The sequence below is a fragment of the Lepisosteus oculatus genome, chromosome 22, assembly GCF_040954835.1.
Source record: "Lepisosteus oculatus isolate fLepOcu1 chromosome 22, fLepOcu1.hap2, whole genome shotgun sequence".
Lineage (NCBI taxonomy): Eukaryota > Metazoa > Chordata > Actinopteri > Semionotiformes > Lepisosteidae > Lepisosteus > Lepisosteus oculatus.
In genome coordinates this window covers 6,356,744-6,417,691 of record NC_090717.1, presented here as the reverse complement: position 1 = coordinate 6,417,691, position 60,948 = coordinate 6,356,744, and the positions used below count along the sequence as shown (strand labels likewise).

Here is a 60,948-nt window from a genome sequence, read left to right as displayed (position 1 = left end):
TAATTGATCATGGCCAACTGTGAAACACTTCAGTGACTTTGTTGCATAAGCAATAAACTACCTTATTAGTGAGAAGATGAGCACAGATGATGAGGTGAAGGCCAAAGCTGATGAAAATCACAAATGAAAATTACAGAAAGGAAACCAATGTACCTTATTGTGTCTCAAGAAAACAACACCTTCGTGCAGCCAGTATGTTTCAGTAGTGGAGCACGGGTAGCCTTAGTGATAGATCAATTTGTCCTGTAAAAGTATTGTGTGCAACAGACTAATCAATGGAAAGGATCTTGTGATAATCTGTACAGGAGTGACTAGTTGCTGCAAAACTCACATTTGACATTTAACTTGACTGCATGTCTTCAGACTGATCAAGTCCTGCAGACTCACTCACTGACGTTCCTGTTGGCCCAGCCTGACCTACTTTGAAGGGTACACAGAGGACAGAAAGAGCTCACATTTTCCGATGTGTGGTGATACTGTAACACAGATCAATCTTTTTAATAATGAAATAGCATCATAGCACTATGACTGAACCTGTTTCATCTTGAATTTTAGATTTTAACTTTTAAATTTAGTTCAGTTTTAATTTGAATGTTACAGTTTAAATTGTCTCTTGATACTGTGCTTGCAATATCTGACAACGAAGGGGAAGGCAGTCTGTGCTGGGATTTGAGCCCAGGCAGCACCCACAATCTTGATAATACACCTGTAGAATGGGCGAACAATCTTGAGAGATACTGTAAAACCGTCTGACTTATTTGTCGCAGTGCATAGATTTTGCAAACATACACTGGCGTCATAATCATTGCACAATGTATCCAGCAGCTGTCATGCTTTCGGAAAAGATAACTAAATGGTAATCATATGATTATTTAGGAAGTCAGAGTGAAGCAATAATGTTGGGATGCACGTGCTGCATTGTTTTAACTAAATTAAGTTTTTAAAGAAGTTCAGAGGACTTTCAAGGTTTAGAGGAAATTAATCTTCAGACCTGTGACAAGAGTCCCTGGCGTAATAGGAGTGCCTGCACAGATAGTTTAGTTTAGATTAAATAGATAGTTGCCGAAGCGATGTTTATTTGAGAAGAATCTGACACATTCCAAAAAGCTTATTTATTCTGCACAAACAAATATGACAGAACTTTATCATATTTACTGTCTCGTGAACCACCAAGAAAACCAGTACAGGTTTTGTTTACAGAAAATGTGTGTAAAATCAACAAGCTTCTGGTATTCCACTGGGCAGAAGAAATTTTTAACCTATTGTAATTTGTATCAACATTACTCCTTTACGGAACGCCATTAAGCTAATTATTGCAGGGTGTTACAGTATGATAATAATATAATATTATGAAACTATTTTATAAGATGATAAGCAGTCCAGAGAACAAAAATGATTACAACGACATACTTTTAATGTATGAAAATATTACGTAGGTCATATCTTATTCATTAAACTCACAAAAACATCATTGTTACAGCACAACATACTTGTTAAAAGTAAATAAAATTGCACACAGTTCCAATAACATACTGGTTCTGTAACTTAAGATTTATTAACATTAACATTTATGATATTAGCGTGTTTAAAGTGCTTTATAAAATCAAAGAACTTAAAATATTAACCATGAACGCACACTCAGTACTTCACAGTATTGACTTAAGCATAAACACATTGAATAATTGAGCCTTTTTAACATAATGCATTATAGGTCCATATATATTAATTAGGAAACTACAGCTGTTTTCACTTCTCATTTAATCTTTGTTTTTGAGAATTAAATTTTGCAATACAGATGACCTTTGATATTGCACTGCAGTATTACAGTATAAGCAATAAACTACCACAGTCCTGTATTGTTCAAAGGTAAGGCCGAAGTCCTGGAAACAGTAGTACTGTAAGTCATTAGGAGGTGGGGGTAGATCAAAAATAAACTATGGCTGCAGATACAAGGGTAATTATCACTGGTATAGAACTACTGTAGTCCTTGACATACTGATATCTAGATTATCAGAAGACGGAAAACCTCATTCATGATAGTCTTCAATCAATACCATAACACTACAGAAGTACCTCAGGAATATGAAAACAAACATGGAAAGTAACTCCACAAAAGCCAATACTGAAATATATGTCTTGGCTGTTTTTTGTACATATCTTTAAATGTAAAAGTAAAAGTAAAAGATGCAAGACAAAACACCATTTTTTGTCTTTGGAGCCTTTCTTTAGATGTGATAAATGATATTGCAGGTCAAAAAATGTTATAATACTATAACGCAACGGGGGTTCAGGCGGGAGCCCTTGCCGCATTAGGTCGGCCCCCCACCGTCGAGGGCTCGAACCCGGGACTCCCGCGTCACTCAACAGGGACCCAGCCCGGTGAGCTAAAGAGAGATCGCTCCACAGGCCAGTAGCTGCAGTCCTGGTATCACAGGGAAGGGCGGTTATGTCACCTTCTCTGGTAAGCCGGCTCTTACACACCCTGATGGCAGTATGCGTTACAATACTTTTATGAGGAAGAAACATGCTGAAGATATTTCACTGAACATCCCCTTTAGTTTTCGTGCAGATGTCATTTGAATACAGTCTTATGTTTTACTTTTTCTTCTCAGACGAGCTTTCTGAATTCTTCCACCCATCGAGACTAATTTGTGCTGATGAGTGTCTTACTTTTCTAGAAGAAACATGAACACCTGTACTTGTATTGTCATTCACAAGATCCTCACCTTTCATGCAGAATATGTACTCTGGGAACATTTTAGAGAGTTCTAATGTTTAACTGTCCAACAGTAATTTTTGTGTTCCAGTTTCACACCTCCTCTCCCTCCCCCATATCATTGGTTGAAATGTGAAGTTTTGCTGTTTTTTAGTAGGGTTTACCACCCTTTGTGAAAGCTTTGGTATCTCTGCTCTTATCATGTGAGATTTCCTGTATACTGTATGAACACTTATGTTTACCATTTACAGATTAGTATAATTTCCGATACTTATTGAGCCCTTGAAGCAGAGTGATTCTTTCTGATGTGACTGTTGTCTGAGAACCAATAGCTTAGTATCATGTCAGTAAAATCCTGTATTTTGTTAACATTTCCATTTTAAACAAAAGCCATGAATGCATAATGTGTACAACATGCCCATGTTACTTTTTTTACCGTAATTATTATTTCATATATATTAATGATCTCCCACTGTTTCACAGGTACTGCAGGAGCTACAACTCCTAGGTTAGTCACATGTCTTAAACAAGAGTTGAACCTCTTTCAAATGCTGAACTTGTCCTTGAAATCCGTCTGGTTGTGGTGCGCGCATCTTCACTCAGAGCATTTTCGATTTTCGACAGAAAGGAGACCTTGAACTTCTCCTTGAAGTCTTTGCCCATGAACACATAAAGGATAGGATTGAGGCAGCTGTTAGCAAAGGCAAGGGAAACTGCCATACTCATCCACTTCAGGAAAATATCAGGGCTGTAATTATAGTGGTTTATCTCCAGGATGATAAAAATGTGATAGGGTAACCAGCAGAGAAAGAAAGTCACTATGATGGCAGTCATGATCTTGAATGGTTTCAAGGATTTTGCCATTCGGTTTTTCTTCAGTTTTATAATGATAATGGAGTAGCAGAAGGCTATGACAATAAAAGGAATGACAAATCCAAAAACGAATCTTGTTAAAGCAACCACTCCATGAAGATTTTTTTTAGACATACCAGAGCCATATTTGTTAAAACAATGTGTCTTCTCAGATTTGACTGCAGTGTCTCGGAAGATCAGTGAGGGTGTGCTCAATAAAGCAGAGATAATCCAGGCAATGAGGACCACTACAGTAGCAAATCGTGTGGTGCGGTAATTTTGGGACCATACTGGGTAGAAAACTGACACACTTCGGTCAATGCTGATGATGACCAGGAGGAAGATGCTGCTGAACATGTTCAGGAACATTATGAAGGAGGTGAACTTGCACATAAACTTTCCAAAGTGCCAATGTTGGTCACTGGCCATTTGAACAATACTGAACGGAAGAAAAACACAGAATAAGAAATCAGAGACTGCCAAGCTGAGGAACCAAGTGGTGTTAATGGTCCTCTTCATCTTGAAACCAGTTATACAGATCACTATACCATTTCCAATCACTCCCAGGATGAAAATTATGGAATTTATCACAATGATCATGATATTCATTACAGATGGTTGTTGCATAGTATATGGTTTTGAGTAAGTCTTTTCTGTGCTGTTATAATAAGAACTCTTATCACTACTAGAAATATTGTAGTCATAGTCATAGGTTTGGTCCATTCTTGCAAGAATAAAATACAATTTTTCTTCTTTCTCTGTGAAAACAAGACAATGAAACAAAAACGCATAATGAGTTCTAATGGTAAGAACATTGAATGCCAAACCCTGGACAACTCCCTTTGCAAGTCCATAACAGGGCACGTGCGTGCATTACACATGTATTACATATACCAGTCATCTCAATATTGCCAAAATTAAAGATAAAATATCCTAAAAGTGTGAATAATGTGGCCATTATGTGTATAATATATAGCTACTGTAGATGGTTATGGATCCCCGATCACACGTTGAAAAGTACTGTAAGTAGAAAAACACAACATTTCTGCTGTGGAGCCTATTTGGATGTGTAGGGGAGAGAGGAAGAGAGAAAACATCTGAAGCCGAGGAGTGGGGTAGGAAAGGCCGAAGAAGGGAGTGAGAACAGGTAAGGGAGGTGAAAAGGGGTCTAAAGAAATGGAAATCTGGCACATGAATTCCAGGAAATGTGGGGAAGGAGTCAATATTTAAATAAATGGAGAGTGTAGAAAGAGAAATGTTGGTCACTGAGTGCTTGGAAAATGACTGAACCAAGCTTACGGATAATTTTGGCTTCTAACGTGTTTCTGGTTTTGGAGTCTTTGAAAGCCTGTGTCAGCAGAGATAAAATGGGCAGCTCTGGGCTTGGAGAGATCTTTGATCTTCTCTGCTCTATTTGCAGCAGGACACATATACTGTACATGTCCCCTCTAGTCACCTGAAGGGCATTGTGCTTGTTCTTTTTTTTACTGCGTTTGCTGTAGAGAGGGATCTGCCATTTACATTGAGGAAACCATAAAGAAGACCATGATTACAATGACCATGTTGTCTGCATCCTTTCACAGGGATTCACAAGCTCCTACAATACACGCAGTAGTATTGTAATTGAACTTTAGGAAAGATTCTTCATGTTATTCAGCTGCTTGACATTTTACATATCAGAAATACTATAGACGAATTCTGGTTGGTATGGCCAAGACGGAAAAGATATTTCAATCACTGCATCAAAAAAGTTTTAAATATGATTGCAGTGGAGGACAAAGGCTTTTCCTTTAATCTTTCCAATGTAAAATGCTTTAATTCTATTCTGATTCTACTTCTACAACAGCAAAGTAGCACCATGGAGAAGTGCTCTAGATTTATTGCTAAAGAAATTAAATTAAATTCGAATCAATCCCCAGATGAGACACTGCGGTTTTATCCATGAGTAAGGTACTTCATCAGAATTGTTCTGCTAAAATCTTGTACTCAACTGTATAAATGGGTGCAAATGTAAGACATCGTAAACACATCAGCCGAATATATACTGTTTGATTAATTAAAAAATCTGGATGTACAGTATGTGAACTGAATGAAACTTATTTTCTGAAATTTTAAATAACATTCTCAACAATCATGTAATATATATATTTTTAAAGTGTATGGGAAAACATGAATGGCCAGAAATTAATAAAATGTTTTAATAGGTTTTTGAAAATAATTTGGTGTAAACAATTTATTTCTTGCTCACGTTTATGTTTAATGAAAAATATCAATTTTAAAATACAACAATGCTGCTGAAAGACATAAAAAGGTTTTTGTTTTCATGTGAAAGAAATTCCCTTCAGGATCCCAAGCCAGATATTTCACCAAACTTCTTCCATTATAATAATTGCCAGGTTTTATGGACTCACTCCAAGTGTGGCGATGTACATGTGAATAAACATCCTCACACTTGGAGATTAAACTGATTTTAAATGTCAATTCAGAATGAATCACCATTTCAAAAGAATTTGTAAGATGTAATATGAAAAATACTAGATTTGCAATTAGCATTTATCTAATTTAATTCATTTGTCTTATTTCTTGTTAGACTGTCACATCATAAAAGCGCTGTCATGTCATAAATAATAGCGAAAATGAATCACCTTTTTATAATATTACAATTTCATGAAACTGTCCTATAAACAAGCTTATATCTATTTTTCCAGAATTTGATCCATTTTGTATGGACATAAATATGTTTAGATTTCATACATTTACATTTCTGAAGGGAGAGTGGGATGATACAAAGAGAAAGGTAAGAAGTTAAAACTTACCTTAAGATTGTAATTGACAGCAAAAGGCAAATGCTCAAGTCTCCAGTCTCATCTGACTGATCACAGGCAACATTGCACTAGTGTACAGAATATGACCAAAACCATACTTCCGTGTAAGCATCGCCTTTGGTCAATAACTTTAAGCCACAATCTCCACCTATTGTTTGACTTCTCCAAAACCAAGACCCCATTCTGGGTGCTGTGTTCTTTACTCCCTCCAGTGTTGCTTGGGTGTCATAGCTGTTAAGCTAGTATCACCACTTAAGTTAAATGTGGCTTAATAAGGCCATTGACATATTAGGGAATAACGCCTAGAAAGATAACTCCAATGCTCCAAAACTTTTTTTAAAAAATTTAAAGCCATGTAAGAAAAGAAAGTTACAAAAATTGAAGATGCTGTGCAGGTGACGTGTATTCTGAACACATAGCTTTAATTTACTTTTTAAATATATAGCACTAATTAGCCTGGGCTCATTAGTGCAAAGAGTTTAGGTTTAAAACTCAGGCAGCGGACATGGGGTGACCTGGTGCTAGGTGGGTCTCAGGACATCCGAATGACAGAATGCTGAGCGAGAAATATATAGCCCCAGAGAGAGAGACACTGGAAGGACAGGAAAGCACCAGAAACAAGAGACAGGACAGAGAAGGAGCGCCCTCTGGCTACAGAGGGCGTGACACATATGAAGACAGAGAGATAAGTAATTGAACTGTACAGTATACTGTGCATTTCAGGTAAAGAAGAAAAAAAGAATTTACCAATTGTTACCTTCAAGTTGCAACATGTCGAATGCATAAACCTGTTATTATTAATAAATACATTATAATTAATAAATTATTCAGAATTATGCCAGCACATTTCAGCACTTTACTGATAGCTTCTTCGGTTTCACATTAGTTTATCCTGTAAAACTGTTGCCATCTGTAAGACAAGCTGGAGCAATTCTTTGCTGCTGCTGTCATTCTGCTGACAGCACAATTAGGAGGTGGTGGATAATGAATTTTGTAAAGCTGTAAATTAAAAAAAAAAAACAGAATTGTCCCAATCTCTTGGACGAGATATATTGCTTTGTAATTGCCTCTCTTTTAAATGCTGTATGTAATTTTGCGAATCTAATGACATATATTACGAGTATAAAAGCTTTATTTCTTAATATGGGCAGCAAAAAAAACCCATGAAGGCATTAAATCAACAACAATACAGTTGAGGAGCTTTTAAAAACAGAATAGTCACAGAGGAGACCGAGGGCCACACTCTCTTTAGATTTCCAAACGTTGTTTAAATCAAAACAGATTGTGTAAAAAACATCTATGATTTCAACCGATGTGTCCAACCTTCATCAGACCGGAGAAGCGGGTGTTTTTTTAAAAAAGGGATCAGTCACTCAGATGACAGACTTGCGACAGAGAACTATTAATTATCAATCTATCAAAAATTCAATTGGGCACTGTACAATAAAACAAGCACAAAAATATTAGATATCATAATTATAAATATAAATCTATTTTAATAAAAAGCTCATCATGAATTTACAAAATTGCTATAGCAACTGTTTATTAGTAAACATTTACACAATTGAATCACCCCAGACAGGATACAGATAAATCAACTGGTGTAAGCGAAAAGATAACTATAAGACTGAAAACGTATTTACTTATTTTAAATAAATAATAAATAAAAAAAAGAAGCGTAATACACAAGGATCAGTTGTTAAAAACAGATGCTGTAATAAAATCTAATTTAAAACTGAAACCCAGAGGCATCAAGGTTCCAGTAAATCCAGTTAAATCCAATATGTTTCTCAAGATTTAAGAAAGATATCAATACTCTTCGCCTTTTATTTTGTGTCACAATTTCAAATAGAAAAAGAGATCAGTACTATACAGATCTCTTTATAAAAAATGATATGGTTCAGGAATGGTCCGATCTTTACATTTTTAAGTTCCCTTGCGTTTTTGCCTACATAGAACAATCCACAGGGACAACGGGTAACAGATACCATTAAAGGAATCATAATTAATCACTTCTCAAGTCTGAATTGCCTAGTTGCTATGGGCTGGAAGAATTCTTTAATTTTTCGAGTACAATGACATTGAGTTTCCATATTGATACTTACATGAAGGCAATAATTAAATAGGAATGTTTGGTGCAAAATGTGACAAAATACTTTTGTCAAATAATTTGTTACATGTCACAATACATACAGTACAATGGTGAACTACATACTTATTATATGTAGTTCTCCTATGTGTTAGGAGGTTATTCAAACATACAGCATTACCAAGAGAATCAGGAGAGAATATACCAGTGTTTTCAAGTGCACCATATAAGTACTGTATTATCATTTGAATACATCTTGTACTCTGTACATTGGATGTAGTGAAAAACTCTATTCTTTTGCAGTAGGATGGCAGCTGTTGACATATAAAAACTTTTATTATTTAAAAAATATCTGAAAATGTTGTCAATCCATCCTGGAGCTCCGCTAAGATAGTTCCCTTCACAATTCACTCAGACATCCAAGACAGTAATATGGCCACATTTCAGCGTAAACAGAGAATGTTCTGGAAACTTCCTTCTTTGGTAGTTCGTGACTCACAAAGTGCAACTGTAACCCATCTGTTCATTCCCAAAAATAACATTTTTTGACAACTTTAAGGTAGTTCACACAAAATTAAAGAACAAGCCAACCTTCCCATGCAGTGTTAGAAATGCACTCAGGACAACATTACGTTCTGCGAACAAAATACTACTGTTGTCATCAACATTATATATTGGGGATTTGGGATACAGCTGGGATTTACTGGAGCAGGGAGAGTCAGGTACAGTACCTTGCTCAGGGGTACAACAGTAGCGTCCCACCTAGTATTTGAACCCATGACTCTTCAGTCAGGAGATGCCCAGACAACTATCAAGGTCTGTCAAGGTCTAGCTCTGAAACATTGTTTTCTGCAGTTTTTGTACAATCTTTTATCACAAAATTCAAATGCCAAGTTGTCCTTTTTAGGTATCGTAAATCTTTTCTTGTCACTAGTAGAAGTCACAACCGGTATCACAAACAGCCATTTCCTGGTATGTTTCTGGGAATTTTGCCAGTATCTTCATGTCGGGTTCACATGCTTAACCCTTCACATCTTCATACTGAAGTCTGACGTCATCGTCAGCAAACAAAGTTAAATACAACATGTCTCTATATACTCTACTCTACTATACTGATGGGAAAAAACGCAACATTTTCTGGAAATAGAATACTATATTTATAGCTTGTGTACTTTCACAAAAAGTTTTCAATTTGTTTCAAGCCCTCTGACCAGCAATACAGCTTGTGCTGTGAGGCATTGCAACTTGCCAATCACACGAAAGCTCGTTAGGTAAACTTTTACCCAACGAGGTCCAGGTGGAACAATGCCTGATCAGGTCACCTTTAAAAAGGCCTTAATTCCAAGCTGAGGTCTTTGCAAGAAAAAAGCCACTCAGTTTTCTGTGCATTCCATAATTCCTCGAATGTCACCAGAAGAAAGGGAGAGGGCCATTGGCATGCTGCAGGCAGGCATGTCATGTGCCAGCGTTGCCAGACACTCCGCTGTGTCCAGACTGCAGAGAAAGTTTCAGCAGACTGGCAGGACAGATGACCATCCAAGATGCAGTTGCCCTCGAGTGACCACACAAGAGCAGGACCAACGCATCAGACTAGTCCATCTAAGAGATCATTTCAGATCTTCCACCTGTACTGCTGCTGAAACTGCCGGAAGACACAATGCCCACATCAGTGACAGGACAGTGAGGTTTAATGCTGCTGGCCTTAGAGCAAGGCAACCTGTCAGAGGCCCTCTGCTCACACCTCCTCAACGTCACACCCGACTGGCTTGGGCCAGACAGAGGCTGCGATGGACTCGTCAGCAGTGGCATCAGGTCCACTTCATGGATGAGTCACTCTTCAGCCTGTTCCACGCAGATGGAAGGACCACAGTGTGGAGGAGGAGGTGTTGCGTTTCTTTTTTCCATCAGTATATTTTTAGGTTGTGCATCTTTTTACTTAGTTGGCATGGTGGTGCAGTTGTTCGCATTGTTGACTCCTGGGTTTTCTCTGGGAAAACTGGCCCTGGTGTCCGATCCAGGGTGTATCCTGCCTTGTGCCCTTTGCCTGCCAGGATAGGCTCTGACTCCCCCACAACCCTGAATTGGAATAAGTGGTTAGAAAATTGATGTTTTTTTTCCCTGTTGTTTGGGTAAGATTTGAAAGAGACTCAGCTCTGCTTAGAAACTACTCCCCATAATCTGTTCCCTTTAAATTTATTTTCTTTTTAAAATGTATTTTAAAAATATTTATACATTTAGTTAAATATTGCTAAGAATTTAAAGGCAGCTATCATTCAACAACAAAGACATTGAAGTTCATAGGACCCAAATTTTATTAGAGAAAATGTAAACAAAATATGGTATTTAATAGTAAACAAAGAAGTTATACAATAAAAATGTGATATATTTTATTACAATGTTGCAATCACAGTACAAATAATTGTTCCCTTTATTACTCAATTAAAGGAAAATGATTGTATCACTTTGAAAATTTAGAGCCCACCATTCAGTTTTTTTAAATCATTGTTATAATTATTAAAAACATAAGGGGGTACAATTTGCTACTTTTTTTACCCTTTTAGACCAGAAGGCCACAAGTGTAAATCTCTTTGTGAGTACTATATAAATCCATTCAAATCTGTTAATCAAATTGGAATGATGATTTTGGTGCATGACTTTTCGGGTTTTTCAGAGAAAAACAATAATCAGAAAAAAAGCTGATATTTGAATGCTAAAGGTTGTTTTGGTTGCTTGTGGTCTAGCATTTAATAATTATTTTATTCCAGAATTTCTGTGATTCATCTTTTAGTTGATAGATTCATTTTCCATTCGATAAAAAGGATGTTAATAAAAGCACATACAGTAACATACATTTGTGATTAACAGTTTAGTGGAAATGGACAAGCTCTGCCTAAGTCTTACTGTTATTTGTGAGAACGCACATTATTCTGGTGTACACAACTTTTGTAGAAATACATGCAGCAGATTTCAAACCCATTAATTACACAGCAACGATTCAGTTCGATTTGATTAGATTGAGATGTGATTGACTATATACTGAAACACTTTATATAATATACTTAAGAATTTGTTTTGAGTTTTTGATTTTATGTTTTTAAAGATTTTGTTCCATGTGATTTAAATATTGATTACATGATTAATTACAGTACATGCATATTAATGATGATTAGAAAATAGCCTAGCACTGCCTCAGTTATTACATTAGTCATACAAAACATACATTGTTTTCAAAATTTTCTCCAGCTTTACAACAATTCTACATTCACGGCTTGCCATTTCTTTTTAGTGATAATCACAAAAAAAAACTCCTCATTTTTAAATCTATTACTACATTACCTGTCAAAAAAGTTTCTTGCTGGTTGTTTTATAAGCAAAGCTTCTGAAGAAAACCAACTAGAAAACCTAAAATTCACCTTTAATTCTATATCTTAAAATTACTGGCTGACTTGTAGTAATTGAAAAAGAAGGTGAAATATTTAGATTTCTCCAGTAACACTCTCTTTTATATATTAGAAAATATTTAGGATGAATTCATGTTTATCTGTAATATGCTGAACGCAAGTTAGCAATGTAAAAAGGATCAGTCAGAATCACTTCTGTGCCTCAGTGTCATTTTTCTTTAAGGGTTTCATTTCTTCTGCACTTTTTTCTTCTCCGCTATCCTGCACCCCTGTGAGAAACGCATCCTCCATCCAAGACATCTTGAGGTCGCTGCCCATGAAGATGTAGACGATTGGATTGATGCAGCTGTTTGCTACTGCCAGCACTGTAGTAATGGGCAACCCGTAAGCAAATATTTTGTGCATGTACGTTGGAGCATTGAGAGCCATGAGCATGAACACATGATAGGGTGCCCAGCACAAGAAGTACAGGAAGATCATCACACGGACAATTCGATAAGTTCGGGAGGACTTGAACCTATAGCTGTTCTTCAGGAATGATACCAAACAGGAGCCTAAACAAATAATAAATAAAGGAAGTACTATACCAAAAATAAATCTGGTGGCAATAACAGTTTTAACTCTAATTTCACCTTCCACGGTGTTGATGTTCAAGAATCCAGACCCATAGTTGTCATAACAGACTGTTTTCCCAGATTTATTGGCAATGTCACGTAGCGCCAGCGATGGAGTGCTTAATATTGCAGAGGCAAACCACGTGGCCCAGACCATATTGGTGGCTGTCAGAGCTGTGCAGCATTTTCGAACACAGCCATCAGCTATGGCTGAGAAGCACCGGTCAATGCTGAGCAAGGTCAGAATCAAGGCAGTGGAGAACATGCTGATGAACATGACGTAGGAATTCAGCTTGCACATGATGAGCCCAAAGACCCAATTGAAGTCGTATAGTGCATAGATGATGGCAAAGGGCAAAAAGAGGCAGAATATGAAGTCTGTGACAGCCAAGCCAAGGAACCAGATGGTACTGGTTGTTTTCTTCATCTTGCATGTCATACAGATGACTAAGATGTTCAGAGACACTCCTAGCAGGAAGACCATGGAGTATAGGACTGCGTACATATACTTCAGAGGTACCTTCTTCTCCGTTACATTAAGTTCTCCTGGAAGACTGTTGTCAATGAATGGATTATTGTTTGTTTCACTGTCATTGGCGACATAATCATAGTCGTAAGAAAATGGTGGTAAAGTCATCATAGACAATTTCCTTTGTCTGTGTAAAAACATAAATCAGACATAATACAAGCTATAAAACACCTCAGAAAACAGGGCACATGAAAAAAAATACATAAAAATGAAAACTATCAGCTACAAATACTCATGTACAAATATGGTACACATTAAAACATTCTAATGCCCAAGGCCCCAGTATGGTGACAGGGACAGAGATCTGTAGGACAAAATATTAAGTATTTAAATTAAATATTCTATGAGGACATACACACTGCATACTGTATGCCTTCTTGTTTTCACTGCGATTGGCAAATATTGTATGTCTTTCTACTGTCCAACTGCAGTCTTCTAGCTTTTGTCCTACAGTAAGTGGTAATTAAATTAAAGGGCTATTAAATAATGAGATTGAACATCTGTTTTTTGCAGTTAACCATTTGTTTTAGAAAGGTTTTACTTTAAACATTCTGTTGATAAGAAATGCTCTCTTCAGCTCTGCTCTTAACTTGTTAAAAAACTGTTGCTCTCTTGCCACTGTCTCAGCAAGTATTAATGATGTATCAGCCAGAGACAGAAATAGTAACTGCATTGTATCAAAGGCATTGCTACTATTATACTCTGTAGGGTGCTGTGCTTAATTCCAGACAGACATCAGTTGGAACACAGCACCCCAGGTCTGGAATTGAACCCAGGGCCCCAGTGCTGCAAGGCTCTAAGGTGCTACCCACTTCAATGGACTTATATAATCCAAAAATCGGGCAGAGCGGTGGCTCTGTGGTTAAGGATCTGCACCTGTGGCTAGAAGGTTGCAGGTTCAAATCCTGCAGCCGGCAGATAAATCCTACTCCATTGGGCCCCTGAGCAAGGCCCTTCACCCCAACTACTCCAAGGGCACCATGTAAATGGCTGACCCTGCACTCTGACCCCAAGCTTCTCTCCCTGTCTGTGCATCTCATGGAGAGCAAGTTGGAGTATGCAAAAAAACAAAAACAAATTCCTACAAGGAAGTGTATACAGTATGACCAATAAAGTGATCTTAATCTTAAAATCAATAGATGCAAAACAGCTAGTAAAAGTTAACCTAAGTTACCAGGATTCACAAACAGCAGAGACATCCATCTTTTGTTAAAAGGGTGCAATGTATCAGAATGGCTCATGTCATTTTTTTAACAATCATCTTTTGCAGCTTTCTCACATCTTGGCAACAAAGGGCTATTACGCAAATTGCTTACTATCACGTATTCCGAGGGGAAAGGTAGGGGAAAAGACCGCGTGCAGAGTCTAAGAGTTAAAACTTCATTCCAGGGCGAACGTAACTAAATCGTGCGTTAGAGCAAGGTTAGTGGGTCAGAAATTGAGAGGGTCACAGGCACGAACTAGAAGTCGGAGTAAGACACTAACCGGATGCGTATAGTAGCTCAGGCTGAGAAAACCTCAAGCACGAGTGGAAGTTTAAACAAACAAGGTGAGCGATCGGCTGCTCGTGGGAATGCAACTGTGCCTGCGTGCGGTTTGTGACACCAGTACATCACCAATGTAATTTAAATTTGCCTTGTTATAATCAAAGAATCAATAAGCATAAAAATGTGTTAGAAATGGCTGAATTGCACAAAATAAATGACTGAAAGAAATAAGTTTTGTGTTGCGCACAAACGTTAAAGAACACAGTATAATGCTTAACTTTTCCTTTATCCTGCTGCAACTGTTTGTTGCTGCGTTCACCATTAATAAAAAAAAGTCTTATCTTACCTGACAAAATCACATAAAAATATGTGTTTAAATCTGTATTAAACACTGGTTGGCACTGGTTTTTTTAATTGCTCAATTGCCCCGTCTTCAGTTTCCACTGGGATAAAAAAAACTATGTGAGAAAGTGTATAGACTTTTCCTTCGAAAGAAAAAAAGGCTCTGATTGCACAAAAAAGCAATCACAGATTGTATGAAGATATCCTTTCGGAATCTCTTGAACTAGGAAATATGTTAAAAAGAAACAAAGTGCAGATGAAATTTGAAGAAATTAAGTTGTCCCTTCTCTTTAAATCCTACACTAGCACTTAATCTAATCTAAACATGGTTTTTGGCTTTAACTGAGCTGGAATGTGGACAGCATTCTCTTTTTCTCAGTATTCCCCACCTACAATTGGGACGATTAGATTATTCTGCTCAGAACGAAACTGAAAGTATGAAATCCACAGAAAGTGAATCTCCATGTTGATAATACCAGCAAAGAAAGAAGGCAAAGAAAAAATGGCGTTAAATGGTTGACAATACCTTGACCTCATTATTGCTCACATTAATTTGCATCTTAGTATCTTACAAAACTTTATAAAATAACGACAAAATTAAGGGAGCACATTTTTTCCCTGTTGTTGACATTAGGACTTTTTTGATCCAGAATATCTGTTCTGGGGGAACAGCATGGCTGTAGAATACTTATCTAAACATGCTGAAGCTTGTCAGAAGAGTTTTTTAAACATAAAAGTGTGAAGACATCACGTTTTTTTTTATTTGTGAAAGTTTATGTTTTACAAAGCATTATGCTATGGAATTTTCCAGTTCTTAGCTGAGGTTCAGAAATGCTGGATGTTGTTTCTCTAAAAAAATGAACATGAATAGTGATCACAGGTTGTATACTGTAGTTTTTGAGCTTGACTTTCGATCACTTGTATACTGTATGCACAAATATTGTATTTCAAGAGACAAAAATAATGAAACAGGAAAAGGAAGCAGAATAGAGTCAATCCAATGGGAGCAGCTGGATATAATAATGGGATGTTTGGAAAAAACGCTTTGCAGGAGGTTTGCAGTCCCTACTTATCACTAATTTTAGAGTATCTAACGCTAATATACAGTAGGTAAGTGAACAGGACAAGTGTCACTCACTGACCCAGTGGGCCTGTGAAGCCATTCTCTTAATTATTAAATCTGGATTCTGCCTTGTTGAGAGATATGATGGAGCAAGCAGATGGAGAAAACCGTGTCCTGCTGACAGGACGAAAATCCAATTGCTAGAGCCCAGTGACAGCTCGGAGACAGACAAGTGGTGAAGGGGATAGTCGGAGCAGGACAGAAGGCAGAGGCTGAGGGAGGTTGCTGGGACAGGACGGAGAGTGGTAGCAGACAGGACCGAGCAGTGAAAGAAGGCGAGCGCGGCTATCAAGACAGATCCAGGCAGGCAGGGTGGCCGCGCCACCTCGAAGTTTGCAGGCAGGAGGTTCGGAAAACAAGCTGCCAGTCCTGTGCCCGGCTCAGAGTGACAGGGTGCAGGTGGGAAGACCATGTTGGAGACAGACGGAGAATCTCTTGAGCAGGATTCAGGCTAGGTGTCCTTCTGAGACGCTGTGAATACTACCCAGGTCGGAATGTCACTCAATGACAGAGCACTGGATCAGTGGCAAAGCATGGGATTAGCTCCCCTTAATAGCGGGAAGACAGCTGGGACAATTGGCCCAATTAAGTCCAGACAGCCCCGAGCGCCTTCATGCAGATGCTTACAGTTTCCAAGGAGACCGAGATCTGCCAGCTCTGGCTCACCCAGACATAACACTGGTCAGCTACTTCATGCAAGTGAAATACGAACGGGAAATTTGACTTATGAAACTGGTCCCCGGTTCTCAAGGGCTGCAGTTCAGAGAAGTCCCTGATTTCAGCAGTTAGTGTCCCCTTGATTACATAGTTTAATGTATCCTAATTGTAAGAGTATCTTGCATTCCATCCTATTTGGAATCCTGCTTCTTAGAAAAATTGATCTGGGGTTTGTGTGCTTTTGTGGTTTGTTGCTAAGCAAGATATCTTTCACGCACAGTGTCAACATAAGTCTGACTCTGATAAGGATGTGCGACCCAAGGAATTTGTGCTTACCACACTTCTTTTACTTCCTGTGCATTGCATGTACCGATTGAGTATTCTAAGTTGGAAAATATTTAATTAATAGTTCAATAATTAAGTGATGGCACTCTTAGCCCCACCTTGCCTCCATGAATTTGACAGTCACAGCCATTGGAAGTCCCATATAAATATCTCAATGTAACATTTCCTCATTTCACATTTAACATGTGGGCACATGTAACCAGAACCATGGCAGTTCAGGCAAATTCCTTTTTACAATGACAACCTGGAAGATACTCGTTTGGACAGCACAGATTGCAGTGGAGCTATCTGAGGGAGGTATCTTGCTTAAGGTTACAAGAGCAGGCCTCCATCTGAGATTTGAGCAAACAAACATCTTGTTATATTTCTGGAGCACTATCCTTATTCTGCACACCTAATTATTAACAAATAAAAGCTTATAAGTTTAGAATGCTAAAATGAACTAGAAACATAGCACAATTCCCGAGGAATTGCACTGTTGGCCTTTAACGGGATTTCAGTTGTTTGGTCAAATTCTAATAATGGTGAAATGAGCTGCTGAAAATAAGGGGATAGCTTTGTATTTAACTCACCTGTCTGTGGAAATGACAGTGTTGATGAGAAATCAGCTGGTCCAATCCTTTCTCACTTACGAGGAATGAGCCAGGGAGACCTGCTGCAATGGTGATGTTGGGGTGGAGGGAGGGGTACAAGGGTGTTGCATGCAGAGCTGTGTTCGGCCAATGAGCTTTTATGCACAGGGATGCACAAGTGCAAGATTTGAATTTTACCTCCGCCCGAACTCCTGTTTCTGTCTGTAACAAAGTTCAGGGATGAGAAAACGTAAGCGTTTGGCTTTCTCCAGACAGATCTTCACCTTCAGGTGGGAAAAAGTCCACTTCCTCTTGCAATCCTGTATGGGATAGTCTCATTGTATTCGTATTTCCAAACATAGCTATAAATATTGGAAAAGAATGAAATAAAATAATAGAGAACACAGACTCAAAAAATGAGAGGTTACTAGAAAGTGATCAAAACAGGCTTTGCAAACAATTTATTTAAAAAAATAAATGGCTCTTTATCAACTGTGTGCACAGTACAAACATTTAATAACCATTACAAGTATTTTAATTGCAATTAACACAGTAACTAAGATGGCACAAATAGATTTCCTTCAAATACATTATTGTACACAGAGATTAAGAATCGACCTAGAGGCTAGATGTGATCTTGGACTGCAGAATCCAGCGCAATATAATACACAGTAATTATGTTCAGTAATCCCCCTCTCACGTTTGGGATCCAGAATTAACTAATTTAAAACGCAAAAAGTATCTTGTTTAAATGCCCAAAAGATACTAACTTCACATTTCATGTGTTCTAATTTTTTCTTCTGTTAGAATATAATTTATCCTAATATATATAATAAGATATGATAAGAACACAGCCTGGCAGTTTATCACATGTATCACACGTGTCACGATGGTAATCCCTCCTCTTAAGGGCGCTCCGGCTCTTCTATATTACCTCATTACATGCACTCAGTCCTGCCCCTCCTTATTTAAGCCTGGCGTTCTCGCTATTCTGGGCTCAGCACTGGGAGATGGACGTCCGGGAGCCCGCCTACCAGCGGGTCCAGGAGCGACACGACGGCACCGGCTTCGTCACGGCATCCTGACCATCTGAGTCCGGGGCTCGGAACGTCTGGTCTCGTCATCCTGTTTTTATTTCCTGTCCCTGTACCGGATCCCGTCCCGTTTGTTTTTTTTTTGTCCCCGTGTGTTTTGTCACAGATGGATCACCCACTTTTGGACCTTGGACTTCGCCTCGAACTTCCCCCCTGGACTCCTTGGACTTGTTTGCCTGCGCCACGCCCCCCGAGCACCGGATCACTGTCATCACACCCCCCTGTCTGTCTGTCAACCCCTCCTGATTCTCGTCATCCTTCTCCACTTACTTCCGGATTATACCGACTGCATAGGGTCCTGAACTACGCTTCGCCTGGACCGGCTCCTGTTACACATGTGTGCCCTATTTAATATCAGCAAAGTAACAGTTAAATTCTTAGAGAATAAATCCATAAGTAACAGACAAAAATAGGTGAGTTTAGCAACATGGGGACAGATCTATACACATTTTGTCTTAGTAAAACGTTTTAACATTTTTGCGACAAAAAGGTTTTCATCCTGGAAAAATATCACAAATGTTATCATTTAATGTGAACATCTAATCATTTAATCTAATAATAATAATAATAAAATAATAAAAATATCTTTCACTTACAACATATAACAGACACTTTTCTGGACACTCCACTCAAAGTGGGGACTCACCTCCACCACCACCAGTGTGTACCCCCACCTAGATGATGCAACAGAACGCTTACAACACATCAGGTATCAGTGGGGACGAGAACAGATTAAGCCAATTCATAGATGGGGATTATTAGGGGGCCGTGAATGGGAAATTTGGCCTGATGCCAGGGTAACACCCCTACTCTTTTCAAGAATTGCCCTGGGATTTTTAAAGACCACAGAGAGTCAGGACCTCAGTTTTACATCTCATCCGAAGGACGAAACATTTTTTACAGTATGGTCTCCCTGTCACTATAATGGGGCAAACCCACACAGATTGCAGAGTAAACACCCCCTACTGGCCCCGCTAACACCTCTTCCAGCAGCGACCATAATTCTCTCACCCAGGTACTGACCAGGCTCATGGCCATAGCTTCAGAGGGTTGCCAGTTTTCAGTTGCAAGGCAATATGGCTGTTGGCACTCTCCAGTGTGAAGGAAAATTGTTGAATTTTCCTTTGTAGCCTCTCTATGCTGAAACAGCTCCTGATACAAACCTCTTAAATATCAAACGAGTGGCACTGAAGTAGAAAAAGTCATATACTGTATGAGAAATACATACTGTAGTTAAGAATGGTAAAAATCAAATCAAGGCAAATTTGGTAAAATGATGCAAAATTGGTCTAAATTTGGAATGTTGTGTTCTGGATTGTTGCTCCAAAAGTACTACAAAACAAACCAACCAGAACCGAGGGAATTCCACATTCAGACAGTTGAAGGGAATAGAATGATTTGTCCTGAAACAGAAAAGTTTACCCAGGGATTTGAATTGTGTATTCAAACTCCTGAGAGGCATAGACCATGTCACATCATACTGTCGGTTGACCTCTCCAAGATCAACAAAAGTACAGTATAAGGAAGGAAGACACATGTAAAAAATAGGAGAACAGAAACAGATATATGTTTTTATATTATAATCAGGTAATATGGTACACAACAGAAAATCCCTGATAAGCTACCTTACCATACTGAATATCATTTTATTTATACAAATGTAAAAATCGTTTGAAGAAAATACTGACAGTTTACTTAATTGCTGGATACAGTCTTTGCACACTGTTTGTCCTTTACAATGGTTCACTGTTCTAAGATTTTTACATGGAGCTCCTTGCAGTGATTTGTGAATCCTCAGCCAGTGCTTTCTTTAGCCGAAAGAAAATAGACTGCCTGAGTATACCTTGGAATTCTGAGCCCATGAAAACATACAGAATAGGGTTTAAAAAACTGTTGGCCGAGGCCACATTAAAGGCAACAGAAACAAGAATCGTGCAAGTTACGGGCCTTTCATCGCAAAAATACATCTCGAGGATATGTACCCCATGAAAAGGCACCCAGCAGATAAAAAAAGCCACAATAATGCTCACCATGATTTTGAGAGGTCTGGAGGATTTGGCAAGATTCCTCCTCTTTAACTTCCAGGCGATGATACTGTAGCAGAGAACTATCAGCATGAAAGGAATAAGGAAACCGACAATGAACCTCATGAACACAACCATTTCATGAGCCGGGAGCCCCAAGCTGTTCTTGTAGTTGTATATGCACAGGACTTTCTTGTGAAGGGGCTGAATATCCCGGAAAAGAAGCGAAGGGAGGCTCAGAACAGTAGAGGAAACCCACGCAACCAGCACCACGAAGGACGCCACTCTCACGGTTCGGTGGTTCTGAGACCAGACGGGGAAGGCGACCGCCGCACAGCGGTCCACACTGATGACGGTCAGGAGGAAGACGCTGACATACATGTTGAGCAACAGGATGAAGGAGAGCGCCCTGCACATGTGAATGTCGAAGAGCCAGTCCTTGTCTCTGGCTACATTCACGATGGTGAATGGAAGGAAGACACAGAACACAAAGTCAGCGATGGCCAAGCCGAGGAACCAAGTGGTGTTGACTGTTCTCTTCATCTTGAAGCCGGTAATCCAGATCACTAAACCATTGCCGCACAATCCCAGTACGCAGGTTATTGTCTGCAAGAATATATTTATTATTTTCAAGGGTTCGGGTGCTACTGAATCTACAATTGGAATATTTGTACCAGGCATTTCTGGTAGGGGATAGTCATCAGTATAACCATCAGTATAATCTGCAGGGTCATCCATTTTTGTAATCTAAAAGAAATATAAAAAAAAATACAATGCTAAATTCACTGTTGCTTTGTACATATTAACCACAAACTACATAAACTACTGTTGCTTATTTGGAAAGTCACTACAGTACCTCTAGGTTTGTATCTGTCCAATATATCTCAAACTGGAAATGGTAGCATCCTTGAGTGACATGCCACTTGCAGATCTTAAGCTTCAAAGTATAGCAAGAAGTCACTAGTGGAACATCTTGTGAGTTAATGAAAAGCTGTACAAACAAAATTAAAAAAAAAATTGGACAAATTCCCCCACTTTTTCTTGCTCTTCTGTGGTGCTAGAAAAATAATAATGAAAGTTGAACCTGACATCATGATGGCTTGTTATCAGTATTTCTTTTTTGTTTCTGGGAAATACTTTTATTTATTATATTCTTATTTATTTATACTAAATATCAAGGCTTCTCCATTTTTTAAAAGACAGCATATTCTTTTTTTTAAAAAATGAGATGCCTGTGTTATTACTGGTATAAACAAAATATAAACCACAAATATTTGATCAATCACATTCTTTTTGGCTTTTTTCTTTTTACTGTTTTTTTTATTTATATTACTAAAGGCACCTAACCCTGTTCTAAACATTTTGGTCTCCCCTTACTTGATCTTACATTTGCTTCTTCTTTCTTTCCCTTTTAATGCATATGAACTGTAATTTTAAAGTTTACATGAAGTATGCCAAGAACACAATTAAAGACAAACATATGAAAATATCCATATCAATCCAGATAAACTTACCAGCATACAATATGCTCAGTGCAGTTGTATAACCAAAGAATTTCAATTCAGTTTTGTCTGTGAAATCTTCAATGCTCTGAAATTGTTAGGAGTGAAAGTCAGATAGGACGTTTGACGATATCCTGTACTACGAGAAGGAAGTCAAAATAACGAAATGACGCTTACAAAGAAGAACACAATTTTGATACTCATGTATCCAATTTAGGTAGGTTCCTTATTCGATGTTGTTCAAATATAATTAATGATACAAAATGAAAATTTAGACATATTGAAGAATCCTATTGTATATACTATTCATATACAATGTAAGTCAGACACAATGTCAAAATATAAAGGGTCACGAGATAAAGGTTTTTGTATAATAGAAGTGTATGACATAAGGTCCTGTTTGTAATAATCAAACTAATTTCTGCTCCCCGCAGTGGTAGTAGCTCTACAGTTTGATGTCATTGTATTGAATGTATAGGTCAGCCTACTTAAATATTCTAGCCAGCCTTTTAATAAGAAAATGATTAATCACTTTTGATTCATCTTTATGTGTTTGAAAACGTCTTAATGTACCTCGAAGAAGTCTCTGTTGTCCATTGGAGGACATAGTTCGCCTTCATTGACCAATTGAGGGGAAGTTTGTTTTTGTCATGATTTGTTGTTATGACTATTCAAAAGAAGAAAAACTTAGTTATCATTAATTATCATCATTTCCTGCTAATAAATACCCATTCAATACGGCACCGACTGTTTTAAATCGTGTATTTGAAATGACCAAAAATACTCTTAAAGAGATAATACAATTAAGTTATTTTGTTTAAACAGGATGGTGTGAAGGTGTGTGACCTTCAAATTCTTCAAATTTTCTCTGGTTTAGAAGCAGTAATAAAACTCTGCCGTTGTGCTTCACATTGTGAGTTCACCACAAAGATTCACAACTCACATTCTGACAGGAAGAGTAGAATGGCACCTGATAAGAATAGGTTTATTTAGAAACAACTTAGTATTATAATTAAAATAGCATTATCACACGATTTTGCTAGATGAGGTTAATTAGATGTGCTTTGAGATAAAATATATAATGTAAGGATAATACGAATATATTGATTAAACAATGCTTAAACCCAGCACTGTTCCCCCCCAAAAAAATTTAACTTGGAGGACTCAGATACTACTAAGAAATTCTGAAATCATAATTGATTATCGATATAAATATTATATACTTTAAGTAAGAACCAAAAAGTGAAGATAACATTGAAATATCACTTTTCCTAACTTTAATTTCTGTCCTTAAACACAGCCATGCAATCCAAAACGTTGAATGTTTTTTCAAATCCTAAGCCTAACCCTAGCTATGGGTTTGCAAGAAAAACAGGTCCCACAGTCTTCCACTGGTTTTATTGCAAGAAATACTTTACTAAATAAAATGTTTATTGAGAAATACCTCCATCAAAAGAGAATGGATGCACAATGTTCAGATTTCATTTTTGACAAATATTTAACTTTTTTCTCACTTTTGATCGATCGGATTTTACAAGCGTTTCCTTTCAGGCCAATGCAGTGTAGTCATGCTGTATGTAGATATTCTTGTATTTATTGCTATAAATCAATGAGGTATACTGTAGTTTCATGGTCTGAAATATTCAATTGATTAGAATTGCACTCAAACTTTAGATGATTGGGATTTGAAACCCTTGGGTGATTGTTTTACACCATGTGATGTTATTTTCTAAATACTTAATCTAACTCTGCAAAAAAAAAAATCTTAACTTTTATGAAATGATATATAATATTGCTAAATATCAGCCTGGCATTGACTTGCATTTCATTTTTAGACATTGGCTTGCCAAGTTTAGCAATGATCAATTTTGTTTTTGTCAACATATCTTTAAAAAAAATCCTCCTAGCATAAAACATGTTTGAAATGACCAAAAGTATCAATCATTTTAAATGTTCATGATGTGCAGGCTACATTTTTTAAAGAAATAAAAAGACAAGAAACAAAAACGTTCTTTTAATTGGGATGTAGAGGTGATGTAGCAACTGTTGAAAATTGTTTAAGTTAGTAAAAAAAAATTTGAACAAGTCATGTCCTTTTAATCTCTTTAAAAAAACTGCACACTGTAATGTGTTTCAGCAATTCAGCAGTTTTAACAAGTTTTTTTCATTATTATTCATAGCAGATCTATCTGCTTTATATGAAGGAGGGGGAAATTCGTCTTCTTGATTATAATATATACTGTACAGTCAGCACTGTGTCCCGTTACCAGACCTACAAATTTAGGCAGACCTTGTGAAAAACACAATAGTCGAAATATGCCATACCTGAAATAAGTTTCTTTTTATTCATGTTTAACTTATTTAGTTAACAAAGTCAAAGAGATGTTCCTACATTCCATTACTTATTATAGTGTACTTTACTAACCAAAGTAGTTCAGGTGGGTAGCTGCATCAGCATGCGTAGGCTGCAAAGGTAGGCTTCAAAACTGAGGAAGGCTCCACGGCCGAAACGTTGTGTCTTCTTTCTTCTTTTTTTCAGCATGGAATAAACCTATGACTTGTTCCTTTAATAACCAAATGCCACACAATGACTAAATGTCTTTTTTTTGTGTGAATGACAAAACCATTGTGGAGACTTCAGTTAATTATCAAATGCTGCTCACATTTGATTTATCTTATTAAATGTTCCATAACTGGATACAAATTGTGCCACTGCTTTGTGTTTTAAAGATGCTAAATTAATGGGATGCATATATAGTATGCAAAGGGAGATCTGCATTTTGAAATATTTAGGTCTTTTTTAATGGTTGTTTGACTCTAAGTAGCAACTTTTCAACACTAGCATATTTGCATTTTATAAAAGATTCTCAGAAAACACCTTTTTACTTTACATGAAAATTGCCCTTTTTTACAGTGGTTCTCTTAAGCCCTGTGTAGTAACTGTGTTTACAAGGCCACTTGGCTGAAAGGGACAATTCCTGGGTGTATGAAAGAGGGCTCTCCCAACCAAGAGACTCCTTCTCTGCTGGTGGAAAGGGGATGGGGGAAAGTTTGTTTAGCCGCAATCAAAGCGAGCAAACACTGACTGGTTTTCAGCAGTAACTCTATTAGCACAACAGGTCTTCAATTTATGTTGTCTGGTTGCCATGGAGAGGAGTTCTGTTGTGATGGCGTTTGCATACCGTGCTTGCAGTGACAGGGCAATCTTTCGTTTAATAAACAGTTATTTTTAGATGCCTCCCATCTTTTCCTGTCTACTACTGTGCAGTTCTCTCCATTGAATGTGAAACAAAAGCTCAAAACTGTGAGATTCCATGATGTCATTAAACAAAGCAGGTACAGCTAATAAAAATACTTTGATGATTCCCCTAGTGCAAAAAATCTGTGGCAAACAATTTAAAATGCTCAATAGCCTTTTAAAAAAAGTAACCTGTTATTTATCATTCTTACTTCCCAGCTCTGGTAACTCAGCATCTTACTTTGGTGAGTATTATTGGCTGATTAAAAGAAAATGATACATCTAAAGATCTTACGATTTTATCAACGTTTGAAAATTTAAATATCACAGAGATTCTGTTCTGTATCAGTATTACATGACTGAAGTGAGATAATAGGAATTCAAAGGTATAGATGACATTGATTTCCTCTCTTATGGATCTGTGCTGCATTAAAGAGTTGCAGATGGATAAATGACAGGGTTTGCACAAGCCATAAAGCTGGGGTCAATAGATTGAACCTGTAGCCTTGTGTGAGCAAAACATAACATGTACTGTAGATTTGAATAGCAATGCTATGATATGTCTTCAATTTTTGTGAAACACTAACTGCACTTAAAATCCTGATTGTTATGCCTTGGGTATATAATGCCAACCAGTGTTTACTAGGGTTTTTTGTAGTAGGAGATGGCCTTCAAAAACTATATTAAATTATGTTATTCTCCCTGTGAAATATCAGCTTTAGCCAAAGAAAGAGAAACAGAACCTAACTGAGCCGAGCACTTAAAACAATGCTTTTAATCTTCCTCACCATCTTTATTCTACATAACATCTTTCAACTGCACAACGTCTGAGGCACTTCATAATAACACAGAAGCCATAACATAACCATTAGAAAAACACAATTTAATTCAATACATTAAACAGAGTCAAAAGCTAATAAATATGTTTTAAGACAGTTCTGACTGACTGGCAACACAGTATATAACATGGAAGGTTATTCCACAACCCCACAATTCAGAGCTTTGTTTTGGGAACTGAAAGTTGTCCAAAGTCCACAATGAGCAAATAATGATGTATAGATGTATACCATGGGTTAAGTGGGAAATAACATTTCACTGATGCAGTGTGGAAGCATAATATTTTAAATTTTATTCTTATATCAACAGGGAGCCAGTGCAAAGACGTATACTTTGATGGTGCTTGTTTTAGTAAAATATGAGTAACTGAGTTCAGAACATATTGACATTAATTCATGTCTTTAATGTTACAGATTTTTTAAAAAATTCACAGCGCTAAACATGAGCTTCAAATGACTCAGATCAAATGTGATACCAGACTTCCGGACCAGAGTCTGGAAGAACTACTTTCAAAACTATCAATAGTCAAAGTAGCACAGTTCCAGGGGTGATAAAAACAGCCAATGTAAGCATAACTGAGATCTTATCAGAGTTTGGATGTAAAAAAAAATTGTTGTATACATTTTACCATCATTTAGGCAGTCTTGATAAGGCAGATCGCTCTTGAGATAAATTGATCCGTAGAGTTTTCAACTGCAGTTTTCTTAAGCACTGTGTTAAGCCATTTAAGAATCCCCATTTGGAAAGGTTTTTAAGACTATGAATCACATTACCTGATCTACACTCTCATTTTCCACTGGAAGGGCTGAACAATTAAAAACAAAATAGAAAATATTAGCTGATGCATGAGTTTTTGTCCCACAGAACGTCTATGGACGTTAACAGTGAGATGTTGCCAGTGTTATATTTACACCTGTCAGTTTCTTGACTTTGCTGTGCAGCTGTGACGATTGACATTCCAGGCAACTCTGGCAGAAAGGAATTCTCTCACACAGAGCTCAAATGCTTGAACTTTCTGCACTTTTCCTCTTGTGAATACACAAGAGCAGATGCCTGATTATGCCTTTAGCCGTGGCAGTCTCACAGGAATCATGAAGCACAGAATTTATTTCTTTAAACAGATACAGTGCAATTCACCTTGTGTAATCACAGCACTTAAAGCTTTACTTGGAAATGGCCCAAGGGAGAACATAAAATTAATGTTATGGAACAAAGTTTTTTTTCATTTTTTTTTTATTGGGTAACTGTTACCTCAGGCCTGGGTTAATTATCATTTCTTGCAGCTACCAGGGATCTGAGATTACAAGCTGTACCTGAACCAGATTGTTTCAATTATGCTGCTTGGTCAATATAAGCTTATTTTCACTATAATGCTTTAGCATTTTGATAAAACGCATATTCCTCAACTTTTGCATTCTAAAGCTGACTGGGAGATGACCCAAAACATTCAGAAGGAAATTGCATTTTTCCAATCTGCTTCTTCTTTAGCACAACTAACAATCAAAAAGCATTACTATTTTTTTAACAAAAAACTCCAAACACAAGAATCAGAAGCAGAATGAAGTTTATCTGGAATGATAACTCTATACATACTAAACGTCAGCTTGTTGTAACGGTATTATTCTTCATTAATATTTCTGATAAAAGTTATAACAATAATATTAGAGGGTGTGTGAATGGGAATATGTACATTTTGAAAAAATATCACAAGGGCCCATATCAGTGAGGTAAACCTTGTCTGGAATTACAGAGTTAAACAGATCAACCCAGTGTAAAAACACCTAAAGTGTGCAGTTTAATTGATAATACAAAATAAAATACAACGTAAGGTGCTGTGTTTTAACTTTTTAAAGTTAACTTATTCATGAAGGTTACAAGAGAAATCTGAGATGTTCAAGAATTATAGTTATGCACTCATGTACAGTCATATGCCCGCATAATGTGTTTAACAGTACAAATGTTTTAAATAAAAAGATTGCAAAGAATTCATGAAATTGCACACTGAAAAATGTATAACACCGCTATGCCAAATAGCATGCACATTATACATAACAGAAGCAAAGATAAAGCAGAGGACATGTGCAGCACAAACTGACAGTGAAAAAAAGTCCAGCTGTATAATATATTAAACACTGTAATTGAGAGATTGGTCCTGAGTTTTACACGTTCAAAGTTGCAGTTCTAGTGGGTTGGGCAGTGAGTCTCACAAACATGGTGCCAGCATTGCGAAGTGTCTTTCTCCTGCTGTGTGGGGCCTGCCTGTCATAAAGGAAGAATTCCTGATTAAAAATTGGTCTATTGTCACGTAACAAGTAATCTTATTAAGATAACCTTGATCTAAAACTTGATCTAAGACTTGTCACAGTTGAGCTTATTATCGTTCTGTGGTATTCATATCTGACGTTCAGACTGACACCTGCAAGGCACACAATGCTGTGGAACAACCCTGTGTGAAACAACATCAGATTTGAAACAAGAAACATTGATGAATTGAGGTTTCTATCTAGACAAGATCAGTCATTGAGTGAATTAGCTTTGACACTGTGCTACATTCTCTAAGTCTTTGGCTCTCTCACCAGCCAATGTGCAAAAAAGAGTGTACAGTATGTTTATTGAGAAAAATGTCAAAAGAAATGAAAACTAATTTCCTTCTGAACAGAACAAAGTAGCTTTTGCTGTGAAGCGTATCCCATCAGGAACTTCTAAGAAAGAAGTAATTGATTTTCATAATTAGCTTCCTCAGCATCTAAATAAACATACTCAATAATACTGACGTTCATTCCTGTGGTAGCTAGATGGATGGTTTAGATGGCAAATGTGCAACAGGGGGAAAAATAAACCTTTATTGATGTATTGATGTACTTAGCTTTACTGGGGAGGGTAGATGCTGGTGTATATCATTCAACAGCAAAAAGCAGATTCTTAAAAATGATACACTTCAGGATAACACCACTGAATTTGTTTTGCAGTTACAGCATGTCTGGCAAAAAGAACTGTTTATCAAGCCGGGGTATTGAAACTCAAAGGGAATCACCATGTTGGTGTACAAGGCATGCAGTTTACACGGGAGAGACTCAAATAATTTCCGATAAGACCGAATCTTTTACAGCTTAGTGAAAATATTTTGAGTTTTGTGCCAAGGAAAATAAGTCTCAACGCTGCTGTTTTGTTTTCGTAATACACAAAAATGCAAGCTGTTTTATATATTCTGGCCTTTTCTTATATTTCAATACCTATGATTACTCTAGACACTATAGGTCGGATAAACCACTGTTAAAACTATGGTTACACACAAGGGTTATATGAATGATAACGCCTGAAAGACTAAATGCTTTAATAGATAATGTTGCTGTAGGTGTCATAAAATGAATAATGTTGCTGAAATTCAGCCACAAAATATCAGGAGATTCTTTGAGATTCTTTACTTTTCTTCTCTCTTCTTCTCTCTGCTCTGTGGCTACATTTTGATGAGAGGGAACATTTAATCGAGAATTAATGGCCTCCCTTCTTTGTTTAATCCTGGGAATTTTCATGACACATCAGTAAATAAATTGCATTCAAACCTTTTTTAGCTTTTTATTTTAAATTCTGTTTTTTTAAGTGTCTGTAAGAGAGCAGCCTTTCAAAGGAAACAAAAAAAGACTCTGACTTCCTCTCAACTACATTTTAAAGAGTAATAAGATGCTTTGAAATATATTGCTGTTGTCCTTTCTCCTTCAAATAATGATTCTTTTCATGATTGGGAATGGCTCAAGGGAGAATATAAAATCAATGTCATGGAACAAAGTGCAATAGAACTCTGTTTTTACCTTCAGCCAGAGTTAATGAAACTTTCCCACTGCAACCTGAGTGTTGTGCAAACCTAAACAGTGTTGTAAATGGATCTTTTCAGTTCTGTTGCTGGTCCTACCTAAATGCATTAGAATTTAATGAAGGGTATATTCTTTTACATCACCATTTCTAAATATAAAGGGAAGGAGAAAAGCAGATCTGAAAAGGTCCTGGTTTGGAATTTGATAAGGCAAACGCAATTCTGTGTTGAGAAAATGCAGCAAAATTGTCTCTCATGAAAAATGCATTGCTTATGGCTTTAACCCAGTTTTCCCTGCTTCACCACTCCAATTTGTTGCTCTTCTTTTAGATACCTGCAACTGAGGTCAGGCCTGTGGCAGAAAAAGTAGCTTTAATTCAGAAATTTGCACAAAACAGATTCACAAGATGTCAAAGTGCCCTCAGAGGGGCACAGCTCCTCACACATACAGTACAGAAGCTGGGGGAAATTGCATTTGAGTGCTTCTGTATTACTTTATATGGTAACTACACACACTGCATAAATCATGATCATTGATGATTACGTTGAACTAATACACATGGGAAGTTAGATTTTGAAATGATTATTTTTAAAAGGTAAATATGAATTGACAAATTAAGGAATATTCCTGTATGGTATCTGTGTTTATATCTTGCTACGGTAGTTAAGATTGATCTATTTTTGTAAGGACCATATAAATTATTCAAGCACATATCATGTTCTGTGCAGAGAAAAACCTCAAGCGTCAGTGCAAGCTGTTAGCTTCCTGTGAACTGCACAGAAGAGTCTAGATCAGACGATTTGTTTCAGTCAGTGTCCACAAGATGCCTTCACCCTACTTCACCACACTGATGCCTAGTCTGAGTGTCTCCTCCAGTCTGGTACACACAAATAGGTTACATTCTTCACTAGAAACTCTGAAAGTAATTTGTACTGATGTTTCTATACAATAAGTAAAAAATAAAAAATGAAACTATAAATTTAATGTTGTTGCTGAAAGTGCCAAAAAGAAATCACTAATAAATTGAACTTTTTAAAATAATCACCCTTTCACATAAAACCAGAAACTCCATGCTCACATTTAGCAATTGTAACAGTTTTTTTAGGACAAAATTTGGAAGAAACAGGCTGTTTTCACATCAGTGCAACAAAAGCACAAGGAAGATAAACAATGTATAAAAATGGTAAATGTTCAATACGGACTTGTTAGTCATTTAGGAGGCAGTCAATCTCACACTTGTGCTCTCTTACGTATAAATATTCAGTCTGCTGAGCCCCCCTTCGTGCTCATATTTTCTCACACCCATCTTTCACCCCACCTTCACCTTTGAAGCAGCCTCCCTGGTTCATTCCTTTTATGTGAGAGGGTCTGTCTACCCCTTAAGGAAGTAAGGTACTGTCTTTAGCCATTTCTTGTCGCTCATTTAGAATTTGACCAACCTCCTGAAACATAGCAGTTTGTCTCTTTCAAATATGGCTAATGAGTCCAGAATAAAGAAATGAGAATAAAGGCAATAACAAGGCAGGATGTGTCCCAAATAAAGAGTGTTTCGTGCATACATAAACAGAAGGAAAAATGTCACTTCTCAAATTTGAGTCTGAGCCTCCTTGTCACAGTTTTACCACAGGGGGCAAAATCAAATCAGTAAACCAGTGGGGTACTTAGGAAAGCTGTTGATGAAAAAAAGCAAAGACAAGAAATTAACCCAAATCCTGATCAAAAAGAGAAAAAATAATAGAAGTTTTGAAAAAATAAATAAAAAAACAAATCAAAGCCCCAGTCAAATGTATTTAGTGATTACAGAACTTTCTTTAGTCGGATCAAGAACTCATAATCCAAGTCCACTAGAAAATGGTGAAAAGGTTACTTTCACTGGAGATGGGGAAGTTTTGGGGATCCTGACAAGTCATCAGTCATGGTGCTGTTCAGTTCCTTTTCTTTGATTTCCAAACACTGTTTTCCCCTTTTTTGTCCTCTAGTTCCTTAGAGCACTAAAACACTTGACCTTACTGACCACTAATCTTCAGTGTTTTGCTCCTCATCCTAATCTTCCTTTTATCTTTGCACATCTACCCAGGTAGTGACCATGCCCAGGCTTCGAATTGTCAGAGCTTTGCAGAGTCACCAGAGAGATAAACCAGGCTGAGCTAAACAGAACTAAAATGAAACAGAGGAACTACACCTTCAACTGGTGAAATCTTTAATTGGGTGATATGAAAGTAATTTAATCCACCCATCAATAAAAGCATTTTAAGAAAAATAAGAAACAAGCCCAGTCGTGGTATAGCTCAGCTGGGATGCAGTCAGATATGAGCGATATACAGCATGTTGCCTGTAAAGAGAGTGTACAAGATTCCAAGGCCCTCTGAAGATGATTTGTACAAAGCTTTGGGTTGTGATTTTCGTGTGTTTCTCATTATTGTGTCTGCATATGCATCGAACAGCATTGTAGTAATGTGTTACACATTTCTAATAGTGTTTTTTTACCAATATGTGTATGTTTAATATCTCTTCAATAATTTGGCTCAGAAGTAATATTTGAGATATTTGCAAATAGTTTTGAATGCTTTGTTCTTATACAGCTGTTAAAGATACAAAAGTTGATTTTCTGTTCGGCTAAGGTGTGTTTTTTTGCAAAGATGTAATACTATCATTAAATTCTATACAGGCTGCATTGCCAGATATAAAGTATTTTCAGGTTGTTTTTGGTTCTAACAGCTCCTCGATTATACACTAGAAGGGTTCCTGAGAATCTAAGAGCTATTATTAATTTCTGATTATTAGTATTACTCATTAATGTGAAAAGGGCAAAGCAGACAATGTGTTTATTCATCTAAACCTCTGGTAGTGCCCAGTTTGGAAAGAACTGAGTCATTTATATTTCATTATAACATTATTACAACTCTTAAAATGAAAGCAACAAAGATGGAAAACACATCGTTTAGTTGGTGATGTCTTGACTACAAGACAGTTCTTTAATGAAATAAAAATGAAGCATGTTTCCTAGAAGCAAATGAAAGAGCATGGTAAAGAATTGTACACAGGAGTCCGTCAAATAAGAGGTGTTTGTGTTCATCAGCAGCTCCGTGCTCAAGTTACATTTTTACACACAGTACTGTCACGTTTAAAAAAAAAAACGAAACAATTAGTTTTCATTCTTTTGTGTTCGAGCCCTCCTATTAAAGGTCAACTCACTAATTCTGAGTAGAACCACTGCATCTTGATGTGGTTTCCTCACATAGAGGTATCAGGCTGGGCCTGTTTTCCCTTTCAAGACGAGTAAATGCATAGGTATCATTGCATTTGATTGACTGAGGACCTTCTGTCATTAAATGTACTGTCTCAGTCTTCCTCTATTATCACATGATTTTACCCACAACATTGTCTTCTTCATACTTCTTGTGTGTGCTTCATTCATGTCAATACCCTATTGCTTTAGAATGTGCTCAACACCTGTTACATAATCACACAGAATGAAGAAAGGGTTTTGTTTTTTCTCTTTGTAGGTAGGCTAAATTGCATGTTAGCCAAGGACGCTCCACAGCTCCCTCTCCCATGTGTACGAAATACTTGGTTTGAATCCAAGATTGCTACACACCCATAGTACAGAAACCTGCATTTCAGGCTGCTGTTAAATAAAGACTAAAAGAGAGCTGAGGTGTTTGGAAAACATTTTATAAGGAGCAGTAAATACATTCACACTGTCACAAGCTCCCTTAAAACTCTACTTCCCACTGTGCAGCTAGATGCAAACCCAGAGGATACTATTAAAATTTAAATTTGCAGAATATTTTCAGCCTTTTGTTGTATTCTATATACTGCACATAAACCATGCATTTAGTTTGCTTTTGCTTTGCCCTAGTTTAGGAGTTTGTTATCCATTTTATGCATACCTGTCTATGAGAATGCATACCAAGCTACAACCATGCACGTGTACCTACTGTATTGTCATCCATATCTGTCTGTGATTGTGCATGCATATGTATGTTTTGGGCATATTTGGTCATGATTTCACTCTCCTCTACTAAACCTTGCTCACCTTTTACCATGGTAAGCCACTGCAAAGTTTCATATATATGTAGGTACAGGTTAATATATAGTTAAATTATGATAAAATAGTTTTAGAGGGATTTGTTGCAAATTCTCCTTTTGCCTTGTTCCACTGTACGACTACTGTATGTCAAAGCATTATCACATCACATACATTCCTGTCTGGTTACACTAGTAAAAAAGCTCAAACATGATCATTAGCCTTGATGCAGTTCAGCCTCTAAATTCCTATAATTATGGTAGAATTGTATAGGGAGGTTTGGACTACTGTAAATTCCATGTGCAAAAACTATGCACTGAAACAACTAAGATGATACAAAAAGCACAGGTTACAAGCAAAGGATGCAGTCTGGCTCAGCACCCTAGAGTGTGGATATAATATGCATCAGTATACACAAACATCTAATCATATACAACATGAAAAGGCGACAATATTATTTCCTTGCTGCCCCTTAAGGTACTGTACAGGTGAGAGTGAACATTAAAAAACAAAATCTCAATCTGATGTGTTGCACTGAGGTATGGCTGCACAAAAAGGCATCTAGTTGTGTCAGTGAGTTATGATTAAAAAATTTTCTACAAGCCTACAAGGGGCTTTTTTCTCTCAGCTTCATCTATCAATCTGTCTGCAGTGCTTTCCACTTATGAGCAGCCAGAAGAGAGAAAAAAAGGCTTTACAATGCGGCATCTTGAATAATTCAACAGCCACTGCTGCCCTTAGGATAAAAAAAGACTCCTTCATGGCTTCATGCAATCTTTTGAAGAAACAATCCATGACTTTTTATGCGACATGGACGTCTTGTTTTCTGCATTATATATATTTTCGGAATCTCCTCCTCTTGGACTCTGCTGACATTGCATGCATCCATTTGTGCTAGGGTCAGCAAACAACCCCTGTAATGAAACCATTTTAACTCTCCCCATTTACACAGGCATGCAACTTTGTGGGCCTCTCCATCACTGAAACGCCAAGGCAGTAAATCTGCATGTGCCATCGATGTCAATAAGTGAACGTTGTTGGTAAAAATTGCAGAAGGAATTATGCATGCACAAGTTCAACCTCAAATAACATCATGTAAACTAAGCATTTTGAAAAGCTCAAGCACAGCATTCCAAATCTACAGGATGTGTGATGCAGACTATTTATTGAAAGCACAGCACGGTATGTACTACAGAAGCGTCTTTGCATTTTCACTGCAAATTCTTGAGCCATAAATCTTTCTATTGGTATTGTTGTGCTTTTTCTTTACATTGCATTGTACTGCTTCTTATTTGATTAGTATTTAACATCAACCTTATTATATCACTCTGCTCATTGTAATATAATCATTGCCTTGCTATTATATTAAAAGCGACCATGACATTAATCTACCTTACTGCACAAATTGATTATGTTTTGTAAATTGCCTTCAATACAGGGATCTCCTAGATAAACTAATAACAATTACATTATGCAACACCTTTTGCTTCCTAATCTTCACTGATCTTTGAAAATCTAAATATTACACCCATATCTTAAATCTCCCCAAAATGCTGCATTAAAAAAAATCTTTCCAGGTTTATTGTCCTGCTTTATTTGTTTCATATGCCCAAGTATTCGGATTAAGAAATATGAAACTATACCAGGCAGCAGTTTTTGTGCCCATTTGTTCGAGCAAGGCAACCAAATGGAGAGTCATGATTTCTTTGTTGAGTCAAAAATTGCAGCACTGCAGCATTAAAGGCAGAGCCACACATTGTAACCTTCTTTCTGTCCTTGATTGAAGGAGAAGGAAGTTTTTACAACACTGTTGGAAGGATTGTAGATCAGTTCATTAGTCATCAGTTTTTATCTCTTTCTGTATGTTAACTAGTGAAGCTACAGTATTTTAGCATTTTTATTTTTTTTAAATGTGCCTGCAACATATTTCACATCAAGTAAAAGAGTAGATTATTATATTTATAGTGAACTTTCTCAATCAGTTCTTGTGGAAAGTTCTAGTTGCACTTTTTTTCTCAGTCAAGGTTAATCTTTGATGAATAAAATGTATGTTGTATGTTTGTTGTTGTTTTTTTAATCCCTGCATGATTTGATGGCAGCCATCTGCAGTGGTTTTCCTAATATGTATTGTTATTTCTTTATATCCATTTTTGTAAAGGGCAGTTTTTCCTATTTCAAAGGTGTATGTGAATTGTTTGCTATTCTTTGAAAGATACAATTGTTTTCACAGTTTATTGTTTGTTTTAGAGGGGAGAAACTTTCAAAGTAAACTGCTTAATAAGGCAAAAAGAAAACAGAGCTTATAGCAATTCATGTGGAAAAAAAGCAGATTTGTAAAAACTTATTCAGGCTTCTTGTTACTTACTGTACTATTTGTGTATATATACTACATCTGACATACAGTATGCAACACTGAATACAGTGAGGGTACTTTAAATATTAATGTGACTTTCAATGAAAGCATCTGCATGTAGTAAAGCTTTACTAATATTTAAACCTATGCAAAATAGTTAAATAATAATTAAATAAGTTATTTATTAATTCTGAGATTGTAAAACAATGAAAGTGTTGATTTTTCTGATGTTATATTAACACAGGGGGCATTTCTGTCAGATTCGAACTTCACATTTCTTTCTTAATGGAAAAGTTTAGATATCAAATCTGAGTTGGAAGCATGTACGATTTCTCTTAATTGATCCTGTGTGTCTCCTACAGAAGCCACTCTAGTGGAGGTACCTATTGCACATCACTGTCTGAGGAATAGACAAGGCACAGGACATAAGAAGGGGGGACTCACCAGGCCTTGCCTGCATGCCTCTTGAATTTTACATGATTTGTTTGGCTTTGAAATGATCCACTGACTACTGCAATTGAGACAGGTTCATTAGAGAGGGATGTGAATACAGCCCTTATGTCATTATTGTTAAAAAAAGACAAGGATCATGTACTTTGTGTGAGCCTTTGTCCCATCTCTCTGATTTGCTCTGACACTAAGCTGTATGTTAAAGTGCCTGCATGCTGACTTGAGCATATACAGTATGAACAAATTACTGCTCCATGATCAGATATGCTTTACTAAAGGGTGTCCTGTAACTGACAAAATTACCTCCCTTCTCCACGTTATGCATGTGGATACAGATATTGCCTCTCCTTCCTTGCTTTTCTTTCAGTGGGTCATGAGAAGGCCTTTGACTGGCATGAGTGGGACTTTTTTGTGTATATTTTCATATGCATCTAATATCTCTATTTTATGAGGTTTGGGATCAATAAGGTACTGTATGCTAGGCATTAGGTGCAAAATCTGTAGGTGGCTGAAAGGTTGAAGTTGAAGCACCCTCAGATCCTCGACATTCCCTTTCCTGTCATCAGTGAATCCTGGTGGTCTGGGAAAAGGTACCACATCTGAAACAGTGGGGGGGGGCTGGTAAGTGGGGAATTTCACAGAGGAAATACAGTGTTTGTTCTTGTTCTGTTCATTTCATTAGTTATGGTTGAATAAAATTACATACAGTAAATCTGTTCACAAAAGCAAACTACTAAACTTTCCTTAGCCTTCAGAAGTACACATCTAAAGATCCCATAATACAGCAATACTAACACTAAACGCCCCAGATTCACATGTATTGTTTAACATATTGGAAGAACAACAGCTTTCATTAAGTTTGACAATTAAAATATGGACACTGAAGCAAGTGAATAAGAGTCTTAGTACAGAAAACATCATCTTTAAAAAAGCTTGTGCTTAGTCATTTTGAAGGTCCTTCACAGTTTGGTTTTCTGAATTTGAGGACTGGCTCATGTGCATATCTCTTTTTTATAAAAATAAAATATATATTTTTTTTTCATTAACGAAGCACTCGGGAGACTAGATTATGGTCTTTTTTATATTCCACGAGCTCCTACCAGCCTCAAAGAAAGTAATTCTAGTCACCAGTCTCGTAGCATTGGAACAAATTACCTGTTAAATTGAAAAGTATCAGGAGCATTCATGTATCTGAAGGCTACAGGGTGATCTTAACGAAATGAGATTTGCAGAGGCAGCCAGAAAGACACTTAGCCCCACCTCAAGCTCCTGTAGCTTTTCCTTTGATTTATTTTTTTTATTCATTCATTAACTCATTCATTCATATGTGGGAAATTATTTCAGTGGGATTGACCAATGAGATGTCACTTTCTATGTCCAAGCTTGCTTTACTCACTACAAGAGTCATAAAATTTTAAATTGCACTTTTGTTCCCATTTAAATTACAGAGCCCTAGTGGTATTTTGCAGTTCTGTAAGCTAGAACATTGGTGATTTCTTCCATTTCCATACTGTCACTGTTTTTAACAGATTGTATCCTTGAGAGTTTCTAACTCTGTATGTAAGAAATCCTCCATTCTTTTTCTTAATTTCAGTGCTTCGGTTCAAGTCTGCATGTGGTGCATGTAAATGCCTTTGTAACATTAAAAGATATTGTTATAGGTACTTGTTCAGATACTGAACAAGTATCTATTCAGCCTGCTGGGCCAAACGGAAAAGGCATGGGTTTCAAGATGATATTATTTCACTTTCAGGGTAGTATTGCAAGGGGGAGCAACCCCATTGTCAATCAGGATTAACATGATCAAATAGATAGTGTAATAGTCTACACTACAGACAACATTAAACAACTGGTAGTCATTCCAGAACTGTTGCATTCAGGGAACACATCAACTTTCCCAAATCCAACCAAAATTCTGTTTATATCTAGCTCTCATAAGACAGGAAGGTCTCATACCTCTCATGTCTTTTCTTTTTTAAGGCTCAATATAGATCATTCAGTTTGGATAATAATAGAATAGTAAAAGCTATTCAGTAGTTTGGTAAAATTTAAATAACAATGAAACAAGCTGACATATATAAGGGGGCTACATACTGAATACTTTGGTGTTCACTCTCCTGGCTGAGGAAATGACAGCCCCGGCCAAAGATTAGAGCTGTTACAACCCCCCTCACTTATGAGGAATGAACCAAGGAGGCAGTTGTGGTGGTGAAGCTGGGATGCAGGAAAGGGTGCTAGAAAAGATACACAAAGAGTTTGAGCAGCCAGTGAGTATGTATATGTATAAGCAAAAGTACAAGATTATAATTAGACCTCCTCCTGAACTTCTGTTAAAGAAGGCTATTTGTGTGCTATATGTACTCACCTATTACTGAATAAATCTCTGCTAAAATCCACAGTTTGATACAACTTTAATTTATCAGATGTTCTATCAAATGTTCTCTTTGGACAAACACATTGGGAATATACTAAAGGCACTTGAGGAAATTCTGCAGTTTTGGCTCCCTGTTAACACATCACACTGCCTATAGCAATCTCAAGGAATAAGGCACACCTTCCCACAGAAAGTCTCACAGAAATTATGTTTACGTATCAAAGAAACATACCAGTTCCAAATAGGTTAGATAGGCTGAATTCCCTCCTCTTGTTTTTAACTATTCTTATGTTTCTGAATATCTAAAATTGGACTTGTTCTTGCCTCAAGCAATAAATTGCACGACATGAGAACTATTTAATTGACTTCACTTCAAAAATTTAGAGTATCAAATCTTACAATCCTTCTGACACATACAGAATAATTTTCTCTTCGTAAACCAAACAGACTTGCCTTAAATTGCTAAAGTTATTAGATAGTGTTGTAAGTGTTTTTTCTGGCAGATACCATTCTGTATTCTGCACAATACAACACAAGTGCTACACCACACTCATGACTAATTATTTCATTACTACACTGTACAGAAAGGTGCATTTGAAAATGTCAAGCCATGATCTAAATGCTGGAACCCTGGGAGTCTTTTGTTTCAAACGGGATATCAATTTGAAATATCTGTTATATGACACACATATTAGCAGTTTAAATGGATACAAAAATGGGAAAGATTGCTATATTCCAAAATAAAGGTCATATCTGTCATTTTTATCCCTTTTTTGACTGCACTGCAATTATTTAAGAAACGCATATTGGCTTAAGACAAGAATTGTAATACAGCTCTATCTGATGGCTTCTGTGAGCTCTTAGGTCAAGTAAGCCACTATGGTATCGATCAAAAAGCTTCCAATTTTCCTGATGGGATCAAGCAACTTTTTGTCTTTAATGAATTAGAGGCATGTATTGTTTGATAGAACTTTACATTGTTGATGGCTATAATCCTTTCTGAAAGCCATACTTCAGATGTCCTCTTTCATGAAACACACAGCCAGTCACAGGTCAGAAAAGCCAGAACATTCTAAAGATAGAAAAACATCAAATATGATACTGAGACTTTATGTTTATTTTGTTGTGTACATAAGTGAACCTATTTTGGTACTTGCATTATCTGAGAAAGAAGTATCAAAAACATCAGCCAAAACATACCATTAAAAGTACTTAAGTGTGTGTAAGTTGTTACAATCTTTGTCCAACATACTGCTTTAAAATCTATGTATTAGACATATTTCTGCAAGGCACAGTTGCAAGGAGGTGACTCTAATCCAGACCTATTTAGCTGTATAGCTCTTTTTGACAGCAAGGCTTTGACTGAAGGAGCATCCTGTGTGTACATAAATAGTTTAGTACCTAAACCTTCTGGGTTTCAGTCCCAGAAGACTCAATTTCTGTCCAGGTGGCAGTCCAGACAAAGTCACTTTCTTTTCTGCTGTCACTTGAGCCAAAAGCTTAGACAACAGGAAAAGATTAGGTTTCTTACTTGGACTTGCTGGTACTTTGGGTCAGACAAGGAGATAGTGATAGAAGAATTAAAATAAAAACACCAGCAGAAGATAAGAAGTCAGGCCCTACTATCCTTTCTATATTTTGGTCGAAGTTTAATTATGACAAAATGACCCGTTGTAAATAACGGGATAGCATACTTCATAATTTACAGTAGTGTTTGGCGCTAACTCACCTGGCTGAAGAAATGGCAGCACTGGGCGAATATCAGTGCTGTCACAACCCCCTTAGCTTACGCGGAATGAAACAGGGAGCTGCTGCAATGGTGAAGATGGGGTGGCTGAAGTGGACCTAGAAAAGTAGGAGAGTAGAAATGCAAGATGACAATTTGATCTCCTCCAGAACTTCTGTTTAACTGCACTGGCACTAGGGGCTCTGTGGCTAAGGATCTGTGCCTGTGGCTGGAAGGTTGCCAGTTCAAATCCCATGGCTGGCAGAGCAATCCTACTCCTTTGGGCCCCTGATGAAGGCCCTTAGCCCCAGCTGCTCCAGGAGTGCTGTATAAATGGCTGACCCTGTGCTGTGACCCCGAGCTTCTCTCTCTTTGTCTGAGGTATGTGAAAAGACAAATTCCTAATGCAAGAAATTGTATATAGCTAATAAAGTGATCTGATCTTATTTACAGGAGCCATAAAGAGCCAAGAGGCTCTCACCAGACATAAAATTGCAAGTCACTTTGTAGTGGCTCCCCCAGAGACAGGTATTTCAATATTTATCTGAACTAAAGTGTTAGGAGTTCAAAAGGCACAGAAAAATCTGAAACATCAGATATACTGAGGTGGCTGCAATTTTGGCATGACACAAAATGTTTTCAGAAATCAACTGTTGGATCTCTCGCAAACGATCATTCAATAATTTCGTTATTTTGAGCTCAGGTTTTATCCTGGAAAAAGGCTTGACAGAACAGGCAGAGAAGTGCTGCCTTGTCATTCTGCATTCCTAAGCCTTCTTTTTAGATCCCTGTTAAGATGGTGGGTGTTTTCTATGTTGAGCAAGGATCACAACAGGTGCAAGATGATCTTCTCCTGCTTAAAGGCAAAAAGTAGTGAGGTTGAGGGGTTACAAATGCATTGCATATCCCATGTTTAATCAGACCTGATCATATACATTTTAAAGTGCATAATCAGACTGCACAGTTTATAACATGCAGGCAAAACAAAAATCACTTCACCTGTCCGTGCCTATAAATAAATGCCATACTGCTGAGATATGAAGACTGACGTGGATTTCCTGCTCTTTTGTTATCTGAGCAAGCATTAAGTTCTTTTTTGATCAAGGAAATCTCTCACATGGTTTGCATTGCAATGGTAAGCTGGAGATATGCATTGATTGATCAAAAGCTGACAAAACATCCTCCAGTATAAATTCTATTAAAAATGGGAATTTAAATTATTTAAATGTATTTAACTCACATGGACCTGGATATAATTAGGGCTGGGATTACTGTTTTCTCTGGATGCAGATGCTGAACACTTGCATTCTGCACAATTGGAAAAATTACTCAGCCATTAAATTGGTGCATTGTACAACTGCACCTTTCCTTAAAGCTGAGATTGAGTCAAAATGTGTTTTTTTTACTTTTGAAGAAGAAAAGAAGAAAGAAAAATAAGAACATTGTGATTTGCTCAGTTTTAAATATCTCTATTACCACTGCAATCATAACATCTTTAGTCTGTAAGGCTCTCATCTCAGCCTGCTTTGTTTGTGGAGGAAACAGGAAACAAAATTAATCTTCTAGACATTTCTCAGGCTTGCATTATTAATGCCCTCATTTTCATTGGCTACACAAATCATTAATTCGGACAGTACAATGGAAACTCATGAAGTGTCTAACGAGCTGATAGCAGCATAGTTCACACTAAAACAATAGCATTTCCTCCAAAGCCTTTATGCTGCTACTCCCCAATTGACAGTGCCTTCCAAAACCAAACAGCCCATAAAATATTTATTTTGGATTCAAAACCAGAAATGTATATGAATATTAATAACAGTGCTTGTATGACCTTTGTAGCTATGTTTAGTGCTTGACTGAACAAGTCTGACCAGGGGTGTAGAACAGTTGTGATCCCAGGTGACACATATGTGTATCACACAACAAGGAAGAACTGTTGCTGATACCAGCCCCAGGGGTAGAGCTCTTGACACTACAGAGATGACAACTGCTGAAATGAGAGCAGGAGGATTAACAGTGTGTGCGTAAACATAAACCCTCAACAGCTCTGTGGGACTTCAGGATAATATACCAGCAGCGAAGGGATTAGAAAAACAGATCTAATGGATTGAAGTGGGAATGCACACCTTTATCCTGAAAGATACAAGGATAAAAACAATAACAACAGCAACCAAAAATAATAATTTTACCAGTGTCTTGTAGATGGGACTTCACCCCAACTGCCTATAAATTACAATATGACTGTGACAAATAATGTGATCATTTTGAGAACCCATATTCTGTTAGCAATGTGCTTTCTTCAGATTTGGTGCAACACAGTCCAAAAAAAGCAGTTATCTAGTAAATCTATTGTGTAATATTTAAAGATGTAAAAGAGTTTGCTTTCATATATCTACTGTATGTATGTTTTTAAACTACAGGCAATGAGCCAAAAAGGCTATAATAAGTCTGCAAAGGAACAAGTAATAAATTTATTCCATGCTGAAAAAAAGAAGAAAGAAAACAGGCTTTGCAGCCTACGCATTCTGACGCAGCTACCCACCTGAACTATAATAAGTCTATATGCTGGAATATGCACTAAAGTGATGTTTGTTTAACATTTTTCCTTTCCAAACCTCGTCACTTGGGTCTACAATTGACTGCTAAAATACTGTAATTGAAAGAACTTAGTTATAGAACATCAGTTCAATGTGTCCATGCACACAATGTGTACAAATTAATGGGATCTGTTAGAGATTCCCCCCAAGTTTCGGATTTTCATTGTGGTCTTTATTTAACAAGGTTAGTTATCTCCAGTTTAAGCCATTACAATGAGTGTATGAATGCCACCAAAGTAAAAATACTAAGGTGGTTTACAGATTTGAGATTTCTCACATGTTCATCCCAATACATATATTTTCTTATTGTGAGATGTAGATTATGGAGGAGCTGAGCATTACAAAACAATATTTTTAAAAACAGAGTTTCATGAGGATGTGCAGCCACCTAAGATGATAAACACTGGTAAATTTCATTGCTACAGACAGGAAGTAACAGTAATAATAGTTTGGTATGCATGTGCAAATTTGCTTACATGACTCACATGTGGCCAAAACAGGGCAATATCCTAGTTTCCTTGCAATGACATTTTTTGCTATCTGTCACACTAACATTAAAGCTGATCTGAAGGACTACAAGACTTCACTACAAATTGTAGGGTGTCTGGACACCAGCCATCAGAAAATCTCATTTGGATGGATCATTGTCGGGCTCTTGCTCCCTAATATTGAAATTTGCATTCCCCAGTGTTCCTGCTTTCCTGACAAGAATCCCTTCTAACTAGATGAGAAGCAGTACAGCTCGTCCATCTGCAAGATCAAGAGATCTAAACTCATCTACCCATGGATTTGCCTCATCCTCATCCTACCAGCAGCCTAACACCACAGGCCAAGCAGAATGTCCAGAGCAGAGCAGAATGTGAAGTGTTTAATGCACATGCAAGAAACGTTGTGATTTGTAGATGAAAGTCTGTGATTTTTGTTTTCAACCAGCATTTAGATAAAAACATAGAAACAGATAATCACAACAGAGGAGACTCACCAACAGAAGTCAGGGAGATTTAATTGGTTTCCCTGTTATTGAATATGCGAGACGTCTTTTACTTTCATGCATTTTTTAAGTCATGCAAAACCCCCAAAGGCAATAGTGGAATACAAGGACCCTGGAATCACACATATATAGATATAAAATGTGCTGCATATACTGATTGCACAAACTGAAGAATTACAACAGTATGCATTTAAACTGGAACTGAATAAAATAAGTGTAATTACTGCATTGGTATTCACAGGAGATGTGTTTTAAGTGCAAATAAAATCCCAGTACTGTAAGGCAATTTATCAGCAGTCAATAGAGTATTCCTAAAAGGGAAGGAAATAAGGGTTTAGCAGTCAGAACAATCTGCTATTCATTTGATATACATGCAAGGCTCTTTAATTGTAAAATTTCCTGCAGATCTGGGATAATAAATATTAGAAAACAGGAAATCCTAAAGGGAAACAAAGAACACAAAGTATCAGTAGTTTGATGTGTATGATGTAAACCTTATAGAGATTTTTTTAAAGATGTAACAAAAGTAGACGTGCAGACAACATTCCCAACACATTCTGCAAGGTAGAAGTTTCTAGATGTGCAATGGGGCTGTGCACTTAGTGACGTTTGCAACGACAGAATTTCCCCTTGCAGGGTAAAGGTGATATTCACAATTGAATTGAGGAAGCCTATTGACTTGAGGATTCCCTGCTCCTCCAAGGTAAAAAATCCATCTGTTTTTGCTTCAGTTGGTTGATTGAATCAAAAACCACATTTTCTTGGACTTCCAGTTTTTTCCCCCAAAGATTTTATGACATCTTTCCAAGGGGAGTAGCACCAAACTCCTAGGAACAGTAGAAGCCAAATAAAACAAAAAACATTCTTTTTCCAACATTCCATATTCAGTGATGATTTTAATGGTTTTTGTGACATGTTATGCTTCAGGGACAAGAAATCAGTACTCTCAGTGTGAAGTAGATTAGGAGATATTTTTGTAATTCACACTAATTTGTGTGTGTGAAATGACTGCAGATATAGCTCTAACACAGTATTATAAGATTTCAATGTATTGTAATTGAACAGTTTAAAGGAAATTAAAACCTTGATTATCCTTCACCCTTCTGGCACTGCTGCATCCCTTTATTAAAGTACTCAGTCCAGGAAGAGATCAATGTACATTAAAAATGAAAAGCTTAACTTTCAATAAAACAAGAGACCGCCTGCCTTTTAGAGGAACGCAATCTCTGCTGAGACCACATCCAAGAAACAAAATAGCCTTCCCATCAAGATACATGAAGTTCATTTTTCATATTCTTCCAAACAAATACATCGAGTTTACTTCTTCAGTCATCTATCTTCGAAATATCCAAATGACCAACATGTGAACTTCCAACAATGAAAGCTGTTGGATATGACCAGGTAAAGACACAGTCAGATCCAGTATGTTTTTGTAAAATATTATTTTGGCAGGTTTCTGTAGGGCTTGACATATTTTGAATAACACTTTGTTTTAACAAAGCACATGTTTTTATGCATTTGGTGGACAAGAAATTAATCCACAATAGTGTCCCCCTTCACATAGAAAATATGCAAGTCAGATGTCATCCTTAATTGCCACCAAGTGTCAATAACAGTAATAATTGTGAGGATGACAGTCTATCACTCTAATAACAAAAGACAAATCTGTCTATCTTCAACAAGCCAAGAGCAAAACTGACCTTATTCTTGTCACTGAAAAATCCCAGCAAAGCTCTCAGGATTACTGGACAAATTGCCTGCGATGAGTAAGAGGCCAAGACAGGTTATACAACCGGTCAGCACTAAGTCACAATTTATCAGCTACTCAGTAAAGCCCCTCTGCCAATTGAATGCAACACCACTGACCACAGCAGCATCAGTAATATAGAAGTGAGAATGTCTATCTTCATTTAAATGTGAGTGACAGTGGGTCAGGTGACGTCTAAGATCTTCCGCACATTCAGGTTAACGATACTCTGAAACAAGATAAAAATGGGTTTTACACTAGACAAAAAGAAACAAACAAAAAATAATTTAAAAATCACAGAGCTATGGATTTATTCAGCTCTCTCTGGTACCTAAGAAGGATTTTTTCTTTCCTGTGGTAAGAAATAATTGCTTGTCCCCCATCATTAATGTGTTCACTATATTGTCAAGCTTCTGAACAAAGAACTTCTTTACTGACAGGATTCTGTTTAAAGTCTGTCGAGACCAGGACTGCACGACACGTTGTCAGACAGGACCAATGTAGAAATGCACTCATTTTTAATTCGGGATTCGGTCAGCTGGAGATGGTCTTTGTTGCATATGTTAGAATGAAAAGGTCCAGAAATTTGCAAAAGTGAGGGGAAAGTTTTTCACAGCAGCATGCCAAGCATGACAAGTTGAAAAAAGTATACTGTATATATAACATTCTGAGAAAAGTCTCCTTGTATACTCATCGGAGAAATGAAGTAAAACATATTGACCAAAAAAAACGGTGAAATATTTTGTCCAGTCACTGGTTCTGAAAGCAGATAATACCTTTGCTCTGCTTATACTTTAATTTAATTCAGTTTCTGATGAAAATGTAAAGAATACAGGTGGATTATAATTAAATCACAATTGACCATTAATTATTTGTCAACTTTTGTCATCCAGCAATTCTAGAAGTGTCCTCTGATGGTAAGTTTACAGTTGCTGTTCTGATTCTTTACAGTTTTGTGAACTGCCAGGGTAATTACTGAGTAATTAACTTCGTAAAGAAGATATAGCTTTATCACTGTTCCTGCCTTGCTTCTCCCTTTACTTTCAAAGATACATTGCTAACTCTGTGATCATGCTTTACAGCGTTTACAAGTGGGTCAGAAAAAGCCAAGGTGACTGCATGTTTCTTTGTTCCATATTCCAGGGCATCAGCTTCAACAGCATGCCTGGCTAGCTTGTTTCACTCTCCCTCCGCCCTTTGGTTGAGGAAGAGCCTCTGGTTCTTAGTTTTAAGTGTAGTTGATTCCAGGCTATTCAAGTGAGATGTGTATTGCAAAGTATCGGTCACATGTGTGGGCACACCAACACCTCTGGCAGTCGTGAAGCAGAGCAATACTTTCCAACAGATGGAGTATGTCACTTGCTGAGAGACTATGTCTCACAGCTCAGTCACTTGTTCTATCTACTCTTACACCAGTTGTGTGTGTCGTTGGTTTAAGCATAAATAATGCTTGCGGCTTGTGAATAATAATGGAATAAAAATGGATAAATTAATAAGAAAGTGAAAACTCATTCAGTGGCTCTAGATGCTGATGAGTGTATTATGAGCTAAAATGTCCATAGTGTTGGCCTGCACTGCTTACTCAGGGTCTTATGTTTCAAGTCATGGTCTTTCTGATCCCATGGACTGCTGAAACATACTGTATACTGTGGCTCCATCAAGGTCTGTAGAGTAAATATTAAGAGTAGAGTAATATAAAGCACAAACCTGAACCACAGCAGGTCATTGCAGTTTCTATAACATTAAAGAGACTAGAGAACACTTGAATCTCCCTGGGAAGTACTCCAGTCTATCACTCCAATGACCCCAGGTTATGCTGGTCCCCAGTTATTTAGCTGGGTGGACTGGAGCAACCAAGATAAGGATTTCACACAAAGGTACATTGCCTGCAGCAGGGTTTGAGCTCAAAACCTGTCAGTCACGACTCTATAGGGTTACCCACTGCACCGTCTCCAATCAGCACAGTGAAAAACAAAATTGTTCTTGCTTGTACAAGTCTGCAGTTTTGTCTGTTGGCCCTTGATTGCAAGCTTGAGTCCAGGTAATCCCAAAGCTGAAGTCTAACCTGCAGTTACCATAGCAATGTGCAGCTAACACACAGCCGGAATTCTAAGCACTGGTGTCCTCCAATAGACTGAAAACATCGACCTAATAAAGAAAGGGAATTCCATGTCTTAGGGTTTAAATGATTAAAATATCAATTTTTTCCATGACATTTTGAAGCGATAGCCCTTCTTCGGTTGTTTAGAAAGACATATTGCATACAGTGTGCTTTGCAAAATAAAAAAAAAGAACTTTCTTCTCTTTTCCCAGTGCAACCTGCTATAAAAATGTCAACTTAATAATTTCCAGCTGTTTAAATGTGACAAACTCTTGTTCATTTGGATTATTTCTTAAAGGCAATGATGATTGTAATCATACATGAAGACGACTGTAAGAATAAGAGGATACAGCCTTACACAAAGCCAGCTTTCAAGGTCTGGTGATGCATTCTTACCAGCATCACTCGAATCTTTCTTGTGGTCATGCCCGGTTTCACAGGTCAGATACCTCACGTACCGGGTGGTTTCATTATTAAAGAGATTTAAGCAAGCTCTCCTGATTGAAATGAAGTGAGTCTTACAGATAGGATCATTGCCAAGAAGAAAAGAGATGTCTGACATTTAAAGAGTGAAAATTCTGTAAGTAAACAAATATACTAGTGAATATAACCCTACTGATGATGACCTCCATTATTTCAACACAAAACTGAAAGAGACAAAATTCCTTGTGGTTTTCTTTCAAATATTTTAATAAAACAAAGTGAAGCCACAAGGAGGCTTGCTTCCAATTTTAAATATAATATATTCTTTGTTTTTTTGTTTGTTTGTTTGTTTGTTTGTTTGTTTTTTTCTTTGCTGAATGATTTGAAGTCCAAAACTAGTCAAACAGGTGATGCAGGAAACAATGGAAGGATCTTCGTGGGAAGAAAGGAATTAAAAAACCAAAATTAGTGCCAGAGAAAAGGATGTCTACTGCTGTTACATAAAGTAACGTGGAGCTGTTTATTCAGAATGGCTCCAGTAAGGGAACTGTAGGGGTCCTAAGCAATTAATCAGCTTTGACTAACCCTTCAATAGGCCCATCCCTATCTTTACCTTTGATTTATTATTGCAATTTGGCTGAGTGACCTGCTGCCGGTTATTGGTTCTAACATAGCTCTGGGAAAAGAAACAAATGGAAACAAGCTGAACTGACAGATTCGTCGACTGCTGCGGCTCAAAGGCGCCTGAAAATACAGATACTGGGGATAATAATCGCTTTTTAAAAGCAGAATTTTTAGCACACTATTCCAAGTCACTAAGTTGCGTTTAAAAAAAAAAAGCATCTGCAAAAAGTCGGTTAAATCACTGCTGTGCTTGGAACTGGAAACGGGAATTTGTCAATGCGCTATATAATATTAAATCGCTTGTTTTGTGTCCACAAGTCATGTTTATTGGAAGCGCATTATTAACGGAGCCGCCCGAGACGGTAGGCGCAGCGGGTGGGCGGCTCAGAGACCAATCGGTGAGAGAAAACAGGGTTGGCGTTCTCACGATACAGCAATACTTCATACCTGCAGCAGCTGTACCCACTTGTTCTCTGTATAAAAAAAAAAGGTTCACCGTACATTCTTTCCTCTATGTCGAAAGAGTTAGTTTTGGCTGTGGTAACCGATTAAAAAAGAGCTGGGATGGGAGTACGTCAGTATTTCTAAAAGGTTAAACTTGAAAGGGAGTAGCTTTCTCATCGGTTAATTTTCAATTGTAACCCAGTGGTTACACGGACAGCCGGTGGGGAAATACGGACAAAAGTTAGCCTGGGATGCTTCTCCCTCCGCACTTCTCAAGCGTTGCTCTCTACAGGGTGTATTGAAAAGTGCTGGTTAGGCTTAATGAGAGGTTTAGGGAAGCTCAACTCCTCACCAAGTTGGTGGCAGCCCTGGACATGGACTGTTAATGACAAATTCAAGAGGGGCTTGTGAGCTATGGCCCTACCCAACCCAGAACCTACTCTGAGGCGGTCTGAAAATGTATATATGTGTAGATTTATAGTTGGAGAACATGTTTTGGATTTTTATCAGGAAGCCAGGGCTGGTGAAAAGGCATTCTGCTGTAAATGAGAGAGACATACAGTGGCTTTAAGTGCTAGGTATTCCTTTCTACCTAGCTTGGATGCCATTTGTCTTGATGAATAACTGAAGAATTCAGGTCCAAAAATTTCAAATGCTGTATGTGACGGGTCCCTCTAAATTGGAAAGGGTTCAAGTGTGGTGAAAAATGAATTAACCAAAGCTTTTGATCTATAAAATGCCACCTTCTGTACAGTATATCTATATCTTCACTTCAGTCAGTTGTCTTGCTTCTTACCTGAGGATCTACCTTCAAGGCAGTATATAAAGAATGCTAAAACCCTGAGTTTCTTTAAATCTAAGCTGCAAATATATTTGTAATGTTTTATTTTTTTTTTAATCGATTGTCACTAGAGCGAACTTGCTCTAATTGTGCAAAGCCTTCTAAAACCTCTCAGAATGAAGGTTATGAAAAGATAATGTTGTATTGTGGACTGGAAAAGTAACCTGTTGTGACCTATCCTAGAACATAGCTTGTAGCTAATAGTACCTTTCAACACTGAGCCCTGTGCAGGAAATACGTGTACCACAGAATTACTCTTCACTTACTGAACAAATACTGTAAAAATAAAGTCCTCATGAAGTGGAAGGGGTTTTAACCTAAGAGTGAATGCTGCAAGATTTCACATTGTTAAAAGATCTGATGGTTGTGGTGATGTTTTAAATCTTAAGATTAAGAGCTTAAAAATAGATGTCAAAGACTCTTTGCCAAGATGCTTAAAACCTTAAACAGGTTTCCATTGTTTGAAATCTTCTGAAGTATGTTAGATAAAACAGCAAATTAAAAAATGCCTTCCACACCCAATTTCCACTTCTGAGCAAGAAGGGCATAACATTTTTTTTAGAATGTGTGCATATGCAGTAGATGTAAATTTGTAGCTGGACATAGTTTTGGGTGATTTTAGCAGAAAGCAAGGATTGGTGAAACAGCATTCTGCTGTAAATAAGAGGCATTCAATAATGGCTTTTTAAAGTGCTAGATATTCCTTTCTAACTAGCTTGTCTGCTGTTTGTCTTGATGAATTCAAAGTACTCAGTTTGTGTGAGAAACAATCAGGTATTTCAGTTCTTCCAGTCAAACCTGAATCCCAGCTTTGTCTTTGTTATATTTGAAAGATGAAACTGTCAGCAAATTAAATGTTTTTATAAATGAGAGAGGACAGGTCTGATAACTGATACATTTTTTTTTGCCAATGAATTAATGGAAGCCTTACTATTTCGACACATCACAAGGCTTCAGATATGCTTTGCTTATTGTAATATGAAAGTCTTTTGTAAGAGGTTAATTGCTATAGACACATTACATATGAGTGCAATTGGGTTGTTCCACACTCTCTGTAGTGAGTGACAGCTTGTTTTATACAAATTCATGTATTTTACTCTTGAAGCAGCGAGCTTGGATGAAACAACCTTGACAGGCATTCAAGAATATTATCTAAACAAATATGTACTTCAGCAGGAATGCTCATTTAAGCATACACAGCCCTGCATTCAAAATGTTTCGGTACTTAAATTCCCATTACTTCTTATGGGAGATTCAAGCAACTGAGTGTTTTAACAATAAAGCCCACAGAATTGTATAAGAAAGTATTTTCCTATATTTTTTGCAGTGTGCAGTAGGTCCACAACATGTCTTAATAATTGCTAATAGTTCTGGTTGAGTGTGCTTGATTTTACTGTCAGAAAAATCCCACATTCATATGTGTGATATTAGTGTGTGAATAGCATATATTGAAATAGTGTGGTACAAAGTCTTAACCTTAATTCACAAGTACTCTGTTTGCAAAAAGTGACTATTTCGCACCTTTTAAAAATTCTGAATACTGTATAAGATACTTTCAAAAAGCTTAGTTTCATGCTTCAATTAGCGTTTTAAATCCGGTTTCTTACACAGTATTAATAGGAAATTGAGCTGTAGGTCTAAAAATCTTGTAACAACCTTGGGAATGTCACCGAGACCTATTTAATCATGTCCTAACGTCTAAAGCAATTTTCTGCACTAGAAATAAGGCAGACACAATTATTGGTGCACTCTATTGCCAAAAATACTATTCACTAATTAATCGTGTAATGAATACTATGTGTTAAACTGTGTATAGTTTGTATGAATAGTTTTCTTAGTTTGTTGAACACTCATTTGTCTCAGCAAGTGGAAAAGGTTTCTAGTGAATAAACTTATTTGAATGCTTATTTCTAAAACTCTTCAAAAACCTGTACAGAAACAGAAATTGATCCATTCGGCTTTCCTAGAACAAAACAAAATCTAAAATATGACACCCATCAGAAATATTTGGAAAATAGATAAATGGGTATGGACCTAAAATTTCTGGGACCTGTGCCTACAACTGTAGACTTTTTTGTGTAATTCTGAAATAGCAAAGCATTTGCTTATCCGTTAAGTTTAAAGATAATGCATGATTTTTCAAAGCTTTTGTTTGAGAACTGACGCCATCTTCTACAAAATGATTCTTAATGTATTCTTTTCCCCAGATAATGGATAGCATTGTAACGATTTTCCTAAATACCAAAGCCATCTATTACTGTGCTGTCAAAGACTCGATGCACTTCACCTGCTTGTGACTCCTCTTGTCTACAGTGCCCTTGTTGCTGGCGTCACATTTTGCTAAAGGACGTTGTCAGTTCCCCTGAACTTCCTCTTGTGAATGTGGTGCATGAGTGAGTGTGTTAATAACAACCTTGAAACCTGGAAAAGGGGAATACAGTACATTCGGCAGAATTAGTTATTGATTTTGAACAAATGTGTTCCGAAACACTGCAAGCAGCTAGTGTGAATCTGCATTAACAGAAGAAGAACAAAGTACGTATAAAAAAAGAACAATGAATCTACCATACCTACAGGATATTTTATTAATAGCACAAGCTATCATTTGCAGACAGTGTATGCAAGCTTATGTGAAGACCGTTTTGCCCCAGTAAAATCTGTGTTTTTGTACTGCATTGTCTGATTGTCAGGTCTTATTTAGAGACTTAATAAATATCTCTAATAGCAAATTCGAACCCATGCAAAAATGTGTTCAGTTCTCCAGCAGATCATTGTCTTTACTTTGATTCTTTTGGAAAGGTGTACCTATACTGTACATGCATGTAATTGACTAGAATGTTTCATAACTTCCTTTGGTTTATGTGTTTTAAATTATGAAGACTACAACATTTGGTACTGTCAACCCAGTGGAAGCTTTAGAATAATCAATAGAACATGAGGGAAAAATATGTGGAAGTGCGTTTAAAATTCAAAACATTAAGAACTTTTTTATATAATGGGCTGCGGTCATATGGATCAAGCTATTATTGAAGCTGAACCTCAGTCTTCTTTAAAGGAAAAGGCTTGGTAAGCTCTGTGGATCAATTAGGTACTATAAAAAAAGGCATAGATGAACCTCATGACCTTTGTTATGTTCTCCTGCAAACCTCCACTGTCATAGTTCAAGACAATGTTTCACAATTTTACTTGGTTTCACCACATCCTAGGATGGGTAAAACAATTTGAATCAGTTTCTCCACAATTAATTGTAATTAAACTGCTTTAATTGTTTGAAGTAGCTTAATCAAAGCTCTATCTGCTTTTTTAAATTTAATGAAATGTGAAGCTTTAATGATAAGTAAGGGGACATATGCCTGCTTTCCTCCTTACAGCTGTGATGTAGTTAAATTATCTGCCATTCCTCTTTAATATCATTGCTCATTGAACATAACGCACCCAACTGGTAAGGTCAATAGACAGGGACAAGAGCACAGCCCACTTTTCATTGTAATCATTGTTGCTAAAGGTGTTTTAATTATCCGCCTAGGAATAACATTTTAGACTGTTATTGTGATTGACTGTCACAGGGAATTTCTGTATGTTACAGCGTTGGAATTCTCACTTCAATGTTGTTTATTAGTATTTTTATAGAATGCTTGACAAAAGTTCAGGGTGATATTACTGTACTTCCCAAATCACTTTCTCTCCATTTGTTCTCAATCACAATCATATCCAGAAAGCTATAAGAACCTTGAGTAATACATTTCTTCTTCACATTTGTTTCTTCAATCCACTCTACTGTGCTCACGACACCACAGTATCCAATCCATGTTGAAGAAAAGTCTTACCTCACACAGAGTGAATAATCTAATGTATCCATTGCAAAAAAATGATCAGTTGTGGGGCCAAAATCAAATTCTTTGTAATAAACTGATGAAAGCAGTTACTGTATGATCTGTTGTGATTGGAAATTACATTTCAGTCAATCGATGTCTGATTTTAGCTCAATTCTAACATTTTTTTGCCATGTAGACAGTTAATAAGATAATTAGGAGACAAGGGGTTGAGAGACTTATACAATGGCACAGTAACTAACAACTTGACATTCCCTACTGTACTCTGATTTTTGTTTTAGTTGTATACTGTGTCATGTAACGCATTCATAGCTCCTATTGCATAAGTGATGACTAAGACTCAAGAATGAAAATTGTGCTGGGCTATGGGTTTCAATACTTCTGCTTTTTACTTATGGGAAACAATGATTATTTTCTATTACAGATTAGTGCAGGTGCTGTTTTCTGTACTCTGAGCTTTCCTTATGATGCCACAAAACACATTTTTCTCTTAAAACCTTCCCGCCTGAAAATTATTTAAGTTTCGACATAACACAGTTGAAATAAGTGAGACATTTGGAGCTTTTGTTGACTCTTATGGCTCATTAGTTGCTAATCTGCGAAAGCTTTGCGTTGCCGCAACCCTACTTTATAAGGATATACAGTTGGTGCGTACGCTCGAGGTAAACATGATAACCGGTGTTGCACTGCAGTTTCAAGGAAGAGATAATTAAAACGTGTTGTCCTCATCACGGTGTGTTAACTCCCTAAAGGGCATGGGGCTAGGAAAGGCGACTCGAGCTGTAAACAATGAATTAAACATGCAAAGCAGTGCAAGCAGCAGGAATACATTACATCAATGCAGTTGCTGCTGTTGCTTGTACTGTGCCCATGAAAGTCAAAGCCTGTCTTGTCATGTTCCTATTTAAGGGTCTCCTCACCCACCCCCTTCTCCACCCTAAGAAGAAATACAAGGTTACCTGATAAATAAGTTTGTTAGCAAAGATGAATTATACATTCTTTTAAGGGGTCTAGTGTCAAATGGTAAGTGGCTGTTTTAACACTCTCTGGCTTTTGTGGGTCTCTCTGCACACAATTCACAACACACCACTAAGATCTTTATTTGAAGGTTCTGTTTCCCCCTCTAAGCAGTGTTGGTATCTCTTCATATTTCACATCAGCTTGTGTTCCAGATCTCAGGCATCCATCTCCAATGTCTCCAACGTGGTCAGGAAGAACGTACAAAAACGTTTGGTGCACCTCCCCACGTAGGCTTTTAAACAGAGAGAAAAAAATGTGAAGCTTCCAAACACAGCAGCCAAGGGGATGACAATTACAACTAACAATTGCATTGTAACCTTGATGACTTTCTGTTGCTATAAACTGTGCTCTACCTCCAATTTGACATCGCTTCTGACATGCTTCAGAATGGTGCAAATCTTTATCCAAACTGAAATCTGGAAGAACAGAAGTATAAGGACAACTGTAAAAATGGAACATTTGTAGCTTAAAGGATAAGGAACAATCATTAAGTTTGGAAGGGTGATTTGCAATAGCAAATCTATGGACGTACCTGTACCATTCACTTTAAACTATAGTTTACCCATCTATACAATGATCTTTCTGTGTCTCAGTCTCATCAAGCACATTGAAAGATTAATATGTGATCTGCGTTGCTGAAACCAGGCTCTGCAAAGTTATCAATTTTATTATTCTCACTGATCAATTCTAAAAGGTGGTCTTGAAAAATCCAAAGTAAGCTATTTAAACTTAATTAACCTTGAAGAGAATGGGTTTAGGAGTGTACCATAGGCCAAGTGTTTTCCATCTCAAAATATGGCTTGTGATAAAGTGAAGAGATACTGTAAGCCCCAACCCTTGTTATTTATTAAACAAGTGAAATAGAAATAAATGCCACAGCCATCAAATCCCTGTGTATTACGTATTTAATTTATACCGTGAATTAATCTCAGAAAGGGACCTTTTAAAAAGGATTATATTGTAAAAAGATTATGCTTTAGCCAGCACCTGAAGCCAGCACCAGACCCACACAATGTTAAAGGAGAGAAAAAATTATGTGCAGAGGAAGCACTGTTTTTACTGATGTTTGCATTAATTTTAAATATCTTAATCATTCTCAGAAATTGGACCAGGCCATGTCATTGGAGCTAGTGCTTTAAATGCATACCACGTTCCATCTCACAGTCAGCGATGTAGCCAGTTATATTTTCATTACAATGATGGCATTCATTTAATCATCTTTATTGCGTATTTCCAACTAGGCTAAGGGCATAATCCTTTCCATCCTCAAAATCAACATAGTTTTCCTAAGCATATAAGAACAAAACATCTGGGTGGATCACGCGTCGTGTCACAACCCCACAAAAGACCCACCATTGCTTTCTTGCAATATCACTGGAAAACACAGACAAACATAGGATTGCCAAGAAGATTTAATGTCCTCCTGACCCCTAATGAGAGCAGAGACTGAAGAGCACCCTGAAAAGCAGGGGAGTAGTGTTTTTGGCAATGGTGATGGTGACCTCCAAAGAGATAAGGCTGTCTACAATATCAGATTGCAATTCAGCAACAGGATTGCTGATGAAAACAGCCACTTGAGGAAGTTCAAACACAAACCATAGACATTCTGTCTCCAGTAAAGGAAGTTAAATTGTTTATCTGGGATAACCTTAAGTGTTTTGAAAAAACAAAAACCTCTGAGCCGTGTTACTGTGTAGATGTGGGTATATGATGGAAACAAATATTTTACATAAACAGAATGTCTGAAATATACTCCATCTTTGTATAGACCTCTACGAGATGACTCGGATACTGTAGCTCGAATGTTGACTCAGCCAGATCTACTCCCACAAGATTGATAAGCAACAGCACATCTCTTAAAGTCTTAAGAACTTATATTGAAGGAATTTGACATCAGATAATTTCAGAGACACCGATCCGACCGCAATATCAGACGGGTATGATATACTGTAGGTTACGACAGAATAAGGAACGAAAAACTCATGCTGTGCAGTTTGAATCATTATAATCTTCAGTATGTACTACCTGGTGGTGAGCATTTTTTCATCTAAGATTACTCCTGATCTCATCATTGTTTGTACCCTGTAAGTTTCCAATAAATTGGATGCACTGTTACAAGGACTTTATAAATACACTGCACAATTGATGCAATTAAAGATACGATTAAAGAATAACATCAAATACAGGTAGTGTTACAGTATGTGCAATGTTGCCAGTAAGTATTAGTAAGCATTATTTACAGTAGGAGCTATGTGCTTTAACTGTCATTACCTGATCAATTTTACCACACTGCACACAGTATCGATGCCTCCTCAACACTGCCCATTCTTTCCAGCTCTTCGCTCTACTAAGCAAGTGTGAGTTTAAGTTTTTTTTTTCTGTTCAGCACTGTTACTTCTCCCTTCCCACAGGGCCTTTGAGATGAACACAGTTCAGAACTGACTGCTCTACAGATTGATGCTTCCATTCAATGGCTATAAACAGGCCAGCGGCCAATGTCTTTGCAAATTGTCTTTCTGTGCAAATGGCCCTTCATTTTCCAATCTGAGCACACTAATCCGCAGATGGGGACTATCACATGCTTCCGCTACTAAAACATTGCAGAAGAACACTTGCAGAGATGAGAGGGCTGCTGGTGTATTATTGCAGAACGTGCTTTCAGCTCTTGGGGATGAGGAAGCAGGAAAAAAATATGTATTTCTGCCCCATAGGGAAACCTTTCACACATTAGGTGATCGCTTCCAGATATTATGATACACAGGCAGCAGATCCAGCATGCAATCTTCCTGAAATCATTAACCATTTCACAGTGCTCTTCTCTTTTAATTCTTTCTTTTTCACATACAGACAGAAGAAAATGGAACAAATAAAACAAACAACTAAAAATGTCAATTAAACATACAGACAGACATGTTGAACAAAATGTACAGACAAATAACACACACAGGTGCACAACACAGGACAGTAGATGACAGGCAGCAATAAAATGTAGTAGGTTGCATCTACACAAGTAATATTTCTAGAGTGGTACGTGTGAAACTGGTATTTCTAATGTTGGTAGCGGAAATAAAATATAAACTAAAGAAAGTTATTGTAGTGTTCTACTCCCAGGAGTGGCCTGTTTGGGAGCCTAGAATCCTGACCCCTTTTCCTGCCTCTATAAAAAGGGGACCCCTTTCCCTCTCTTTCTGTCTCACACCAAACCCCAGGCTGAGCAGTTGCAAACATTCCTCTTTCTCTCCCCTCCTAGCCTCCTGCCTGCCTCTCCTCTCTCATCACTAGCACTGCCTTGTACAGGAAAAGGGCAAGCAAACCAGTGATCTGCAGTTACCATCTCCTGCTGCTCACTGCAATATGAATACAGCAGATATTAAAAGAAAGGGAAAAGAACAATAACTACATTTGAAATGACAATGGTCTACGTACTGCATGTGTGAGGTATCTGGGCTGGTGTATGAGTGTATTAAAAGCAGTGAAACTAAAATACCAAAGTGTCAACTTTGTTGTGTGTGTGTGTTCGTATGAGGAGGTGTCATTAGCACCTTTGCAATTTTAGGAAGTGGTAACCATATTTCATAACATTTTAGTTTTTTTAGAGAGGTTGAGTTTCTTTCCAGGTTCTGTTAATAATTCTAACCATTGTGAGATGGAAAGCTATCCACTATTGTTTGAGCTTATCAGGATTGTTCTTTTTGCAATAGTGAGGCGACGAGTACGTGGGTGGTGTTTTTACTGAACTGATTGATTTTGGCAAGTTTTCCAAGTAAGCACAGGGATGCTGAAGCCTAAAAGAAGTGATGTTTTGATAACTCCTTGCCAGAACTGTTGGCTTAGTGTGCAAAGATGTGAATGCTCCATATATACAGTATCTATAGTGAGCCTAGTGTTTGCATGTATCTGAGCCAATGACTCTCATTGTATAGATCTTGTGTTGTGGGATACAGTATGTTCTCCAATTTTATATTGGCTTTGTTGGATTTTAGTCATTTAGTTGAAAGAATTCTTCCAGATTTGTGTCCAGATGTCAGCATTGGAATTGCCCTTTCTGTGAATTGATATGTGTTTATACAGTTTGAAGAGGAGTTTTTATGAATTTATTATTTTATCAATAGGTTCCTTGAGTGGAGGTGGTTGAAAAGTGTTATGTCGATTTTTGCTTTTATTGCATTGTATTATGAATATATCATGGTGGTATTTCTTGAAAACTAAGGAGTGAGTTATTGAGTTACAGTGAGTAATAAATGCTGTAGATATGTGTCTACCCTCCCATTAATATTCAGCATTTAAAACATGATTTGAAAATAGGATTAACAGGTGACGTAAAGCAGACAAAATACTGTATATGAGGAAATATTTTAGAGTATTGGGTTTTTTCAGATGTACGTAGTAATTGGAAGTGTAAAAGTTTCTTGCCAGTACTGGAGTTCCTGTCTGTTTGAGATGGCTAAACTACAACAGAGCTTTGGCTGAACACCGAGCAAGTCTGGATTTATGTTTGGAAAAAACACACTTGTTAGGGCTTATGTTCCTATCATTTTCCTATGATTGGGTCTTGTATTCCAGTACAAATCATTTATCTGAAAGAGCTTGAATGCATGTACACATATTTTCAGAATGGTTTCATATAGCAACTTGTCCCTTAGTACTACCCAGAAAAATTAAATCTGACTCTTAACGAAAACAGTCCCTCTTAAAATGATTAGAATATTTGTTGATTCTCGACACACGCCTTTTTTCAGCAGAATTCTAAGGTGTCATGAATAGTTTTGGCTTCACTCAGCATGTCAAGATATCCATTGATTAGAGAGGCCAAGCACTGGATTTTATCAGCTGCATGTCATGAAAGCCGGGCTGGTCTCCCTTGGAGGGTGATGTTTAGACCCTATGTAAGGCAGCAAATCCAGTAAGAGGACCATAGAAAGGGTTCAGGGGAGACCCACAGGGTTTATTGGTGCTCACAGTGGAGTAGGGAAGCTAAAACAAGGCACACCAGGAAATAATGCAGGGAATAACTAAAAAGACTAACATGAGAAGGTTGTAGGAGATGTTTGTAACATGCACATCTGTGAACAAAGCATTTTGGATCATCTATCTATTTTTCTCCCCGAGGTTCAACTACTTACAAAAGATAAGCATGGCTTAAATATTTTACAATATCAGCTATTCATTTAGCTTTGTTTTCCCAACATATTTAAGTTATCCTGTCAGGGGCTGAGATTGTACAGCACCAGAAGAAAATAGAGAAGGGCCATCCACATGTCATTCCTGTTCATGCAATCACTTCTTCTCTCTCTCTTTTCTGAAACGTTGTGCTTGTAAGTTTGACCTTCAAAGG

At 37.3% G+C, this 60,948-nt stretch overlaps 3 protein-coding genes across 6 annotated transcripts; all 3 read right to left on the bottom strand.

Annotated features, from left to right (window-relative positions):
- Positions 1-1,097: 1,097 nt before the first annotated feature.
- Positions 1,098-6,502, bottom strand: LOC102696733 (chemerin-like receptor 1). Of its 2 annotated transcripts, none has more exons than XM_015365970.2 (2): positions 6,385-6,502; positions 1,098-4,326 (listed from the first exon to the last, which is right to left on the bottom strand). In XM_015365970.2, the coding sequence occupies exon 2, from the start codon at positions 4,289-4,291 to the stop codon at positions 3,239-3,241; it is 1,053 nt and encodes a 350-aa protein (XP_015221456.2). In that variant the 5' UTR covers positions 4,292-4,326; positions 6,385-6,502; the 3' UTR covers positions 1,098-3,238. The 2 variants fall into 2 exon arrangements, with proteins under 2 accessions (XP_015221456.2, XP_015221457.2); XM_015365971.2 differs by having other exon boundaries at positions 1,098-4,007.
- A 4,274-nt stretch (positions 6,503-10,776) lies between these two features.
- On the bottom strand, positions 10,777-15,237 carry LOC102696538 (chemerin-like receptor 1). The gene is made up of 2 exons (XM_015366018.2): positions 14,860-15,237; positions 10,777-13,153 (listed from the first exon to the last, which is right to left on the bottom strand). The coding sequence occupies exon 2, from the start codon at positions 13,135-13,137 to the stop codon at positions 12,073-12,075; it is 1,065 nt and encodes a 354-aa protein (XP_015221504.2). The 5' UTR covers positions 13,138-13,153; positions 14,860-15,237; the 3' UTR covers positions 10,777-12,072.
- A 2,750-nt stretch (positions 15,238-17,987) lies between these two features.
- LOC102696348 (chemerin-like receptor 1) lies at positions 17,988-22,295 on the bottom strand. 3 transcript variants are annotated; one of them, XM_015366057.2, is made up of 3 exons: positions 22,185-22,295; positions 21,527-21,661; positions 17,988-21,417 (listed from the first exon to the last, which is right to left on the bottom strand). In XM_015366057.2, exons 1-3 carry the CDS (start codon positions 22,188-22,190, stop codon positions 20,407-20,409), a joined length of 1,152 nt encoding a protein of 383 aa, XP_015221543.2. In that variant the 5' UTR covers positions 22,191-22,295; the 3' UTR covers positions 17,988-20,406. The 3 variants fall into 3 exon arrangements, with proteins under 3 accessions (XP_015221543.2, XP_006640407.3, XP_015221545.2); XM_006640344.3 differs by lacking the exon at positions 21,527-21,661; XM_015366059.2 differs by lacking the exon at positions 21,527-21,661 and having other exon boundaries at positions 17,988-21,276.
- Positions 22,296-60,948: the final 38,653 nt, after the last annotated feature.

What these genes read in the sequence shown, in the direction of transcription:
- LOC102696733 (XM_015365970.2), bottom strand. Translation starts at nt 4,291, where the DNA reads ATGGACCAAACCTATGACTATGACTACAATATTTCTAGTAGTGATAAG.
- LOC102696348 (XM_015366057.2), bottom strand. An exon ending in GGACAGATACAAACCTAGAG is followed by an intron (nt 21,418 to 21,526) that starts GTACTGTAGTGA and finishes TATTTCTTTTAG; the next exon opens with ATTACAAAAATGGATGACCC.
- LOC102696538 (XM_015366018.2), bottom strand. Translation starts at nt 13,137, where the DNA reads ATGATGACTTTACCACCATTTTCTTACGACTATGATTATGTCGCCAAT.